The 72089-nt window shown below is 40.2% G+C and overlaps 2 protein-coding genes across 3 annotated transcripts in view; one reads left to right on the top strand and one right to left on the bottom strand.

Annotated features, from left to right (window-relative positions):
- Positions 1 to 20270: 20270 nt before the first annotated feature.
- On the top strand, positions 20271 to 59262 carry LOC120066267 (chromodomain-helicase-DNA-binding protein 2-like). 2 transcript variants are annotated; one of them, XM_039017522.1, is made up of 42 exons: positions 20271 to 20461; positions 23699 to 23762; positions 23910 to 23969; positions 25585 to 25637; positions 28363 to 30139; positions 30484 to 30594; positions 35592 to 35817; positions 36033 to 36119; positions 36349 to 36410; positions 42571 to 42675; positions 43361 to 43516; positions 43628 to 43761; positions 44000 to 44225; positions 44325 to 44425; positions 44623 to 44664; positions 44784 to 44965; positions 45114 to 45238; positions 45426 to 45642; positions 45743 to 45832; positions 45997 to 46187; positions 46321 to 46509; positions 46638 to 46797; positions 47035 to 47187; positions 48791 to 48862; positions 49287 to 49436; positions 49667 to 49815; positions 49931 to 50027; positions 50187 to 50279; positions 50404 to 50577; positions 51162 to 51331; positions 51427 to 51608; positions 51705 to 51843; positions 52775 to 52925; positions 53038 to 53154; positions 53341 to 53463; positions 53643 to 53777; positions 54010 to 54123; positions 54979 to 55157; positions 55326 to 55425; positions 56460 to 56664; positions 56801 to 57059; positions 57218 to 59262. In XM_039017522.1, the coding sequence occupies exons 6-42, from the start codon at positions 30536 to 30538 to the stop codon at positions 57501 to 57503; spliced, it is 5400 nt and encodes a 1799-aa protein (XP_038873450.1). In that variant the 5' UTR covers positions 20271 to 20461; positions 23699 to 23762; positions 23910 to 23969; positions 25585 to 25637; positions 28363 to 30139; positions 30484 to 30535; the 3' UTR covers positions 57504 to 59262. The 2 variants fall into 2 exon arrangements, with proteins under 2 accessions (XP_038873450.1, XP_038873449.1); XM_039017521.1 differs by having other exon boundaries at positions 28363 to 30594.
- Positions 59263 to 67439: 8177 nt separating this feature from the next.
- LOC120065841 (repulsive guidance molecule A-like) overlaps positions 67440 to 72089 on the bottom strand; it is a 6207-nt gene continuing 1557 nt past the window's right edge. Inside the window, exons 2-3 of the mRNA XM_039016889.1 lie at positions 70563 to 71080; positions 67440 to 68144 (exon numbers count right to left, since the gene is read on the bottom strand). Of these exons, the coding sequence (XP_038872817.1) occupies positions 67440 to 68144; positions 70563 to 71080 (1223 nt within the window). The remainder of the gene's footprint in view (positions 68145 to 70562; positions 71081 to 72089) is intronic.

Below are 72089 nucleotides of genomic sequence, written 5' to 3'. Positions count from 1 at the left end.
GTTTCGGGTTTCAACTTTCTTAATTATTACAGGAAAGAGGTAGGTGCCAATTTCATTTGAAAGTAATCTGGATACATTTATATTACAACAGTCATAACCCCCTCTTCTCACACTATTTCTTCTATCAACAGCTTAAAAGCATTCATTTTGTAAGAGTAGTTAGCAATAATCATGGATAACTTCACTTAAAATAAATATCTATCACACATCAGTCTAGTCGCAAAGCCAATCATTGTGGCATAGAACAAATCAAATAATTAATTCCACAAGTTCTGAGTAAATGTGGAACATGCCACGAAAGTCCTGGGTTACGGTTACCATTTTTAATAATCCTGTGTAAGCAATACCAGGATTTGCCTGTTATGTGTAATTACATTCACTAGAACACACCAATGACCCGGTCTCGGAACATGTCTGGCAAGGTAATAACGGTAAAAAAAAGATGAGATACTGTTTCTATATTCAAATATACATTGATATATTTTACAATCCAACTTTGAGAAACATACATGTATTTCCAAAATCCTACAAAGTATATTCTATGACCTGTTCTTCAATATACTTGTTTGTCATTGTGACCAAACATATGCACTAGCAACCTTATCCAACCCCAGGTTAGAGATAGCAGCAAAATGGGAGACTCTCAAACACATACAGTAAAAAATATGCACCCAAACCAACTCTGAGACAGAGGACAGAAAGCCTCAGTCAGTATACAGTGTATGCACATTTGAGTGGTTAGTGTAATATTTGGAATAACAGAATAATAAGACAATTAAAATAATATTTGCACCAGACGAGTAAATAAGTATTTATATAAAATATTATTCTGAGGATTGTATCTTATATTATTACAGTGAATAATATACCATTACAGGCATTACAGGACGGCAAAAGGATTGCCTTGCAGACAGCAAACGCCATCAAACGTTCTCTATGTATTTTGTTTTAGCTTAAAGAAGATTCAAATTTACTGAGCTAGTCCCAATTCACAATCTATTGGCAACATCCCTCTGAAGAGTAACCTTCTGCGTTGGAAGTGTCTGATGTGTACAAAAGGATTGTAAATACAGCATGTTTACAATCAGAATACATTCTAGAATACCAGACCACAGAGGTAACCTTTTCTGCAAATATTGGTGAGATCGGAAACTTGACTAGACTTGACAGAAGTTACCAAACATCAGGAGACTGCATTAGGCCACATATCCTTGGGTTGTGTTCCCACTGGAGAAAATGGTGGGATTAAAATCCAACATCCTCTGTTTAATGCTGGCATTCACCTAAAAAACAAATGACAATACATAATTACAGTAGCCTACATAGAAATGTGCATTTATAGTTTGGTGTGAAATGGTTCTAAGTTGTAAATAGTGTAGAATCAGACAGACCTGGCTTCCTATTCAATCAACACAAGCTACCAGGTTTCAAATAAACCTTCTTACAGGAGAAGAACAATGTTTATAAATACTAGCTATTGATTTACCACTCCTCTGTTTGCTTTTGTAAGTCTACTGTAAACTGGGTATGGGAGAGTTTGACTTATAAGCATAGAATGTCAGGTAAACAGGAGCCCATATCTTCATCACAGGAAGTTGGGACCGTGTCAAAGAACAATTGAAAGGACGGAAGGGAGAACCCTAATGTTAACAATTGAAATGTTGCAACACATGAAAGCATGTGACTTTATTGTACAGTACTGTTTCCATTTCCCCTGGTATTTTAGTAACAATGGATACTTTGTAGTACTTCAAAGAATTTGGTAACATGGTTCTAGGCTAGCTGGTACTAAATATTACATAGTGGTTCTTGTTTTATTGAATCACAATGAAACAGACATGTCATTTTTGTTATTACTATGTAATTACAATTGTTGCGTGTTATTTCTTAGCTTATAGCTAGTAATTACTTTACCCTGAAATAATACCATAGGTTCAGTCAACATTAAGAACTTCCCAAACCATGTCAGATGGATGATATTGAACGGATACATTTGAGCTCAAACAGTTCCCCACTTTCATGTTCATCGTAATTTAGTATTTATTAAGCAGGCAGTCTAAAATCTAAATATCCCAGGTTCAAACATTTTCTAAATGTGCAATTACGGCAAAAGCAATGTGTGTGGCTGTTCCGCACAGAAAACCTTTAATGATGAAACATATAAGGGAAAACAATTATTGTAACCTTGTAAAATGTTTAATTACGCTTAAGCACTGGCAATGAAAGTAGTGGAGATTCCACAAGAAAGCCAATATAACACATTTCTGTATGCTCTAATTTTGGCCTTATGTTTTTAAACTGAGATGGTATGAAGAAGGGCCTATGTGCACATCCTTTTTGCATTACAAACAGAACCTACCTCTGAGGAAGTTGCACATTCATGGATGGGACAAAAACATATCTATAACTTTAATCTAATGAGTTAATCAATTACCCTGAAATAAATGTACGTGGCGTGGGTTCTTATACAGGGCAGAATTGGAGACAAAATATCAAAAGGAACGTATTATTAAACAGACTTTCTGTTGTAGACCTACTTCCTCTCTGTTACGTTCCTTTGGATATTTTGTCTCAAATTCCGCCCTATATAAGAACCAACCCCATGGACAATTGGTTGAGTAAGTTCAAATATAATTGTATTAAACATTGAAGATAGATAAGGGACGTTTAGGTTTTAATCTATTCAAAAATCAGAGGCCCTGCTGTCCAGGGATTGGATAGCATGGTCATGTTGGGACTAGGATGCCTGGAACTGATACGAGTAGACCCATAACAGACCTACCTACCTGTACTTGACATCAAAGAGGGTGGAGTCCTCTTCTTCCTCATTCTCCTCATTCAAAGGAGCCATCTCTACTCGCTCTGCTGGTGTAGTGATTATGTCATACTTTCGTGTTTTCCTTATTCTCCTTCCAGATCTATGACAAACCAGAGAAGGGTTGTGATAATGAGACAAGAGGTGTGCAGTAGTTTCTCATCTTGAACCAAGCAGAACCTGACATGGCTGCTTTGCCATATGGACAGGATTAAAGCAGTGTATTGTGGTTAAGGCCTACTGGCCACCTGGTGTGGGAAGTGATTATGGCATTGCTGATGTAGCGTAATGTAGTGGTTTTTAATATTAGATATTTTAACATTTAGATATTCCCAACAGCAATTACTGACACAATATGATAGTTGCTGCAATAGAGAGAACACATCCCCCACTTGCCAACTTTCCTATTACATGCTGCATGACATAATCAATAAGGAGGATCTTTATGAATGCTCAAATTAGTTGTTTTATAAGATTAGTATAGCATATTACACAATGATTATTTAATTAGGATAATTCAGTTGGCTATAGTTATTCGTATGGTGTAATCATAAATCAGCTTACCTGATCACTTTGATGACCAAGCAGGTGATGAGAACAGCTGTTAACACGCAGATAATAATTACAATATTTTTAAGAGTAGGAAGATATTGTAATATTGAAGAAATTCTTGATTCGGTCTGTGCATGATCTGTGCTATTATTTGACAAATCCCCTCCATGGGGGGTTGGTGTTGAATTTAACTGCGTTGCGGATGAAGGCACAGTTTGTGGTTCACCTATAACTTTCCATGCCGAAGCAATAACCAAAGTGAATATTAAACTGTATGAAACCATCCTGCTTGAAAGAATAAGAGTAAATTGCTTGTGAAAATAATCGTCGTTTCTTTCTCTCTAAATTTCTTTCACGAAGCCAAGGAAGATATGCGATTCAAGATTGGCGATGATGACATTCTGTGACATTTCAAGGAAGTGTTTAAAATTGCGCATCCACTCGTCAAACGAACCGGTTCCTTAAAACGGTGTAAATAGCCTATCCATCTGTATAACCTAACAATTATCTCCTGAATTAATATCTCCTGAATGGTCGCTGCTCGCAGTTTTTCCTAGCTGCTGTCAAAGCCCGTTGCTTCTTGTAGCCTACAATCCCTTCATGATTTCATTTGGAATGCGTGCAGGGAAAAGGGAGGAGGATTATCTACAGCCGGAAGAGCCCTGTGTGTGTAGGCCACTGTTCATACGTGTGTGGTGAACAACATTAGCGTGAGGAACAATTGTGGAATCGGCGGCTCGCCTTCAAAATAAAAGTTCCTCATTGAAACTGATGCAAACGGATAAAAATAGTGGAATCATGCCACAATTGTACTAGATAATGCTAAACAAGGTTGGAATAGTGTTATAGAAATCAAACAGAAGACTATTATATGTTAATTTGAAAAACAAAATGTAAACATCAGTTAAAATCGTACTGTGGATGTGTTTGAATTCAGAATAGCATTGGGGGCATTGGCTACTTATATGCACTGTACAGCCTGACCTATGGATTGTGCACCCATAAAATGGGGTATCAGCCTACTCAGTAGGCAGGTGTCCATTGACCCCGGGTTTATTCGACAAAAGCAATGTCGCAATAAAAAACATTTGCGATGTGTAATGAAAACGGCAGATATAGGAGAAACTTTCTAAATATCGACAACATTTTTGTTCGTTCAACGGGTTGATTTTTATTTTGTCTAACTTTATTGCGACAAATAATGGAAACGTTTTTGTACTGAATCATTTTGAAGATACGCAGGGCACGTGATGTCATGGGTAATTTTAAAGCCCCTGTAAACTTGGACGCGTGAGGTTCGACTTCATACAAGGAAGCGGAATAGAATCCATCGTTCTATATGGTAGGCGGTTTTAGAGACATCTGTGCTGGACTGTGGTCGACATGGATGATAGTTCTGATGGTATGGTTGGGGATGATGAAAGTCATGGACCAGGATGGATTGCTGTGAAAAGTAAAATAAAAAAGAATAGCACGTGACAGTTCTAGTGTTGAGACCGTGAAGAGGGTAATGGTAGTGAAAAACAAAATAAATTATGTCTCTTAATGGAAAGTTGCAATCATGTTTGATGCGACCACGGGGTCTCATTTATACCCTATTCGATCAACCAATGCCGTTAAGAAAGAGATAGGGGAAGTCACATTAGCCCGATTTATTGGTAATGGTAGACTGTTTATAATTTTGTGCTGACCATGTTCAGCAAGGGAAGATTCTGAAAATGAAAACTCATAGGGAAGAAAATCATAAGTCATGTCCCTGGAGCATTGGCTATGCTGGGGGGGTCCATTTCTGGGGTTTCACTTTCTATGTCCATAGATTATATAAAATAAAATGTAGAGGTGGGCATAATGGTTGAAGCCAAAATGCTGTTCAGTAAGAAAGAGGGTCAGAGAAGTGAAAGCCTGTCTGTATTATTCATGTTTGAGAAGATTGTACCTAAGAAAGTACACATGGGCTTCCTGGCTTTCACTGTTAGAAAGTTTACCCCAGCTCCATTAAGGTGTTTTAAATGCCAAAGAATGGGACATGTAGCGGCTCTGTGTAAAGGAAAGAAAAATGTGCCAAGTGTGGAGGGGAACATCAACCTGACAGCGTTTGTGGACAGAATAACTGTCAAGTTGAAGATTATTGTGGAAGCGGCAACAGTTTTTAGGAGTAACAGATGTTACTGTCGCCATGATTGTTGATATGTTGACTCCTAATAATACTACTGATGGAATGTCTCAGTATGATAAGTAGAGTTATGGTTTTTCTTATCCTTCAGTGGAATGCCAGAAGCCTTATTGCTAACAGTCAGGAGTTTAATAAATATGTCATAGATTTAGAGATCAAACCTGAAGTGAGATGTGTTTTAGAAACATGGCTTAGACTACATCTTGATTTTATTATTTCTGGTTATTGTTCAGTCAGATGTGATAGATCAATTCGGACAAGGTGGTGGTTGTGCTACGTTCATAAGAGAAGGTGTTGTATATTATAATATAACTGAATGTGTGATGGTGGAAATCTACAGTGCAGGTAGAAATATTAAGTTACACAATTTGTACAACCCTTGTCTTCAACTATCTGTAGCGATGTTTGATGAAATATCAGGAGAATTGGGCTCTAGAGAGATATGGTGTGGTGACTTTAATGCACATAATAGTTTATGGGGAAGCACACATGCAGATACTAATGTTAATATTGTGGAAGATAAGATGGAAACAAGCATTAGTATGTCTTCATGACGGATGTGGTACAAAAGTTGATGTTAGAGGGGTTACATCCTGACTGGACCTCGCAATGGCTTCTAACTCTGCATCTACAGTTGAAGTCGGAAGTTTACATGCACTTAGGTTGGAGTCATTAAAACTCGTTTTTAAACCACTCCACAAATTTCTTGTAAACAAACTATAGATCTGGCAAGTTGTTTAGGACATCTACTTTGTGCATGACACAAGTCATTTTTCCAACAATTGTTTACAGACAGATTATTTCACTTATAATTCACTGTATCACAATTCCAGTGGGTCAGAAGTTTACATACACTAAGTTGACTGTGCCTTAAACAGCTTGGAAAATTCCAGAAAATTATGTCATGGCTTTAGAAGCTTCTGATAGGCTAATTGACATCATTTGAGTCAATTGGAGGTGTACCTGTGGATGTATTTCAAGGCCTACCTTCAAACTCATTGCCTCTTTGCTTGACATCATGGGAAATCAAAAGAAATAAGCCAAGACCTCAGAAAAAATGTGTAGACCTCCACAAGTCTGGTTCATCCTTGGGAGCAATTTCCAAACGCCTGAAGGTACCACGTTCATCTGTACAAAAAATAGTACGCAAGTATAAACACCATGGGTCCACGCAGCCGTCATACCGCTCAGGAAGGAGACGCGTTCTGTCTCCTAGAGATGAACGTACTTTGGTGCGAAAAGTGCAAATCAATCCCAGAACAACAGCAAAGGATCTTGTGAAGTTGCTGGAGGAAACAGGTACAAAAGTATCTATATCAACAGTAGAACGAGTCCTATATCGACATAACCTGAAAGGCCGCTCAGCAAGAAAGAAGCCACTGCTCCAAAACCGCCATAAAAAAGCCAGACTACTGTTTGCAACTGCACACGGGGACAAAGATTGTACTTTTTGGAGAAAAATCCTCTGGTCTGATGAAACAAAAATAGAACTGTTTGGCCATAATGACCGTCGTTATGTTTGGAGGATAAAGGCTTGTAAGCCAAAGAACACCATCCCAACCGTGAAGCACGGGCGTGGCAGCATCATGTTGTGGGGGTGCTTTGCTGCAGGAGGGACTGGTGCACTTCAAAAAATAGATGGCATCATGAGGGGAAAATTACGTGGATATATTGAAGCAACATCTCAAGACATCAGTCAGGAAGTTAAAACTTGGTCACAAATGTGTCTTCCAAATGGACAATGACCCCAAGCATACTTCCAAAGTTGTAGCAAAATGGCTTAAGGACAACAAAGTCAAGGTATTGGAGTTGCCATCGCAAAGCCCTGACCTCAATCCTATAGAAAATTTGTGGGCAGAACTGAAAAGTGTGTGCGAGCAAGGAGGCCTACAAACCTGACTCAGTTACACCAGCTCTGTCAGAAGGAATGGGCCAACATTCACCCAACTTATTGTGGGAAGCTTATGGAAGGCTACCTGAAATGTTTGACCCAAGTTAAACAATTTAAAGGCAATGCTACTGTCATGACGTTGGGTTGGGGGTAGGTTTATGACAGTCATAAATACCTCTTTCCCCCTTTTTCTCTCTCCCTACTATAACTGATGTGACATAAGGAAACCCATGGGTTAACATAGAGATTCTGGGTAACATCAGAAGTTGTGGGAAATGAACTATATTCTGGTAATTCGACCAACTGAACATATGCGGTGGTACTTAAGGTATATTATGTCAGTTCGGTTGCCCTCTGACACATTCTCATCAAGGATTGAATGACATAAACTCTACTGTGGAAAGTCTAAATGTCAGAGATATCGGATTCACATGGAATTGTTGTTTAATTCAAATGTTTGAATATGACATTATTTGTGAAGAGGTGAAATGTAATTTTAGCTTCCAAATGAGAGATCTGTGCTTTCATAAGTTTTCCTCTGCTCACAGTGGTCCGCCCCTGTGAAGAGGCATGGGTTAATAGACTTTTCAGACACACCCCTCTCCCTCCACTATAAAAGCCATTTTCCCAGAATATAACTTTCTGTTCCGGGTACTCTAGGATGACGATCCAGTGTCAGAATGGTTCAGATAATCACTATAGAAGAAGCCAACATCAGCATGGACTTTGATTGTGAATGGTATGAACTTTGAACTCGTATTCACTACAGAAGTGATATCTCCTAGCCTTCGAGTTAGCAACAGCTAAACGCAGGTTCGGAAGGACAGTCCAAGTATCCCGTCTAATACACACAACGTTCCCGTGACTACCAGAGACATTCTTCAAAGGACAGAGGACTCGGGTTGGCGACACGGGCCATCTACCACCAACCTACTGAAGCGCAGCTCAGAGTAAATATTGATTGCATTTTCCTCTTCAAATGGGCGGTAATTTAGAATGCATAAGATACTGTATTTACGATAGCACAGCTAGCCTATGCTCAAGTCTCCCGCTCTTTCACTAGGACTCAACCCCCTTTCCTTTGTGTAACAAGCTGTCATATCTATTCCGCCCGCTAGGGACGTTTTTCTGTATGACGTAATTTGTGATCAAGTTATGATTTATTGTATATGTGTGATTCTGTGTGATTAGTTAGGTATTTAGTAAATAAATAATTAAACCCAAATTTGTATTGCTGATTCAACTTGTTAGCCAGGATTCTTGCAGATAATCAAGAACTTACAACTTTCAGATGAGACTGAATAAAATGACGATTAATGTGACTGCTATTTAGTAAAATATTACTAAATCTTTAAGAGTTTATTCGAAAGATAACAGCTCTATAAATATTCTTTCGTGGTGTCCCTCTCTAGTTAATTCATATTTACATGATTAGTTCAATCAGGTAATATTAATTACGGAGAAATTATTTTATAGAATAGCATGTCATAGCAATTAATCTGGCATAGTCAAAGACACGACACTACCAAATACTAATTGAGTGTATGTAAACTTCTGACCCACTGGGAATGTGATGAAAGAAATAAAAGCTGAAATAAATAATTCTCTCTACTATTATTCTGACATTTCACATTCTTAAAATAACGTGGTGATCCTAACTGACCTAAGGCAGGGAATTTTTACTAGGATTTAATGTCAGGAATTGTGAAACTGAGTTTAAATGTATTTGGCTAAGGTGTATGTAAACTTCTTACTTCAACTGTATGTGTGAATGGAATGTAATCAATGATTCTACTGTTGGAATTGATCATTTCCCGATTTCGTGTACCGTGAACTGTGATGTTACTATTCCAGGTAGAGTACCATTCAGAAGTTGGGGCTTTCATAAAGCAGACTGGGAAAAGTTTGGTGATCATTGCTTAAAGTCTGTTGGACAGTTGTCTTTTGAGAGGCTGGGTGATGTATGTGCTGCCTCTGTGACCTCTGATTTTGAGTGCTGCGAATTTATATGTACCAGTGAGTAAAGTGGGTGGACTGAAGAGTGCGCTGCGGCTATTTGAGAAAGTAATAGGGCTTACAGAGTGTTGCGTAGGAATATGACTCATGAGGATCTGGTTGATTTCCAAAGAAAGAGAGCTTTAGTACGTAGAGTCATTAAGTCTGTCAAGAGAAATGCATGGAGACAGTTCGGCTCTACAATAGGCAGGGGTACTGAGCTGGGGGATGTATGGTCTATGTTGAAGAAGCAAGTCCGCTCGAATTCCAGTTTTGGTTGTGGGTCGAAAAATGGTTGTAACTGATATAAGAAAAAGCTGACTTGTTGGGGAAGACATTTGCTAGGGTACATCGTGGGGTTACTTTGGATGAAGTACAGTACCAGTCAAAAGTTTTGACATACCTGCTCATTCAAGGGTTTTTCTTTATTTTTACTATTTTCTACATTGTAGAATAATATATTTTATATTTGAGATTCTTCAAAGTAGCCACCCTTTGCCTTGATGACAGCTTTGCACACTCTTGGCATTCTCTCAAGCAGCTTCACCTGGAATGCTTTCCATCAGTCTTGAAGGAGTTCCCACATATGCTCAGCACTTGTTGGCTGCTTTTCCTTCACTCTGCGCTCCAACTCATCCCAAACCATCTCCATTGGGTTGAGGTCTGTGATTGTGGAGGCAAGGTCATCTGATGCAGCACTCCATCACTCTGCTTCTTGGTCAAATATCACTTACACAGCCTGGAGGTGTGTTGGGTCATTGTCCTGTTGAAAACAAATGATAGTCCCACTAAGCACAAACCGGATGGGATGGCGTATTGCTGCAGAATGCTGTGGTAGCCATGCTGGTTAAGTGTGCCTTGAATTCTAAATAAATCACTGACAGTGTCACCAGCAAAGCACCCCCACACCATCACACCTCCTCCTCCATGCTTCACGGTGGGAACCACACATGCGGAGATCATCCATTCACCTACTCTGCGTCTTACAAAGACACAGTGGTTGGAACAAAAAATCTAACATTTGGACTCATCAGACCTAAGGACAGATTTCCACTGGTTTAATGTCCATTGCTCGTGTTTCTTGGCCCAAGCAAGTCTCTTCTTCTTATTGGTGTCATTTAGTAGTGGTTTCTTTGCAGAAGTTTGACCATGAAGGCCTGATTCACGCAGTGTCCTCTGAACAGTTGATGTTGATGTGTCTGTTACTGTGAAGCATTTAATTGGGCTGCAATTTATGAGGCTGGTAACTCTAATGAACTTATCCTCTGCAGCAGAGGTAACTCTGGGTCTTCCTTTCCTGTGGCGGTCCTCATGAGAGCCAGTTTCATCATAGCGCTTGATGGTTTTTGCGACTGCACTTGAAGAAACCTTCAAAGTTCTTGACATTTTCCGGATTGACTGACCTTCATGTCTTAAAGTAATGATGAACTGTAATATCTATTTGCTTATTTGAGCTGTTCTTGCCATAATATGGACTTGGTCTTTTACCAAATAGGGCTATCTTCTCTACCTTGCCACAACACAAATAAGTGGCTCAAACGCATTAAGAAGGAAAGAAATTCCACAAATTAACAAGGCACACCTGTTAATTGAAATCTATTCCAGGTGACTACCTCATGAAGCTGCTTGAGAGAATGCCAAGAGTGTGCAAAGTTGTCATCAAGGCAAAGGGTGGCTACTTTGAAGAATCTCAAAAATAAAATATATTTTCATTTGCTTAACACTTTTTTGGTTACTACATGATTCCATACGTGTTATTTCATAGTGTTGATGCCTTCACTATTATTCTACAATGTAGAAAATAGTAAAAAATAAAGAAAAACCCTTGAATGAGTGTGTCCAAACTTTTGACTGCTACTGTATATTAGCAACGCAGGTGTGAGATTTTAAATGCTCATGTTAATGTGTATAAGAAAAGGGATACTGTTGACTCTTCTTTGGATGCTGATTTTACCATACATGAAATGCGTTCAGCCGTAATAGGCTGTGGATATACAGCCCCAGGTCATGATCAGTTGTGCTATGTAATGTTTAAGCATCTACCTGATGAGGTCATACATGTTCTCCTGGTATTATTTAATAAGATTTGGAGTGAGGGGGTTATACCTTCTGGTAGGAAACGTGCAGTAATATTACCTTTTGTAAAGCCTGGTAAAGACCCTTCATGTGCTGATAGTTATAGACCAATAGCACTGACCACTAACTTGTGTAAACTGATGGAAAAGATGATATTCAATAGGTTGTCATATTTCCTTGAACTTAGAGGTTTATTGAGTCGATGTCAAAGTGGATTCCATAAAGGCAGATCTACTTTGGATGCATTAGTAAAGGTGAGCAATGAAGTTGAAAAAACTCTGGTCATGAAAGAAGTAGTGGCTTCTGACTTTTTGACATTGAAAAGGCTTATGACACTATGTGGAGAGAAGGCCTACTGATTAAAATGGAAAGACTTGGTTTTGGTGGGAGATTATATAACTGGGTTTTGTCCTTATTTAATCACTCTTTTCGAGTTCAAATAGGATCCATTTTATGATGCCTATGGAGTTGACAATGGTATTCCACAAGGCAGTGCTATCAGTCCTATTTTGTTCAACATTATAATTAACTATGTGTTTTTGAATGTAGTTAGGTGTATTGGGGCTTCCCTATATGCTGATAATGGAGCTATTTGGAAGAGGGGAAGGAATGTTTCTCGTGATCAAATCTTTTCAACAAGCTATAGTGGATGTTGAAAGATGGTCGATTGACTGGGATTTTAAATTGTCAGTGGCGAAGTCTTGTATGCTCTTCTCGAAGAAGAAGGTTACTGATAATATATTGTTGTTTCTGTATGGACAGGCTATGGGGAGGGTTTCTAAGTTCAAATATTTGGGTCTATGGTTCAATGAGCAATATACATGGAAAGATCATGTCATAAATGTTGAAACAAAGTGTCAGAAGGTTGTGAATCTTATGAATGTGGTGCTGACAGACAATCGTTGATGGATATTTATAGAGCTCTGATCAGGACAACAATTGATTACAGGTGTATAGTTTATGGAACTACGGCGAAGACTTGGCTTCAGAAGCTGGAAAGAATCCAGTATATAGCTTTAAGGATATGTATGTGCCTTACTAGTGGAGGCAGGTGAGATGCCTTTGGATAAACGGCAACAAAAAAAAGTCATTAGGTTGAAAAGCTGTGAGGTTGAGCATCCTACTGCTACTGTTCTAGATGACAGTAGGGAATATACTAGTAGACAAGGCAGTGGTTTTGGTTGGACAGTTGGAAAGCTTGCTGATGAGAGTGGTTTGAGGGAGTTAGAGGTTTGCCCTTCTGTGGTGATGGGGGGATGTTCTTCCATGGTACTCCCAGATTCTGTTGTTGATCTAACCTTGGTAGAGAAAATGAAAGATTGGTCAGAAGTCAGTGATATAGGGAAACTGGTTGACAATTACATGCTTTTTTAAAACCGCTTTTCACAGATGAATCCAAGGACCCAGATTGTGGGTGCATAGGAGCAGGTGTTTACATTCCTAAATTTGATGTGCAGATATGTAGAAGACTAACAGATTAACTGTCAGTATACTCAGTTTAACTATTGGCGATAATAGTTGCCTTCCAGTGGCTGGTTGGACGTACAACCTGTTAGAATTAAATTATGATCAGATTCTCTGTCTTTATTGAATAGTTTATCTTCTGGTAAATCTAATAGGACTGACCTACTATTTTATGGAGAATTGAGAGAATGGGTGTAGTAGTGAGATTCTGCTGGCTCCCAGGACATTTATGTGTGGAAGGGAATGAAATTGTAGACCAGTTACCCAAAAGCGCTTTGAAACTAGATATTGATATGAATGTTCCACTGTGTAGAGGTGAGGCCAAATGTTTTTATAGATGTGTGGCAGAAGAGATGGGACTCTGAGCACAAGGGTCAACATTTATATGCCCTGCAAAGAAAGGTGTGTGGACTAAGATTCAAAGGTCAGATTAGGAAGGAAGAGGTGGTGTTTTCTCGATTGCGCTTAGGACATTGTGCATTGAACTCGTCATTACATCTGGTTGGCAAGCATGTGATTGGTTTGTCTGGATTGTATGGTCGATGAAACGATGGAGCATGTGTCGTTATATTGTTGTAAGTATGTTGAAGAGAGGGAATTGAAGTGTAGGGTCATTGAGGTTGGACGGGGTTGGGGTAGTTTGGAAGGGATTTCGGGGATTGGGGAGGGTCTATTAGAAGTTAGTAGGGCTCTTTTTTATTTTCTCAGAAGTACTGAGTTAGGTAGGAGGATTTAGAAATGTTGTAAACCGTGATTGACCACACACTCCAGCACAGTAGATGGCGACATGCACCTTTAACAATGGTTTGCGGATCGCCATTATTTCATAGAAGAATTCTAAACGCCTACTGCAAAGTACTTTTTTTTAAACTATAAAAATAATGTTAGTTTCCAGGACAAGGATTGTACTGACTTTCAAGAATGCCTGAATTGCTTCTCCTTGCTTTTCTGGTTGGCTGGCAAGTTTCATCCAATTATTTAATATCAATAGGAGTGCAAGTTTTGAAGCTCTCAGTGACTTTCAATGTGCCACTGTCATAGTATGCCACCTTTCCAACAAGTCAGTTCGTCAAATTTCTGCACTGCTAGAGCTGCCCCGGTCAACTGTAAGTGCTGTTATTTTGAAGTGGAAACGTCTAGAAACAACAATGGCTCAGCCTCGAAGTGGTAGGCCACACAAGCTCGTCTGTCCTTGGTTGCAACACTCACTACCGAGTTCCAATCTGCCTCTGGAAGCAACGTCAGCACAAGAAATGGGATTCCATGGCCGAGCAGCCGCACACAAGCCTATGATCACCATGCACAATGACAAGCGTCAGCTGGAGCATGTAGCTATCATCTGAAATCTGTTAGAATGGGCCCACATTATTCTAGCAATCTCTACATCCTATTCATTTTATAAAGTATTTACCTAGAATTTAGCTTTTCTTAGAAACAGGTCAGTGGGCTGCTTTTTTGGAACAGATTATTGTCACAGGTGGAACCAATTGTAAATAACCAAGAGATCTCATTGGCTTGTCTAGAAGGGGGAGCCCAATTCTGTTTCTCCCCCTTCTCTCCGAGTACACTCTCACTCTCCCTAGTGCATAAAAAAATAAAGGATTGGTTTTATGGTGGAAAGTCCCTAGCTAGCCTATACTTCGAACAATCAAATGCTTTAAATAATTAGAAATCATTGAAGTGGAGTACACTGTGCACAAGTTAACACTTTGGGGAAGGGGAGAAATGGAATTGGGCTCTAGTTGATTTATGAACTCTTTTCTTTTTGTTTGAGGTGCCGCCACAGACAGGAAGTGACACAGTCCAGAGGTATGGTTGTTTCCTGTTTGCCCAGAGCATGGCCAGAGATACTGTATATATTGACAAGATTGTCTTGTCTCCTCCCTAACAAAGGCAGGAAGGCACGCGGTCTGCTTATCGCTGTATTACCAAGTCGACAGATTTTGATAGGCATGGACCCTCTCATTTCGCCTCTTCCGCTCTTGCAATTTTGATTGCTCATCCCAATCCCAAATCGACCCCTAGGCCTAAACTCTACACCCTATGCACTTGCGGAGATCTGAGATGTTTTGACAGGTGTAAGTGTAAAGGACATCAGTGGGGACACTTCAGGCTGAGGAGTAAGTTTCACACATTCACCCCTCAAACATACTTAACAGTGATCCCAGCGTTGAGCGCAAATGTAGATCGGGACACGGCACCACTGTGAAGGACGTTGCGCTGCTTGCTTAGCGAGTACAGCTTCTTTCCGATTCGGCCCATACCTGGCGCGAACTCAGGACCTCTGCCTTGCTAGCACACTTTGACCGTCCTCCTGAATTTATTTACCAGTCGGCACCACCCGAACAGCTAGCTATTCGCCGGCACAAGTGGGGACACTTCAGGCTGAGGACTAAGTTTCACGCATCCCCATGTGCTACATAAGCAAGGGGTAATGCAGTGTTAGCACACAGTTACAGTGCCTTCAGAAAGTATTCACACCTCTTGACTTTTACCACGATTTGTTGTGTTACAGCCTGAATTTAAAATGGATTAAATTGAGATTTTCTTTTACCAATTGCCTACACACAATACCCCATAATGTCGAAGTGGAATTGTGTTTTTAGACATTTTTATAAATTCATTAAAAATGAAAAGCTGAAATGTCTTGAGTCAATAAGTATTTAACCCCTTTTATGGCAAGCCTAAATTAATTCAGGAGTAAAAAAATATATATTTGAAAGGAAATTACTGGTATATGGAAACTCCCTCTAGCTCTAGCCCATGCCCACACCAATCCAATGCTTTTATATTTGTTGTCAGTACTGAACGAGCGCTGCAGTTTAATCCCACTTACATTGCCTCTAGCTGGATCCTGCAAACATTAACCAGCAGGTCATAGCAGGCCGGAATGAAGAAAACACTAGATGTTACGCATTCATTTGCAACACAAAGAAGAGTATATATTGTTTACAAGCTGATACATTTTGTAAGGTTCCACAAAAAGTTGAAGGTTATTGAACAAACATATTAAATAAGAAAATATATAACCAATTGCGCTCTAATAGACACTAGATGGCGGCATTTATTCACCATGACACTGGGAGGCGCATAGCCCTTTGCTTCCCAACTGTTCAAGGGGTGGAATTTCACTCTGGGATGTGCTGAAGCTCTAAGTAAGTTTATAAGAATACTGTCCTGCATTGTGACTTGTAGAATAACCCTTAAATATCAGACCATAAAGTTACCCCAACCTATAAAGGTGATTACCAGGTTGTTTTTGTAAAATATAATTTAATGCTGGCAAAATATTGATGTACCAATGTTTTCTAGGTGCCCAGTTACATTACAACTTGCCTGTAGGCTTACTGTTGACTTTGAATTGTGGAATGGTGATGACTATGGACTGTCAAATGCTGCTTTTAGATCTATTTCTGAATTTTACAGAAATATAATGCAGCTTTGTTTGACACTATTGGTTTTATCAAAATAAAATGTCTGCATATTTGTTTTTATCAGATCTGCTGTCCGTTTGGAATTAATTCTAAGTCGGACACCAAGGCCGAAAACTAATAAATCTGGTTACTGTTTCCTGGACACCTGGTATTCAAACCAGTTAATGAGGGCTTCAGCAACAACAACTGACAGGGAACTGGGGCCTAGTCTTTCAGTCTAATACAAGACAAGCATAGCAGTTAAAATAATCAAAATCTACGTAAATAGGCATATTGACGAGCAATTATTTATTTCTAAAGCATGTGTGAACAAGCACTTGTAATCAGGTACCATCATGATTTTATAGGCCACTGTAAAAAATGTAAGCTATATTTTGTAATGTCTAACAAAACAAGTTTGATCAATGTTGCATTCATATCTCCTCTGACCATTACAATGTGCAGTGTCTTTCTAGATTTCAGCAGTAGAGCTGACCCCTAACCAGTGGTGTGTATTCATAGATGTCAAGAGAAGCCAGGCTTCCCAAAAAAAACGAATAAAATAATTTATCTTTCGTCTCTCTGTGTTTCATAATTTTCCTTCAATTCCCAAGAGGCTGAATGTATCTCACCGGAGAAAGCATCCGAGCGAGTGAAACAGCGCCCCTCTGTCTCTCTACGTGTAGGTCATCTATCTGATGGTGTCTGGTCCAAACGAGTATGACATTGTTGCCGACCGTAGCATTGAATGGAATACAAGGGAAGCCAGTGAGCAATTGGCCTCCCTTGATTAACAAAAGTATAAAAAATGTGCCAATCATCGTTGAGCTAAACTGAGCTAGCTCACTGTGAATGGTCCTGGTGCACCAAAAAAGTGTCAAGGGAAGCCAACTTAGAGAGTTTGAGAGCATAAGTCAATTGACAGAAACAACTTGAATTGTAGCATCTCGTTGTGTTGTTGCCCTCTGGTGGCTAGCTAGCTAGCTAAAATTGGCCCTTTCCTAAATTAACCATGAATGGAGATAGGGATTTGGACTTGTGATTTTACTTAATTCTCTGTACTCGCTAATGAATATAACAGCCATTCTGATCCATCCATTAATTCATCCATTGCTCTGCCCCTGGCATGCACACAGAAGTCAGAACCTCAGCCACATCATATTTAGCTTATGTTGATTGGACTAAATTGTTTTTGCTATCTTTTACTTGTCACTGTATTAGACTAAGCAGAGGTGGTTTAATGATGTTGAAATTATGCTGGAATAGTGGAGGCAGCTCCTGTTTTCTTGCTCTTGTTTTTTTTTGCGACTTGCGGTAACTCTGTGGTTCTAAATCAATACTTGTTTTGTGGTCCGAAAATGTCAGAAACATTTGCTTGACCATGCTGTATGTCATTTAACTGTCTGTTACATGCAATATGCTTTGTGAACTAAACCGGACAGAGGTTGCTATCCGATTTGTTATAAAACAAAGGTGTGGTTGAATTTATTCTGCCACTGTCGTCTTATTGTCTCGGCCTTTAGGCCTATTTATACAACGGGTGTGTCTGATGCTGATTGGTTAAACCACATTACCTCTGGCTAAATCTATGACATCAAAATGCCTATTTACTCTGTTCCATTTGTCTGCCAATCCACTGTGTCATAAGCTCAGCCAGGCAATTTATAAACTTGATCGCCACTATAAAAAGCATCTAGATATTATCTCACATTTCTTTTAGACTAACATTTAGTTTTCAACAGCGGAGATTTGTATAAACCTTGCTGTATGTCTCTCTGACATTTGCAACATTGTTTCAATATTCAAATTCGATCTCCAGCTGTCGAATAGTAGTGAAAATGTGGGTAGTTGGGATGAGACAGGCAGGCAGCTTTTCTCAGCCAGTCAAAATCATGAATCAGCATCAATTTTTATGGATATATACAAAGAAATATCAATAGAAAACAGATCAAACTAAACAAAGTGCAGCTAGTTTGCAGTCTTTCCAGTTTCAGAAGTGATTGTGTTAGCTGTGTTGTCGGCTAGCTCCTCTAAACAACAGTGTCCTGACGAGAAAACACATTTTCTATGCCAGGTGAAATAGCGCCTCATTAGCTGATTGTTATGGATGTATCCAAATAAATGTCACTAGAAAACACCTTATGCAAATGCAGCTACTTTGTTGTTATTTTGGCTGCACTGTTGGTTGGCTAGCTAGCAAGCAAGGGATACGATTGTTGCCAGCCAGTATGGCAATAGAACATTTAGAACGAATGACAGGGTTGCGTCCATAGATGCAGGACAAAAATACTGGGTCGTGTCTCTGGCAACTGAACCGATAGAACGAACGACCAGCCGGCTTGGGTAGTAACTCTAGATTTGTGTCGAGACTATATCTTGTGTAAGGATGAAATAGAATGAATAAAAATAATGTTTTTCTTGAAAATATGTAAATCGTTATTAGAATATGTTGGTAACCCGTTGTATAAAAGTGATAATGTCCTCGTAGCCAACTTCGTCTTGGGCCTAACAACACCTGTGCCAATATATCCTCCAAACCCCGGCTTCTCTGGCATTATCACTTAAAAATCATGGTCGCAAGGCATATGAATTACCAGGTTATAGAGCAAACAATGCAATTATTGCAACCCATAGGTTGTAATATGCCTTTTTTTCTGGCTTCCCAAGTGATTTCACCAACGCACCGCTACTGCCCTTAACCACTGATACAGGATCTGATTGTTCTTCCCCTAGTTATTAAGGTTAGGGTTTGGTAGGGTAATCTGATCCAAGATCTGTAGCGACATGTAACTTCTACCTCAAGCTCATCTGGCACCCTTTTGTTTTTCCAGTGCAAAGACGATTCTGGTCTGATTACAATACTATTGACCTGCACACCCTGTCTCCTCCTCCTCTCTTTGGGATGATCACTATCTAATAGTATAAAGCATGATTTGCACCATGTTTTTTGGGGGTTATTCAGTCTGGCGAGATCAGTGATCCTCCCAAACAGGGAGGGCTTACAGCGCTTGTTGCTAGGCTGTGGTTCTTTTTAAAGAAAATCTTCCACTGCAAAACAGCAAGAGCTATTCTGGCTTTTATCTTATTGGTTGGTGATGGGGGTGGAGTACCAAGGACTAAACACTGAAATGGACATTCAAAATGGCGTTTATGTTATTGCTGCTTCTTGCAAAGCAATGCAGTTAGTCTATCCATGAATTCTTCAATTATATCTGTATGCAAGTGATTATTACCTGGTCAATGCATATTATTGGTGATATCAATACAAGTCATTATCAATATTAGCAATTGTATCTCACCATCTTTGGTTAACAATTACAAATGTGATAGCAGTTCATTTGTTGAACTCCCTGTTGAGTCTACATTAGTTGACACTGGTATATTTTGACATCTATATATATATATGTATATGTACACTGTTCAATAATTATTGATGTGAATATAAGGCTATGCAACACGTGATGTAATAAGTGTCTACTGAAATGTTTAGTGAAATATACAGGACAGGAGGAATTAAAACAAAACTGTGTGTTTGATATTCAAAACTACAAATTATTTCACTACTGAAGTTTGTTTACATCTTGCCTTTAAATGGTATTCATCAACACATTTCTTAGGAGGCACACAAAATGTGTATTTAAATGCATAACATACATAAATAACCCTCTGAGAATACATATTTGGGTAATGTAGGGGAATCTTACAACAATGTATCCTTCCTCCTTGTAACTAACATTAGATACATTTCAAAACTGTTGCATACTGACTTCAATTAATAGATTAATTGTAATAATGTAAACCTTCCGCGTAGAGGCTCTGCTACCCAGGATGCTGGTGTGTTTCAGAGGAAGTTGTATGCGCTTATGTTGAAAAAGAGGGGGCAGAGCTGTATTGAACAGGATAACAGTTCAGGCAGACGTAGTGAGAAGGACAGACCGAAGAGACGAGCCTTCAGCACAGCACAGCATGGCAGAGAGAAGCACAACTGTCAGGGAGAAGATCCCGATAAAATACGAAAATCAGCAAGAAATGCGGCGGCCGCGCAGGTAGAAGACAATGGATAGCGCCCGTCTCACATATGGGTACGTATCTGAAAGAAAAACATAGTTTTCCCCTGTAAAGGCGCGGTTAGAAGATGTGGCAATATGGTGGTAAGAGCGAGGGTTCGACAGTCTGTTGTAAAAATGGCCATGGTGGGTCCCCTCTCAAGAATGAAAAGGAAAAACGATTTTCAGACTGGATGTCGGTATGGTTGAAATTCTAATTCGTGGGATGAGTAGAGAAAAATGTGTTGTGTTAGCCTAAGTCAAATATAAAGCAACATATATGATTGGGTACACTTTCGAGTTCTAGAACCTACGCATTTAAAATGTGCTTTGTCCTTGAAAGGGCAAATGCCCTTGTCTGAAATGGACAGAGGAAAATTTTAACTTAATTGAGTACACCTTAACATACATTTTTTATTTGAGTGGGTCGAGAGTAAGATGAAAGTATGAATCATTTTATTGTGGTTTCAAGAGATAATATATTGAATGAATGTCGATGTTTTTCCATACAACAATTAATAAAAAATATATATATATTAGAAAAGGCTTTATTGCCAGGTTTAGGAGTTACGTGTTGAAAAACATTCCAGACAGGTAGTTATGCCTAACGTAATATTTTGGCTAATTTTAACAGCAATTAATAATTAATTAAAATTAATGTAAATCAATATGTTCGATAATGTTCTGTATGTACTTTCTACACATATAACACCAAAGGTTTATTATGTTCAAATGAAACTGCCATGTCTTGAGGAGCATATATAAGCTATTTTTCGAAAATGTAAAATAGGGTGTTGCCTTTTAACTCGTTGTGGTACAGAATGGAAATAAAAGCCACTGGAAACATTTCATACATCGTTTTTAGGTTATTGTTTCTAGCTGTTATGAAGATGAGATTTGGGAGTAACGTTGGGTTTTTTCACACTTGACAAATACAAAACTATTCACTTTATTACAATTCATAGAGGAATTATTAAGAAATGCACCCTTTTCCAAGACACAAAAGCTAATGCTGTCCTGGCCAGATTATTGAAATATGTTCATACAGTGAGGATGAGATTTGTTTCATAGATACTTCATGTAATCAACTTGATGCTGTGCTATCACCTTAATTAAAGCTTAACATAAAGGTCTCTGGTACTGAGAAAGTCTAAAGATCTTCCTGTTTAGAGATACTAGATTTAAAAAATATATATAGATATCATCTATCTATATGGTGGTCATAAATTGGTAAAAAATATTTTAATCTTAGTATTCCAATAACAATTGTTACACTGTCTCAATTTTGATACACACACAAGTGATTGGATCAATGGCCACAATGCATATTTATGTTTTTCAAGATGAATGTATCGTATTTCTTTGACATGCATGCATTTGAAATGTGTAAATGCAGATCAGTTGCCTTAATACAAATGGTTTTATATCAACAATTAATTATGGGTAGAGGTCGACCGAACATGATTTTTCAACGCCGATACCGATTATTGGAGGACCAAAAAAGGCCGATACCGATTAATCGGCCGATTTAAAACCAAAAACATTTAAAAAATGTATTTGTAATAATGACAATTACAACAATACTGAATGAACAATTATTTTAACTTAATATAATACATCAATAAAAATCAATTTAGGCTCAAATAAATAATGAAACATGTTAAATTTGGTTTAAATAATGCAAAAACAAAGTGTTGGAGAAGAAAGTAAAAGTGCAATATGTGCCGTGTAAAAAAGCTAACGTTTAAGTTCCTTGCTCAGAACATGAGAACATAGGAAAGCTGGTGGTTCTTTTTAACATGAGACTTCAATATTCCGAGGTTTTAGGTTGTAGTTAATATAGTATTTATAGGACTATTTCTCTCTATACGATTTGTATTTCATATACCTTTGACTATTGGATGTTCTTATAGGCACTTTAGTATTGCCAGTGTAACAGTATAGCTTCCGTCCCTCTCCTCGCCCCTACCTGGGCTCAAACCAGGAACACATCGACAACAGCCACCCTCGAAGCATCGTTACCCATCGCTCCACGAAATCCGCGGCCCTTGAGCAAGGGGAACAACTACTCCAAGTCTCAGAGCGAGTGACGTTTGAAACGCTATTAGCGTGTACCCCGCTAACTAGCTAGCCATTTCACATCGGTTACACCAGCCTAATCTCGGGAGTTGATAGGCTTGAAGTCATAAACAGCTCAATGCTTGAAGCACAGCGAAGAGCTGCTGGCAAAACGCACGAAAGTGCTGTTTGAATGAATGCTTACGAGCATGCTGCTGCCTACCACCGCTCAGTCAGACTACTCTATCAAATATCAAATCATAGACTTAATTATAACATAATAACTAACAGAAATACGTGCATTTGGTCATTAGTATGGTCGAATCCGAAAACAAAACGTTTATTATTTCAGTGAAATACGGAACCGTTCCGTATTTTATCTAACGGGTGGCATCCCTAAGTCTAAATATTGCTGTTACATTGTACAACCTTCAATGTTATGTCATAATTACATAAAATTCTGGCAAATTAGTTCGCAACGAGCCAGGCGGCCCAAACTGTTGCTAAATAGCTAAATATGCAGGTTTAAAAATATATACTTCTGTGTATTGATTTTAAGAAAGGCATTGGTGTTTATGGTTAGGTACACGTTGGAGCACCGAGTCCTTTTTCGCGAATGTGCACCGCATCGATTATATGCAACGCAGGACACGCTAGATAAACTAGTAATATCATCAACCATGTGTAGTTAACTAGTGATTATGATTGATTGATTGTTTTTTATAAGATAAGTTTAATGCTAGCTAGCAACTTACCTTGGCTTCTTACTGCATTCGCGTAACAGGCAGGCTCCTCGTGGAGTGCAATGAGAGGCAGGTGGTTAGAGCGTTGGACTAGTTAACTGTAAGGTTGCAAGATTGAATCCCCGAGCTGACAAGGTAAAAATCTGTCGTTCTGCCCCTGAACAAGGTAGTTAACCCACCGTTCCTAGGCCGTCATTGAAAATAAGAATGTGTTCTTAATCGGCCATTCCGATTAATCGGTCGACCTCTAATGGGTAGATATTAGTAAGATATTTTTTTTAACCCGCTTAAAGTCATGTAAATGGTTGCCTCTGTAGCGTTTGTAGTAACATATTTGAATATACAATTCTGTAAAGATGTATAGAATCTCTATCAGATAAATGGATGGCATTCTGCCATATTTAGTGACATTATATAATTGTTTTAATCTAACATGTTATGATAATCCATTTTCCTACTTTATTTATTTCAGGAACCATTGAAGTTAGAAAAATGGGCTGAAAGAAGAATACCAATGTTTTGATATTTGAAAAAATGTAAGTTTGTGAGGGTATTTTATGAATATTAATCATTTAACCATGAGTGTTTAATTAAGCGAGTTTGATTCTCCTTACTGCTATATAAGACTTACCAATAGGTTGGGCTGTTGGCCTGTTTTCACTTTTGTATTTGTACTTTTGAAGGTTTGTCATCCGGATGGTCGACCAAATTTATGACTAGGGGGATTGGAATGACCAAGACTTGTAAGTATAAAATGTTTCCTTTTAATTAAAGACTGAGCAGAAAATAAAACCTGACTGCATGACACATTTTAATAACATTAAGGAAAAAAGAGGGAAATAAAATGTTTAATATGAAAGACGATATGGATGTGTTTAATAAACCTTGTATCCTAAAACTAGTACATTGTAACAAAAAAATTGCATTATGTACACACTTGGCATTAGTCTGCGCCCGTTCAATACTTGAAAGAAGAACAAAATAAACACAAGAAAGTACTGTCACGATACCAGTATCGTGATACTACAATACCTGATTTTCCTTGGCAAAAATGAAAACACAAAGCAGACTTAACTCTAAGGTCTTTAAAAACCTTTTTTTGTCAAATATTGTGTTCTATAGCTTGCAAAATAAACAAATGTGACTCTGGGTGACGTCAGTCATTTTCCTCAATAAATGTAGTCTGCTTCATGTTTTATTTCCTTTGCGTTGTTACTTCCTTATAATGGTATCGTGACAATACATCAAGAAAGAGTTAATAGGATTTGTATATATATATTTTTTTACGTATAAGTGAACACTTGCGGGCAGTGTTATGCTCGTTAAGACCACAAGAGGGCAACACAATTCACTTACGTTTAGCTTGTGATGCTAACATGACGCTGCTTCAAAGCTGAGAGGGTTCCTGTTACGTTTGCGATTTGTGACTTATTTTCGGAATTTGATTCTGGATGCATATGGTTACATTGCAGTACACAAGGTCTCTGTTAATTGCTTGCAAAATGTGCTGTTTATCCTTTTGGGGAGAACTGTAACTAACATCCATACATCAGAAGGGGAAAATAGCTAGCTAGGTAATGGGTAAATGTATGATCTCAGACAATTAAAGAACACTGCAAATTAAAGGTATTTTTAAAATATGCCTATTCGTCTGGCTCAAATCAATCATGCCTAGGCCTAAAACGTATGATCGTAAAAGTATCCGTTCAAGTCGTTCAAGTGCTCCTTAGAAACTAGTATTTACAAGTTGTTGAAGTTGCTATATGACTTAAGCCTGATGTTCTTTAGAAGTTGGGATGAATGAGAAGAGTTAATGTAGTAAGTTTTATACTAAGATTCTGGCAAATAAGCTAGCTCAAATTGCAAAACAAAAAAAAGTAGCTAGCTTGCTAATGTTGACAGTTGGTCAAATTAGCTACATTAACAATCAAGAAGATGCCATTTTAGTATTCTGTTCATAACAATACAAGTTTATCATAATTATTGATAATACACAAAATTCATATATTTTATGACAATCTTTAAATTATGTTTGAAAAGTAATATGTCACAACTCGTAAACTGGGGTTGCAGAATTTAGTAATTTCATCTTGGTGAGTCATCTAAATGTAAAATAATAAATAAATAAAAAGTTGAAAACCAATCTTTTTTTATTAGCTGACACGGCTTGACCGGAGTATACAGCATAGCTCCAAGAAACCTGATAATTTCAGAGGTGACATTTTGGGGAACATATCGTTGGTTTGCATAAAGTTAATCCAAGTAAAAGCCTAGATTTTGAATTAACTCCAGAGTTGACCACAACTCATGGTCTGTTGTATTTGATGGTCACCTAATTTCACCTCTTATCCCTAACAGAATCAAGGCATGAACTGTCATTCCCACCCAATGAAATAAGAAGACAGCTATGTGTAAGTCATGTCTTTTGATCTGTGCTGTAACAAATGGAATGTTTCTTCAAATATCTGCTATAACATTTTCAATACTGTACTAAATCGATTTCTTAAACATTTTTACTTCTGTTACATAACATTGAAGTAAAGGTTGTGATCTTTAGCACAAATAACAATCCAGAGGTAGGTCTATTTATTGGTAATGGGAGTAGGGTTCCCAGTTATATATAATTTAGAGCAATGATTGTAACCAATTGAGATCAACAGAGATCTCCCACCATGGAATTGTACCTCATCTTTCAATATTATTGAAAGATGTGTATTCCAGTGAAAGTTAGAACACTTTAGCTAAATCAGTTTAAAGTTGCTCATCTCTCACTTTTAGCATAAGAAGCCTTGTACAAGGGCATCTTATCATATCACAATAATTCAAGACAGTTTACTCCTCCCCCTTTTAAAAACATTTGCATAAAATATGCCCATACTCCCCCCAGAAGCAGCATATTTTCCCTAGAAGCTGAACGTTTCCATTCATTCTTGATAGGTTCTTTAAGAGTTCCTCCATCTTTCAAATATTCCTTGATTATTTTCATGTCTGTGACATATGCCGGGCCATCATGTACAATGATTATTCACAACTGCCCAAATCTATCCATTAGTCTCTTTTTCTTTTAACAAACTTAATCATAAAATATTTTTCACTTCATCTCTATGGTAAGGTCAGTGTATTCTGACAATGCATAGACTATTATTCTATAGTACTCTATCAATTTCTCATCTGGGATAATAAAGTAACCTAGATACTACTACCATTATGATTGACTTTTCCAACAATGTTAGAAAATAGTGAAACTGTCACACTTAGGCCACACTGTCTTCTGTGATACATTTGGGGCGGCAGGTAGCCTAGTGGTTAGAGTATTGGGCCAGTAACCGAAAGGTTGCTGGATCGAATCACCGAGCTGTCAAGGTAAAAACAAGGCAGATCAGGGGCACTGTTCCCTGGTAGGCTGTCATTGTAAATAAGAATTTGTTCTTAACTGACTTGCCTAGTTAAATAAAAAAATCCAGTCTCTTTTCTTTAGTAAAATATGAAACGGGGACTAACCCTGTATTAATTAGACCCAACCCACCTCTACTAATGGATTTCTGTGCATGGCCCCACTGTCCGCCGAATGATAACGTCAAACTAAATGTCCAACGGAAACTAAAGAGATATGTCCTTATACTTTTCGTTGTAAGAATTCAGTTTTCTTGGCAGGATCCTCCAAAAACTAACTGTGTTGTCACCTGCTGGTCAAGAACTGACATCTTGGGTCGGAACCTGCCCCTTGTTTTTCTTGATTCATATGAATGTGTAATCCATTTTGAGAATTTTTTTTTCTTTTTCTCATACCACATGCTGATTTTTCATCTCTTCCTTGGTGAATCTCTGCTGGTCATGTTTGGAAATTTTGGAGGCAGGGTGCATGCAGAGGAAGCACATTTAGCATATTTTGTGCAGTTTAGCTCATCCATGATTACTATTGTTGTAGTTTTGTGTTTTGTTTACAAATCAAGCTGCAATAGTTTAGATACAACCGTAATGGTTCAGCAATGTCAGTTGTCCAAAAGTGTTAGAAAGGGAACTTTGCAGGATTATGAGATTTACTCATGCCAACGTGTGCTCAATGTGATTCTGGTGTACCCCCTAATGGACAGTTTAAGTAGTTTTGCCTAGCCTGACAGCAAAATAATAATAAACCGTATCAAGTTAATGTTATCAAATAAATTGGTAACATCTAAAGAGCATGGTGCAATCCCAGAAGTAGATCACAAAATATGGCATAATTAGTTTTTCTGATAATTTTGAGAAATAACTAATTTACATGATCCACATTCACATAACTTATAGTGAACGGTGAAATGTTTCAATTAACAGATGTGTTAGAACATTCCATTTGCTTAGCTTTTACTTGTGCATGCAATTTTGTTGCATTTCCTGTTTTGTCTTTTGTTGTTTCCAATTATTCAACTCTAAAATGTGTTGAATGGTTGCTATTAAATTGCATAATGCTGCGTTCATGTGCTCTCGGAATTATCGGAAACTTTGGGATATTTCTGTAAAGCTCCCGGAATCACCGTAATTACGAGTTTCCGACATCCAAAACCGATCACAACAAGCTCCCAAGTAGGAAATAGTCGTTGTACTCCCGAGTTTCCCAGTTCAGAAAGTTTTGAGTTTCCTACTAGAACACTTGCATTACTTTTAGTATTCCATATATTTATTCACTTTATTGTCTTAGGTTCATGTTTGAAAAGCATGAGCATCTCTGTTGGTGTTTTAAAAGCGATAAAAGGCACACAATGCCATTTGGGCGAATAGGTCACAATTCTGAAATATTTATATTTTGACCAATCTGTTTGCAAATTACATGTTATATGTATGGGGAGTAAGGATTCAGCCCTTAATGCTCTTATATTTTTATATTTTTATTATTATAATATTTTTTTTTCATTGATTCGAGTTGCGATATTTGTCACCGCATACTGCAGTAATACAGACATTTTAAACTTCTGGGTTTCATTACCAACTTGACTTTTAGCTAGCTATTCAGAATTTGAATATTTTGTGGAGTTATTGATGCTATTTTGGCCCCCAAAAAATCCAACTGATGGGTTTGGACAATATTTAATTATTAATTAAATGTAATATATATATTTTTTTTTACTCATTTCTTCTTTTTTCTTAATTCCATTAAAGACCCAATTCTACGGGAAGTGGCGACAACTGCTTTGTCATCAAGATGGCGACTGGGATTTGGGAGCTAATTGGATTTTTGAAAAGCTAACTGCTTGGATTTTTCTGGATTTTATTTGACTGTGTCAATTAGAATTACTTAAACTTTCACATGGACTCTTGTGCTGGGGATTCTTTGGACTCAGTTGTTTGAATAGGCTATTGTAATAGTTGCTTTTACTGCATTCAATTACAGAGTACTTTTCTACTTCTGTGATTTCTTAATGCGCTGTTATTTATATTAAATAAAACAATGTTTTTTCACTATTCTGACTCTTTCATTGGTCAATATGCTACCCAAGATTGTTACCAGACTATATTGTCTATTTGCTAAATGTGGAAATTCTAAGTACAAACTTCGAATCAATTTCACAAAAATGTAATGACGTGTCTGGTATTTTAAGGGGCTTCTGAATGCATCCAGTTAGTGGAAGGAATACAATGTTAAATTACATAAATAGTGCTAGCTAGTAATTACTACCTTTACGTAGGATCGAGGGATGTAGTAGAAGGTAAACGCAAGTAACACAGTTTACGCAACTTTTTATTTTGGGAATCTTCACACACCTATTACGCTAAAGTTTTTTGATTAAGTGTTTACTTTACTTGTCTCCATCTCGAGCAATACTTAGCAACCTACCTTTGTGTACCACTACATCCCTGGTGGGATCATTTCCTTTCAAGTTAATTACATCATACACTTTTGGTACCATTTATACACTTTAGGTAGGACTTCTGTCCACAAAATCTGATTTTGCGTGATTAGCATTTTTTTTTTTACTGAAGTCAAGTTAAAGCGTATGGCTTATTGTGATTTATGCAGTCCATGGTGAAGTAGTTGGCTAATCCAGACTATTAATTAAACCAATAAAAGTTATACACTGCAGCTCTACATAATACAAAGAGTTAAAACAGAGCTTTTGGCAAGAACTGAAATGGTGTCCAAGGTTCTTTGAGTCTAAAATGGCTCCTGAAGTCTTATTTCCTGTCTGAACAGGAAGTGATGGGTCTCAGTGTTTTAAATATTGTTTAAATATTATTGTTCAACTTCAAACCCATCTTTTGTTTCAATATGTATCTAACTTTGGCAAAGGATATCCTCTTGAAGTGAAGAAACTTTATTTTTTTAATATAAAAATGTAATATAGTTTTGCCGTTTTTATACAAAATGAAGGGGGTGGGACTTTTGGACATCACCTGAGTGTGGGGTAAATGGAAATAACGTCAATCAAAGGCAAAGCTTTCAGAGCTAGGAAGGAGCTCTAGATGGCGGATGAGCCTTGGGAAGGGGAACAATTAACTGGGCTTTCGTCAGACCTTTTCTTTTTCATGAAATCAAGCTGGAATATGACGCTCTATTAATATTTGTTTTACTTAAAAGAAAACTTGTTACTATAGTGAACAGTGAATTAGGTTTTCTGCGGTATTTAATGCGTTTTTCGTCGTGTAGATCAGTTTTGCAGCGTGTATGCGCGAGTCGTTGTTTTCTCTGCCTAGGTTTGGCAGCCATGGCGCCCCTCCATTTTTAGTGTGCTCTGTGAAGAGCTTTGGCATTTCGTCTCACTATCACTTTTGTGAGGTTTCATTATCCTATTATCAACATTTAGTTTTTTTGTGCCTGTTTATTTTCATTCAACCTTTTTAAATGGCATTTATTTTTATTTTAATGTCATAAGTATTAAAGTCTGTGCTTTTGCGGATGTAAATCTAACTTCATTATACCTTCCTGTACATGGAATAGGTATGTTGACGTTTTATAATACCTACCTACAATCGATTGTCTTTTCATTTATCACATTTTAGTCGTCCTTTGTCTGGTGACGCAGTTAGAATTTGTGCATGTGGCTCGATCGGTGAATCTAATTGAAATACACTCAACACTTGGCTTTTTTTTTAAATCACAGGATGTCATCAGTTGTCATTTATTCATCGATAATGTATATATTAATATAAATAATGCCAGTTTTAAACGTCAGACACAATGCTGATGTCTGTTATTTCATAACGTCAAGGTTTTTACTGTCCTCTGAGCAAAAACAATCTTATGGGAGTTTTATGATAGTCCATCCCTCTAACTTTTGACAGTCAATACCAGGACATAAGATCATCAAATCAAACGTTTTCAAGATAAACGACGATGAAGAATAAGAATAAAAAGCAAGAAGATGAATGTTCGACTCAAAGCAACGCATCAAGGTACGATCTTCTATATTTTCACTTTTTTGACATCTGTCTTGATTGTTTACCTTGACAAGCATGGTTGATCACCTGTGAACATATTTGCTACTTAAGTTTTCCCGATATGTACCAGTTTCAAATCAATGACCTTGGTTTTTAATAGCCACACCCTAATTTTTCTTAGCATTTGTTACACTAAAGACTGAACTTTCAGGCTCTTTGAATTACATCTTTACCCACATGTATACAAACTAGAAGTTTATGGCTGCTTCCCCAAGAACAAATGCATGATGTCAATATGTGTTCCATCGTTACAATGTAATATGACCTTGTCTTATTAGTCGATACTGCATTGCACCATTTGAACATACAATGCTTATTCTTTTTTAAACATTTGAAACCTCTAATTTACTAATGTAAACATATGGGGCTGAGGGGAAATATTCAAATTAATATCTAATGCCATTATCATTTGTTTCATCTGCATTGACAACTAACGTTATGCAGTTTAAGTTTTAAAGATACCTATGTCTTAATTTGAAACAGTTGACTACTAAAACAAATGTTAACTTAGACATTTTGGTAGCCTAAATCATAAACTATTCTGTGTTTTAATGAGAACTGTTTAATGTATAGTAGGCCATACAATCACTTTTGACTGAATGTTCACAATATTTTAGTTTCTATTTGGCCTGTTGATCTATTTACCTCCTGGATATCTTGTTCTCAGAACTTACTTCATGTGTATTTCAGCAAGAAAGGGAAGCTCAATATTAGTTTCACTGATAGTCAGTCCTCTTGTACATTTAACGTTTTATTTCACTTTTACAACATGTTTGTTATGTATAGCTGTTTCAAATAGTTATTCGATTAGGTTTATACTGAAAGTATGTATTCACGTTAACTTATATGGGGAAACAATGTTATTGATGCGTTTTCCCATTTAATTCAGAGAACAATTTCAGTGGGGTTATTGGCATCAATGAATCTCTATTTTTCTGAAGGGATCATCACATGCACACATCTGACTAACCATTGACATGTTCAATTTTGCACACCTTAGGTGTTCACTAATTTATTTGTTATGTTGACTATGAATAGAATATCAACTATGTGGCAATGCTCCAACTACATTTTAGATTTTATAGGACAGCTTATTCTGATTTAAATTGAGTGATGTCCTCAATGCTCAATAACCCTTTAATTCAACTGTGCTTGTGCACTAGTTTTCATCAACTGTGTTGGTGATTATGAGTTCCTCTTAGCTTCTGATACCATTGAACATCTATTAGCCTAAGTGCCACGATGGTAAACATCATGTTTTCCAGATATTTTCATGGTCTCACAGACTTTACAATTTATTTTATTTTACAGATAAAGGTATAATCTAAAGTTGGGATTCAAATGTTTGAAATGTATTATCTCTCAGGTTTGGAAAACAGAAGGAACACAAAACAATGTAATTTCATCATCAATAAAAAAGTGCTACATCTTAATTAAAGGACCTCATGTGCTCAGTTTATTTTGAGGCCATGTTGGAGATAGTCATGTTTGTACTGTCAAATAATCATTCTTACTTGTATAATCTAATGGTAGTCTTGAGTTTGACATGAGATCTGACAATATAGTTTTCCATTATATTTAAATAAGTTCAAACTCTGGGGGATGGTAAGTGCACATTGCTCACACCTCTGGTCTACCAATGATAGTTTTAGACTTAAGTCATGGAAGTTACTAATGTCATATGTAGGCCATTGTATAATTGTTGACTGCATATCATAATTAAAGCCTAATAGGGCCAACCTCATATTTGCCATCTATTACATAGCCTAAAGTTTGACATTTGGGACAGTTTTTGTAACTTGTCAGATGTCACTGACATCTACTACAACTATAGGCTTACGTGAATGCTTCAACTACAGGCCTGGTTGGGTTGCTCAAGAGATAAGCATTGCATTTGTTATAGATTTTGTCAAATGCAAACTTTTCAGCTAACTGCCCCTAGTCCTGAATGTAATTGATAATGGGTCAGAAAAACATGACATGAAAACATGCTGTCAACCAAGAAATGCTGTGCAAGTGCATTTGCTGTTCTTTTGGCAGCCATTTTAGTAACATGCACAGTTCGTCTGTCCTCAAAAACCCTAATCTACCACACTTTTGACTGCTCTTGTCCTGATAGAAGATTATTTTCAAGCACATAGAAGCAAGATCCACTGTGAAAGCAGATCACTTTTTTAAATGTTCTTTTAAAATGCGTTGCATGAAGTAGAGTTCACTTTTAAGTCACAAAATGGCTCTTGCTTTGTGCTGCATAGACTATGACTTTCTGCATTAGAACTGTATGCTCAGAACTACAGGAACGGGGAACAGGAAGTGTTTCAAAGGTCAGAGGCTTGTCTTTTGAGCTGGGATTGGCTCATTCCTCACCTAGCAACCCACCAGCCTGTAGTAGTTCAGTTACATTTTTTGTCCCGTCCATGTCTGACCTCACTAAATGGAGGGAGTCACCCACTCATGCGCTTGCTTGGTCAGCAGCAGCTGCATTCTCACTAGAGGAAGGGGTTTGAGCATTTGTTGCTGGGTGACTGAGTGGTGGATACATTACAATACCTTTTTAATATCACAATCCAATACCTTTTGATATCACAATAAGAACTTATTCAAATCTTTCCCCTCATTTTTTTCTTATCTGAATGTTTATATAAACATTTCATTATTAATAAGATATATAATAATAATTATAGGCTTTCCCAATTTACCCTGTAGTTATTAATTGTATTCATATAAATACAGTGATTATGTATCATAAGTGATTAAACAATGGTATTAAACCATTGCTTCAAATGAAGAAATTGTTTTGCTTCGTTCTATTCTAGCAGCCGACTCCATGTCTGAACCATTCAAGGTCGTCTTGACTGGATTTGATCTGGAATTAGGTATCCCCTATAGTCTGTTCAGGGTACTGCACATTCCAACATGGCAATTTTAACTAATGCAATGTGGGGCATAGACTGGTTTACTCCCTTGTGTAATTTGCTGTGTTTATGATGTAAGAATTACAGTTAAATAAATACATGTTGCAGTGATTTGTTCTGGTTTCCTTATTAAATTCAATTTAAATTGAATAATCTTTTTTAGTTGCATGCAACATTTTCAAGCTAAAGTACAGTATGAATATGGAATATTTGGTTAGATCACTAATAATGTGGAGTGTTTTCAATGAATCAGGGCCTGGTTTTGTCATTGTTTACATACATTAGTTAAATTATGTTTGCGTTGACAAATTATATAGGTTGTGATGTGCTCTTGAGGTGAATATTATTTCAGATCTAGATGTTATAATTGGTTGTTTGACAGAAGCTCAGTAGGTGCTTCATGTTTGGTTGAGTCACTGTCGGCCCTGTGTACTGAGGTGCGTTCAGTTTGCTTGAATGTTTGCTGAACGGTTTGTACTGAACGACACGTTTGCCAAAACGGTCTTCAACAGGCTTTTGAGGTACGTTTGCTCCCGTTTGGTGGGTGTGGCTTGAAGTAATGAGTGATGTATTTAAAGGGGAGTGGCCATGCTGACAGCGTTCCCCAAACCACAACCCCGCCCCGTTTTTCAACTGGTCGTAAAGTACAGCACCAATTCTGAAATTGAACGTCCCTGAACGTAAAAACATGCTGATCGCAGCCCTCGTGTGGCATTGGCAAACAGGACTTATTTTGCCCCCTCTACTGTTTTACAACCGGTTATGGTTGTTTGTGAAAGTTTGTAGGCCATTTTAGGTATTGAATGAATGCAACGATAATTTTAGTGCAGGAAACTTTTAAATATTGTGGAAAGGTCTTTCAGCATGACAATAATAATATGCACACCAGATTGAGAACCACTGTTCTAGGTGACTTCCAGCAGGCTCTCTTGCATGGGTTTAAGTGTTTTTAAAGATCAGTGTAAGAGGATTGGTTTGAGGTGGAGAGAATGGGTTTATGACAAAGTTAATCTGAGCACACTATGGTGATATGAGTCTTCGGTTTCCTCTCCACTAAAGGCATTAGTGTTGTGTAGTATTTTCAGTACTACAGGAACTCTATACTCTCTATTTAACATGTTACACATTCGGCAGCTTTTTCTACTTTGTGGTATAGGCCAAGGTCCCGCTAACTCAACTCTGTACCTCGAACTCAGGTTCCACTCTGTTTTTTTCATTGTTCCCCTCTAATCAGGGACTGATTTAGACCCTGGACACCAGGTGGGTGCTGTTTATAATCAGGTAGAACAGACAACCAGCAGGCTTTGTATCTCGTAGGGTAATAGTTGAATATCCCTGGCCTAGGTTAACATTTCTTACATATTAAACCTAGATTCCATTGCCTGCTGTTGTGCTCTTGAGCAAGGCACTTAACCCACCACAACTGCTCCATGGGTACCCAGTGTGGCAGCCCCCTGCTCTGACCTCGCCAACCTGTATGTGTGTCTTTCATAGGGGTTGGGATGAAGCGGGAGTCAAATTTCCAGCAGACCTTGTGTAAAATTGGATTAATAAAGTGATCCTAATCTTAATTTGTTGAACCAAATCAGTGTTTGACAATAGGTGGGAGGTCGGAGAAACTGTTCATAAAATTGGCTTTTTATTGAAAAGGCAATGATTGTATAGCTTCCCAAATTAAAATCCAGCACTATAAAAGGGTGATACTGAACAAAAATATTCGTGCACCAAGTGTTGGTCCAATGTGTTTCATGAGATTAAATAAAAGATCCCACAATTTTTCCATACACACAAAAAGCTTATTTTTCTCATTGTGCACAAATTTGTTTACATCTAGTTAGTGAACATTTCTAATTTGACAAGATAATCCATCCACCTGACAGGTGTGGCATATCAAGAAGCTGATTAATAAGCATGATCATTACACAGCTGGAATGTCCATCAGAGCTGCTGCCAGATAATTGAATATATAATTTATTTTTAGTAAAAGTAGTGCAGGAATGTTTTATTTACACGAACTCCACATTTTTGATACTATAGCAATTCGGCCTCTGAAGAATCAAACCACTCTGGGTCGGAGTCTGGGAGTCAGTCGGAGAGTGAACAGGGCAGGGAAAGGAGAAGATCGCACCACTCTGGAAAGTCCAACAGTTCCTCTGAATCTGGGAGCCAGTCTGGGTCTCAGAGTGAATCCCAGCAAGCCTCAGCAGAGGTCAACGACAAACCACCAGTTAAAAAGAAAGACAATCTGGCAGATGTAAAGAAGGTAAACAAAGCAGAGCCTGTACTCCAAACTGGTTGTATTATGTAGGGCTGAAAGGCCCTTGAAGTTTTGGAAACAAATATATTATACACCATCAATTACACAACAGAGTTGATGCATGGACACTGCATATTTAGAAAGGGAGTAATGCCTCAATTCAGATGGAGACTGAAAGTGGAGGCAAAGATGCAATGATCCAATTTGGTTTTTAATTCCAGATGTGGGAAGAGCATCCAGATGTCTATGGGGTCAGGCGATCAAATCGCAGTAGGCAAGAACCTGCTCGTCTCAATATTGGAGCCGGGGTAAGAAGTGCAACATGAAATATACTGAAAACTTCCATGTACTAAAAGTCCGACCCCACTAAAAATGTATTTTTTCCTCAAAGGGGTTTGCACGTGCAGAAGTTGCATCATCTAGTGTATATGATGTGGATTTATTGGTGTCTCATTCACTGTAGCTGCAACCCCTAACGGCAAAGCAATGCAAAGCCTAATATCTCATTGAGATGTAATCATTTCAACACATTTGCAGGGTAGCAGTGACTCAGAAGGTGAAAGTCCTCAAAGAAAAGCAACACGACAAAAGAAGAAAGAGTGAGTATTGAGATTATTTGATTATTTCATTTCAGTTTCTTCTGTATTTTGATTATTCTTATCAACTAAAATCTATCATGTCAAGAGATAAATGTACTATATTGTGTCAAATGCTGCTCAAAGTTATGCCATTTATAATAACACACGAAATAATTTGAATCATGATGTAGCCAACTCGTCAAAGCAATTGGAACTGGTCAGTTGTCTATAGCATATGTTTGCCTTACTGGCTATCCCAAAATACACTTGCTGTCATCCAATTAGACTCTGCAATAGTCTTGACTCACATTGTTGTTTGATATCATGAACATATATAGTATCTAGGGCTGTGGCGGACAGCTTGTGATTGTCAAGCAAATAACTATCGGTCTCATGGTAATTGACCATTAATTAACAAACACATACAGCATCTCCTGGCTTCCATCTTAAAAAGTCTAATAAATCCATGTAAAATAGCCTAAACCTTCTCAATAAATCCATTATTTATTTTAGTCAGGTCTAAAGAAGCATGATATGAAGAAAATGTAGTCTATTTCAGAAGAAAAGAATAGCATACTCTGAGTTGTCTTTATGTTAGGCCCTGATGTAGCTATGCCAAATGGCTGTGGGCTACACTAGTTCATTTAGCAGACAAGATTTGCTTATAATTCCGTGGCATTATTTTATTGTATGAAGAATACAATTGAACAAAGCTGAATAAAATATACATTTTCTCCAAACGATTTGAGGGAGTGTGCATGGCTATTCTGTGTTGAGCGGTTAACAAAGAAATGGGTACTCCTATATGCTTAATTTATTAATGTACCTTTAGTTGTTTTACAAACGTTGGGCTATATGTTTGATTTTTAATACATTGTAAGGCTGCATGATTAGACTAACAATGATTTTTTTTTGTCACTTGAAAGGCGTGAGCTCTGCTTTGTTTTTTGCTCAGCCTGTACATAATTCGTCAGCCTCGCATTCACAATTTGACAAGCACTTGATAATGCCTCAAACTTCACGCCGGCATCCCCTTTGTGGCCATAATGCACCCTAAAAAAAATCTGTATTTTGTGGCCTGGAGTGCTGCGTTGTGCCCTTCTACCAGAGTGTGCTGCACAATCTGAAGCGTCTCTCAATCACACGGCTTTCAGTCACGTGATCGGGTCTTTCTTACAGGCTACAGTTAAGACAGACACATCGGGGACGCAACTGCACACATTCTTATCCAACTCCAAGGTGCATATTGAAGATATTGGATGAACTGTCCACATTTGCTTTTCGTCAGCCAACAAGATGAGTAGGCCTAATGAACAGCAAAAGCACTAGCCTGACAATCTACTATTCCCCCATAGTACAAAAGTTGACCTATTCTGTGCGAGAAATAAATATTCCAAACAATCTGGGACAGTTGTGGGATGCGATAGATCCCAAGTTAATACAACCACTAGCATCAAAAAACATGTTTTATGCAATGTGGCTGACGCAGCAGATCAGAACATTTAACTTAAAATGTTTATAAACTATTAGGCTATTTCTTCACATTATAAGCGCAGCAATGCACACATGGTATTAGGCTATAAGCGCGAATGTTCCATTAGCGGAAAGCACCATTATCAAAAGTGACCGCAAATGCAATTATGCATGTAATGCTTTTATTATAAAGGTGCAAATTTATGGTGAAAATTATCTTCCCCAAACTTGAATCTCACTCGCTGCTCATAAAAAATAAATGTCCTCTCACTGTCAACTGCGTTTATTTTCAGCAAACTTAACATGTGTAAATATTTGTATGAACATAACAAGATTCAACAACTGAGACATGAACTGAACAAGTTCCACAGACATGTGACTAACAGAAATGGAATAATGTGTCCCTGGTCAAAATCAAGAGTTAGTCAGTATCTGGTGTGGCCACCAGCTGCATTAAGTACTGCAGTGCATCTCCCCATGGACTGCACCAGATTTGCCAGTTCTTGCTGTGAGATGTTACCTCACTCTTCCATCAAGGCACCTGCAAGTTCCTGGACATTTCTGGGGGGAATGGCCCTAGACCTCACCCTCCGATCCAACAGGTCCCAGACGTGCTCAATGTGATTGAGATCCGGGCTCTTCGCTGGCCATTGCAGAACACTGACATTCCTGTCTTGCAGGAACTCACGCACAGAACGAGCAGTATGGCTGGAGGCATTGTCATGCCGGAGGGTCATGTCAGGATGAGCCTGCAGGAAGGGTACCACATGAGGGAGGAGGATGTCTTCCCTGTAACGCACAGCGTTGAGATCGCCTGCAATGACAACAAGCTCAGTCCGATGATGCTGTGAAATACCGCCCCAGACCATGACGTACCCTCCACCACCAAATCGATCCCGCTCCAGAGTGCAGGCTTCGGTGTAATGCTCATTCCCTCGACAATAAACGCGAGTCCGACCATCACCCCTGGTGAGACAAAACCTCGACTCGTCAGTGAAGAGGACTTTTTGCCAGTCCTGTCTGGTCCAGCGAAGGTTGGTTTGTGCCCATAGGTGACGTCTGGTGAGGACCTGCCTTACAACAGGCCTACAAGCCCTCAGCCCAGCCTCTCTCAGCCTATTGCGGACAGTCTAAGCACTGATGGAGGGATTGTGCGTTCCTGGTGTAACTCTGGCAGTTGTTGTTGCCATCCTGTACCTGCCCCGCAGGTGTGATGTTCGGATGTACCGATCCTGTGCAGGTGTTACACATGATCTGTCGCTGTGAGGACGATCAGCTGTCCGTCCTGTCTCCCTGTAGTGCTGTCTTAGGCGTCTCACAGTACGGACATTGCCATTTATTGCCCTGGCCACATCTGCAGTCCTCATGCCTCTTGCAGCATGCCTAAGGCACGTTCATGCAGATGAGCAGGAACCCTGGGCATCTTTCTTTTGGTGTTTTTCAGAGTCCGTAGAAAGGCCTATTTAGTGTCCTACGTTTTCATAACTGTGACCTTAATGGCCTACCGTCTGTAAGCTGTTAATGTCTTAGCGACTGTTCCACAGGTGCATGTTCATTAATTGTTTATGGTTCATTGATCAAGCATGGGAAACAGTGTTTAAACCCTTTACAATGAAGATCTGTGAAATTATTTGGATTTTTATGAATTATCTTTGAAAGACAGGGTCGAGAAAAAGGGACGTTTCTTTTTTTGCCAGTTAGTCTCTACACCCCTTGTAAAGCGGATTCATGTGTTTAATTTTAAGAAGTGGCATTTTAGTTGTGATACAAACCTTATTAAAACATATAGGCCTATGGGCTAGGCTACATGAAATCTGCGACTATGATTCGAACAAGTCGCAAAAAAATTGCATTTTCTTATGCTGGGCATCAGTCACAAGTGATAATATATAATTCACAAGTGATTGGCTATTGTCACCCATCAGACTATTCTTGATTCAATCTTGTCTTTACATGTAATATATGTGACATTTTGTTATGATTTAGAATGGACAATTATCATGCACCTGTATCGAAACGGGCACTTCAATAGCGAATGAAGGATGCTTCTCCCCATGGTTTATTTTTATACCAGCCAGGTAGGCTAGACTCCTGTAGTAAATAAAACCAATGTTCTTACTATTAGGAAGTTGATACATAAATATAGTAGGCCTAGCCTATAGAAAGCTTATGGGATCCTCCTCTTTTTATTAGCGGCTATCACTCTGTTTTCCCCCGCAATTGCACAGCCTTTAGAAATGCTGCGCAAAATGAGACATGGGCTCTCATGAAGTGTTTGATTAGATTTTCGAATACATTTGCATTGATGTCAGTGATTAGAGGGGCAATGGAGTGCTTAGTACCAGGCAGAAAGTTTGGTAGGCTACTAATGATCAGCAGCAGCATCATAGCTTGGAGAAGCCTAATTAGTGACTAAACGGTCATGTGGAATTTGACTGTCTTCATGACTCGTGACCCCCCGTGTGGCAGTAATACGGTCACCGCAACAGCCAAAGCTGTCCCCGACTAAAACACATCTTGTTGAACCAAAGGTTGTCTGTTCTTTCGACCAATCGATTGGTCTAAGTTTTTTTAAACGTGTATTTTTCCAAATATAGACACACCCTATGTGTTTTAATCAAATCAACTATATATGCATTGAGCTTGTCTGAATGCTTTAAGCTCATTGTTTGATAAAATAAGACACAACTGACTCAAGTGGGAGACAGAGATCAAGTACCAGAAGAACAAAAAACTGTCCCGACCATCCTCCTCCCACTCCTACTGGCGTTTGCAGATTCTGCCATAACGCTCCTGAAATTGCCGGTAATAAGCTACACGAGGAGTCTGCAAACCTTCTCATGTGGAATGCCAATTTATCTTACCATTTCTACTGATCTGTGTGCCAGTTATGGTTTTCATATGCACATTTTCCTGGAGCAGTTTCATTTAATTTATAATAACATCTTTGTATCGCAAAATCATGTGGTAATCCAAATTCTATCCAAGTAATGAAAATGATACGAATCTAAAAAGTAACTTTATTGCCAACTATGTAAAACCAGCCAATAAAGCCAACAAATAAAAACATTGCAGCCTGCCGGTAGAAAATATCCAGATGAAAAAAATAATTATCCTATAAATCACAGTGGCTATGCATGGCCTGTCTGCAACAAACTTGAAACAACTATTAACTTGGGTCCAGCCTGAATCTCCTTGCAACATTGTATAAAATATTCTGGGCCCTCAGAGTTTCCTGAGCCAGTGAGCTCGGGACAGACACAGCTATAGGCTATTTGTGCAAGGGATAAGAAGTAATCAGGTAGGCCTATTTTCTGAAGTTTCCACTGGATCAGAGCATGACATTTTTTCCCTTTTTCACGCTGAGTGGTTATCTAAAGGCGGGGGCGCCACTGGTTTTCGAAGTGGGGGGGACATAAATTCCCGACCCTTCGGAGGTGTCCGCATGGTCCTAAAGCACACTGTTGCTTTGTTTTGTATCACATTCCAAGGATAAAACTTGGGGGGGGGGGGCACAAATTCAATTTCAGAATGTCAGGGGGGAACATCCTCCCCGTCCTCAGTGAAAGTTGTGCCACTGTCTAAAGGTAGATATCTGGAATGATTTTTCAAATACATTGAGGAATTGTCATTCTCAATGGATGTAAAAACCAACTGTTAGCTTGCGGTTTAAGGTTGAAGAAAACATTTACTTTGAGAAGCTCTGCAGCTCATTAGTGGTGGTGCATTAAGCCATTTATATGCCTACATTTGCGAGCAGGCCAGGTAGCCTATAGAGGCCTACTTCTATGCGTAGTTAGGTGCGCGTCATTGACAGGAGCGCTCCAAACAAGACGATGACTAAATTGACAAAACTCGTAAATGGAATGAAATAAACCAGAACTTGTTCCTCACAAGTGTAGCATAGGTTGTGCGCTCTGCAAACAATGTGTCCACTCACTCCAACAATGAGAACGTTAAAAGACTGGAATCGAAATATGTTGAGTGTATTAACAGACATTACCGCAACCCAAAAAACATTGTAGATGAGAAATTATAGGAATTAACGGTACATGTAAGACTGATGATAAATGTAATGGGGAATTGATAGACAATAACAATCAAATGCAATCAATTCACACAATTAGTTTATAAAAACAATGGATGTGCACAAATTGGCGGGAGAGAGACGTGCATTGTGCAGCCACATTCCCATTCTTGGACTATGCCACCCCCGCAGCCTCCGCAATGGATTAGTTCACTGAGATGGGCGTGAATACGACGGGTGTCTCGTGTGCCATAAAATAATAGTGTGTGTGTATATTTGCTACTGCTCGACAATTTTTTGTTGTTGTTGTTGATCAACAGCCTGTTGACCAAACAATCGACCAGTCGAATAATTGGTCACACCTAATTAGTATCCCATGACTATTTGGATGTAAGTGCATGACATTTATTTAGTTGTATCGTTCAATTCAGTGGTGTTTGTATTTGTCATTATTATGTTGGCAAATAATTTTCTGTGTTGTCAGTATTGTGTTCTTTCTATTTTCATGCGTTTGTGCTTGTCTAAAGTGGCTCATTAGGAGTTCCAGCCGGACTGAGCTGGTCTTCAGAACTTTAGTTTGTTTAGATATCTGATCAAACCTGGCTAACCAGATCACCCTAAGCCAGGCGTAGAGCCATAATAAGCCCAAAGGGTGAACTTGTGGTATTTCTGTGTTATAAGAAATACCTGGAAGAGTGATGACTCGGAGGAGGAGGAGGAGGATGCCAGCAGTGCAGACAGTGAGCAGGAAGAGAAAGTTAGATCCAGACGACTTCCTGCTAGAAGGTAAGGATGTAGTGAAGCCTGGCCTTCAGACTGCTAATCTGTACACTTTCGTTTACATTGTGTGAAATCAGAAGCTATATTAGTGTTTTTCTGGCTTTCAAAGTGCTGAATGACTGGGCTTCTTTTTAGCCTTCAGTCACTAACAAAATATGAAATCTGTAAATTCAAATCTGATAATTGTGAAACTTTCTATGTATTTATTACTGAGCATTTAATGTTGTATCAACTATGATATGCATTCTACTATTCTATATTGCAGTGAATATTTGAATTTAGACTCAGAAGGATGACAAAAAAATAACAGGTCAAAATCCCAAAGTCAACCAAAATGATGTTCTGATGAAAGCTCGCAACATACCAGCTACATGGCCCAAAAATCAGGCGATGTCTTATTAGTGTTTTTGCAGTGTCATTTTTGTGGGTTGACTTTATGATTTCCCCCAATTGAGCACTTAGTGCTCTAAAGGCATTTAATGAAGACGTTCACCTGTAACCTTATCACCAATATTATTAATTTTGCTGAGGTCGGGGGTTTGGAAGCTGTCTTAAGGCCATTGGTGTGAGTCAGGTTGTTAGGAGGCACTATAGTCAGCTAGAGCTGTTAGTGGAAAAACTAGTAAGTAGGCTGTCTTGCAGAGTGGCTTTAGAAGTGGTATACATGTGTGTATTTGACTCAATATTTTAGACCACAGACCAAATCATCTACAGTCAAAAAACAGCAGCCTCCAAAGGCAAGGAAAACCAGGAAACAAGAGTCATCTGTGGAGGAAGATGATGATGATGACGATGATGAAGATACCCCAAAGAGACAAACCCGGCGAAGGGTGGCGGCCAAAGTCAGGTATGTCATTGTTTCACTAGTTCAATCTAAAATATGAAGGAAAGTGTTGCCGTTCCACCTTACTTCTGTCACATTACTTTGCATTACATGCGTTGTGTTGGTTTGTTCCAGTTACAAGGAGGACCAGAATGACTTTGAGACAGACTCTGACGACCTGATAGAGATGGAGGGAGCTGAGGTGGAGCCGGAAGATGACAGCGAGACCATTGAGAAGATCATGGACACCAGAACAGGCAAAAAAGGAGGTGATGTATCTTATTGTCAGTATCTCACCTGTATTGTGTTAACCCATCTAGTTAGACATTGCCAGCAGGTGTTGAAAGAGAAGGCAAAGATCTTGTGGCTAGCAGAAGAAGTGATGATATTACCCTGATAGATGAGACATGTTTACTAGAGGCTGCTGCCTAGTTAGGAATTTAAACTGTGAATAAAAATCAGATATTGAAAATATTTGTCAGAATTCTGTGCGTGTATCTATTTTAGCCTGTGGGGCTTCCACTACCCAGTATGCTGTGGAGGAAAACGGGGACCCCGGAGCAGACTATGAGCCTGAGAAGGATGAAGGAGAGACCCATTACCTGATCAAGTGGAAAGGCTGGTCCTATATCCACAACACCTGGGAGAGCATCGACTCCCTCACTCAACAGAAGGTCAAGGGACTGAAGAAACTAGAGAACTTCAAGAAGAAAAACGATGAGCTCAATGCTTGGTGAGGGTTTGTTTTGTACACATAGCTACATACCACTGATGTTTTACCTTTCACTGCTGATGAGTTCTGTTACTTACTGACACTGATTGTCTTCCAAAGGTTGAACAAAGCATCCCCTGAGGATTCAGAATACTACAACTGCCAACAAGAGCTAACCACTGACTTAAATAAGCAGTTCCAAATTTTGGAAAGAGTCATTGGTAAAAATAAAAAATAAACTAAACTCCTTTTGAAATGTAGTCTTCATTCACTTGCAGCAATGGTTCAACAATTAAATTAGATTTATTTGACAAAATGTGATTATTACAACAGACTTACCCTCTTGCTTATCAAAAATATTTCACATACTGTATCATATATTTAGAGAACTGGTGTAATCAAAAATATTTTTCCCCAGCGACTAAAACAGGGAAGACACAGGGACCGTCTGATTTCCCTTGTAAGTTCCTCATATCCTCATCAACATTATCATGATCATATCTTCATCATTATCATACTCAGCACATTTTGATTCTGAAAAGCACTTCAACTAAAGATGATGTTTTCACTGTATATCAGCTCACAGCCACAAGAATGCGTCGTCGTCCAATGAGCCAGAGTACCTGTGTAAGTGGATGGGCCTGCCCTATTCAGAGTGCAGCTGGGAGGATGGAGCTCTGCTGGGGAAGAAGTTCCAGCACTGTATAGACAGCTTCACCAACAGGAACTCCAGTAAAACAGTCCCCTCCAAAGACTGCAAAGTGAGTGAGGAAAGTGTCCCGACTAGATGGATTGCACATGGTATCCTATCACAAATGTTTTATTTAAAGTTGACTATCAGCTAGAACACAAGCACTACAGCTATAGTCATTTTAGAACAGTGCAGTGATTTTCTAACTCTAATTTCAGGTGCTGAAACAGAGGCCCAGATTTGTTGCACTGAAGAACCAGCCATTGTACATTGGGGATGAGAACCTGCAGCTGAGAGATTACCAACTAGATGGACTGAACTGGCTGGCTCACTCCTGGTGCAGGTACACGTCAAGTCACGAGGAATGCTGTATTGAGAAACAGATTATTATGGTTTGGAACATCACATTTAGTGGATATACTGATGCTTTACTGAGGTGTACTGTCAATTACCTGCCATTTAGATAGTTTGAATGTAATTTTTGTAAAAACACTAATTTACATTAAGACTCCATGGTCGGTGTTTTTCAGGTGCAATAGTGTGATCCTGGCTGATGAGATGGGTCTGGGGAAAACCATCCAGACCATCTCATTCCTTTCCTACCTGTTCCACCATCACCAGCTGTATGGGCCCTCTCTGGTGGTGGTGCCCTTGTCCACCCTCACCTCCTGGCAGAGAGAGTTTGACACCTGGGCCCCCGACATGAACGTGGTGGTCTACCTGGGAGATGTGATGAGCAGGAAATCGGTATGGAAATCTGCTTTTTATAGAACTCTAAAGAAGCGTTGTGATCTTGTGTCCAACCAAAAGTAAAAGTTCCCCAATGCTTTGTTTTTGTGTTGAACAGATCCGTGACTATGAGTGGGTATGCCATCAGACGAAGAGAATAAAGTTCAATGCACTTATAACCACGTATGAAATTCTACTGAAAGACAAGGTAAGGCATCAGTATTGCTTGGAAGTATTTTCATACAGTTTAGATATGAGCTTGGATTTGTACTTGCCAAAATAGTACACATTTTTATTTTTATGGAAATAAAAAGTGAATTCTTTGATTGAATGCAACTCTCCGCTCACTCAATTGGTGTGATCTGTCCATAGGCAGTATTGGGGAACATAAACTGGGCCTTCCTGGGTGTGGACGAAGCTCACAGGCTGAAGAATGATGACTCCCTGTTGTACAAAACCCTGATCGAGTTCCGGTCCAACCACAGACTTCTAATCACAGGGACACCACTGCAGAACTCTCTCAAAGAGCTGTGGTCCCTTCTGCACTTCCTCATGCCTGACAAGTATGCACTTCTCTCTATTCAATACATCAGATAAACTTTGGCAAATTCAGACTTTGAGAAGAACAGCCTATACATTTATTTTCATTTACAGTAATCTTATCCCAATCCAATTGTACTTTTCCCCCTCCTGAAGGTTTGAGAATTGGGAAGATTTTGAAAGCGACCATGGTAAAGGGACTGACAATGGCTACCAGAGCCTCCACAAAGTCCTTGAGCCCTTCCTCCTGAGGCGTGTCAAGAAGGATGTGGAGAAATCCCTGCCTGCCAAGGTAGAACAGATCCTCCGTGTGGACATGTCCGCCGTGCAGAAGCAGTACTACAAGTATGTTCCCTCATGTAGCTTTTCTCTATCAATGTTTGCCAGTCTGGACAGATGATTTGAGCAGTATCTAAACTGTCTTACTCCTTGTCATTGACGTTAACTGGTGATGTGTTTGGTGATTGTTTCAGGTGGATTCTGACCAGGAACTTCAGAGCCTTGCAGAAAGGCACCCGAGGCAGCTCCTCTGGTTTCCTCAACATCGTCATGGAACTGAAGAAGTGCACTAACCATGGTTTCCTCATCAGGCAGCCCGAGGAGGAGTGTGACACTCAACAGGAGCACCTGCAGGTAGGACCAGCAATAAGAGCTCAGCTCAACGCATTAAAAGGTGTGTTATGTGAATTAGTCTCTACCTTGCAAATGATAAGACTGTGAACTAATTATCTCCCCTGTTTTTGCTGTTTTGAATGTTGAGAAATACATTGATTAAAATGGAATAGCACGATTCCATGCAACCCACACTAATGTATTGGTTTGTTTAGCGGTGGAGAACAGATTTGACCTCTTACCTTGTGTGAATCTCAGGCGTTGGTGAGGGGCAGTGGGAAGCTGGTGCTACTGGACAAGCTGCTGACCAGACTTCGGGAGAGGGGCAACCGAGTCCTCATCTTCTCCCAGATGGTGCGGATGTTGGACATCCTGGCTGAGTACCTGGCCCTGAAGCGTTACCCATTCCAGGTAGGGTATAACACAGCCCAGGGGATGGTAAGGCAGCAACGCTACCCATTCCAGGTAGGGTATAACACAGCCCAGGGGATGGCAAGACAGCAGCGCTACCCATTCCAGGTAGGGTATAACACAGCCCAGGGTATGGCAAGGCAGCAGCGCTACCCATTCCAGGTAGGGTATAACACAGCCCAGGGGATGGCAAGACAGCAGCGCTACCCATTCCAGGTAGGGTATAACACAGCCCAGGGGATGGCAAGACAGCAGCGCTACCCATTCCAGGTAGGGTATAACACAGCCCAGGGGATGGTAAGGCAGCAGCGCTACCCATTCCAGGTAGGGTATAACACAGCCCAGGGGATGGCAAGGCAGCAGCGCTACCCATTCCAGGTAGGGTATAACACAGCCCAGGGGATGGTAAGGCAGCAACGCTACCCATTCCAGGTAGGGTATAACACAGCCCAGGGGATGGTAAGGCAGCAACGCTACCCATTCCAGGTAGGGTATAACACAGCCCAGGGGATGGTAAGGCAGCAACGCTACCCATTCCAGGTAGGGTATAACACAGCCCAGGGGATGGTAAGGCAGCAACGCTACCCATTCCAGGTAGGGTATAACACAGCCCAGGGGATGGCAAGACAGCAGCGCTACCCATTCCAGGTAGGGTATAACACAGCCCAGGGGATGGCAAGACAGCAGCGCTACCCATTCCAGGTAGGGTATAACACAGCCCAGGGGATGGCAAGACAGCAGCGCTACCCATTCCAGGTAGGGTATAACACAGCCCAGGGGATGGCAAGACAGCAGCGCTACCCATTCCAGGTAGGGTATAACACAGCCCAGGGGATGGCAAGACAGCAGCGCTACCCATTCCAGGTAGGGTATAACACAGCCCAGGGGATGGCAAGGCAGCAACGCTACCCATTCCAGGTAGGGTATAACACAGCCCAGGGGATGGTAAGGCAGCAGGTCCAAACCTTCAGTAGTCTACCTCCTGTTGTTCTTGTATTCAGTATGACTTCTCCTTGTTAGTTCTTTTACATCTCCATTATATGTTTTGTTTATTCCATGTGTAACTCTGTGTTGTATATCTCAAACTGCTATGTTTTATCTTGGCCAGGTCGCAGTTGCAAATGAGAACTTGTTCTCAACTAGCCTACCTGGTTAAATAAAGGTGGGAAAAAAAGTTTAAAAAATGTGTTATTCCATATTTATTATATTGACTTAGTGAGGGCGTTTACAGTAGAGGAGCCGTTGAGATATTGGAGCAGTGTTGGCGTCAACTCTGGTGTTAACCGGCTCATGTGTCAGTTTTGCAGCACACATGCACTGGCAGACTGATAGTGTATATGGTTATTTTTATCCTCAAGTTATTTTTGATGTGGACTGGCTGGTCCCCAAAGCCAGAGTGCACACTGTCTTCGTGCTGGGCTTTAGCATGGTTAAATCACTGTAGACATAGTTTTACTGCTGTATTGCTCTTTGACAATATGCTGCTTGCCTGATGGATCGTATAATGGCATGTATAGCTGAGCGTTGCTCAGTGGCATCTTAGGGCGGAGGGCGTTTCGGCAAGGTTCCAAGGTTTGAGGTCTCTCCTTCCCTCTCTTCTCAGCGCCTGGATGGTTCCATAAAGGGAGAAATACGAAAACAGGCACTTGACCACTTTAATGCTGAAGGCTCTGAGGTATGTAATCGGAACTATGTGATGTTTTAGCTGTTGCAGATTGGAGGGGTTGATCATTTCAGTGTTTGTCAGCTCTAGATCTGCGTCAGGGCTTAGTTATGTTTCAGTTACTCTGAATGATTATGCGCAAGGAGATGTATATATCGTCAAGATTACCATATTGATACTAGAATCTCAATTTCTTTGAGTGTTAGGATTTTCCACGTAGAAGTTATGATATTCTGTTAAGAATTTTTTATTTTTAAGAAGTTATAACAACATATCTAATTACCCATACAATTAAAGCCACATTAACAATTATCACTCTTGACATGTTTTTCAACTTCAAGCATTTAATCCCTTTGCGATGTTCATCAGGTCGGCTGTGATGCACTATGTAAGGTGGTTAGTTTTTTTAATATAATAATTTCTCCTCTCTGTCCAGGACTTCTGTTTCCTGCTGTCCACCAGGGCTGGAGGGCTGGGGATCAACCTGGCATCTGCAGACACTGTGGTCATCTTTGACTCTGACTGGAATCCTCAGAATGACCTGCAGGCTCAGGCCAGGGCTCACAGGATTGGCCAGAAGAAACAGGTAACCACATGTAGACCCATAGTGATTAGTATGGAGGGCAGGCTTGGCTAAGCACAAGCTGATTTGATTCTGCTAACTTGAGCAGAGCCGTCATGGAAATGTTGGTCGTAGCCAAATTTCCAAGTAAGACACAAGCATATCGCTACGCCTGCAATAACAACTGCTAAATATGTGAATGTGACCAATTAACATTTGATTTGATTGAAATATCTCCTTGTCTCAATGAACAGGTGAATATCTATCGCTTGGTCACAAAGGGATCTGTGGAGGAAGAAATTATTGAGCGAGCCAAGAAGAAGATGGTTTTGGACCATCTTGTCATTCAGAGAATGGACACCACTGGTCGAACTGTATTGGATAACAACTCTGGAAATTCTAAGTAAGGAAACTTTAACATGGAATCTGTTAGTCTGGATATAGCTTTATGTTTGACTAGTAACTCCTGAAAACATGAGGTTCCTCAGATTCTTAACAACATCAACTTCTTTTCACAGTTCCAACCCATTCAACAAAGATGAGTTGACTGCCATCCTGAAGTTTGGAGCTGAAGATCTGTTCAAAGAGGCAGAAGGAGAGGAGACTGAACCTACGGTACATAGAGAGACACATTTCTATTGATTATGTGCTTTGAAAAGAGTTGAAACTGGTGTTTCGTAAGAGTATTAATGACAGAATTTCATACTTCCATATTTACCAAATGTCTGTGTTACTTGTAATTTACCTTGTGCTGTTCTCTTTTGGCCCTTGCAGGAGATGGATATTGATGAGATCTTGCGGTTGGCTGAAACCAGAGAAAGCGACCACGGATCATGTGCCACAGATGAGCTTCTCTCTCAGTTCAAGGTACCTAGAAGTTGATCCAACTCTGAGCCTGATTTGAACAAAATCTGCAGGAATACCTTTAGCTACTACACTAGCCACTCTACTCCCAGTCTCAGACCAGTACATGTGTTCTGTGTTCCTCCAGGTGGCCAACTTCTCCAACATGGAGGAGAGTGCTCCAGACCTGGTGGAGCGCACGGTGCCTGACTGGGACGACATCATCCCTGAGGACCAGAGGCAGAAGCTGGAGGAGGAGCAGAAGCAGAAGGAGATGGAGGACATCTACATGCTGCCCAGGAGCAGGAGCTCCAACAAGAGGGTAAGCAGGAGAGAACATATATATATACACACACACACACACACACACACACACATCTCACGTTAGCGCTCCTGCTCTAGAGAGAAGAACTATGTGACTGCTCCATGGTGCAGCACAGTTGACTGTGTGTGTGTGTGTGTGTGTGTGTGTGTGAAGGGGCTTTCCTAGTGTGCTGCTGAGCTGTGTACTCTACTACTCTCAGTCAGGGGGATATGATGGGGTGGTCATGAGTAATGAGGTTTTTACTGCCTGCCTCGGTGTAGGGGATTCCACTGTATGTGAAGCTTCCCTTAATAAATTATTAGGTTTTATTTCAGTGGGTCTTTCTATCACACAGATAATACCCTCTCCTGTTGAAGATCTAAATTCATGAAATGCATGGAAGAGTCATCTCGAAATGTTTCAATATGGTGATAAATTATTATTATTGATTAGATTTGATCATGATTTTATTTCTTATTATTGTAAACACGCATAATTTAAGCATTCAGAAGTATCCATAACACAAAAAGGCACTTGGCAACTACATTCAGTAGGAATTAGGTTTTGCTTGTTGTGTCTGAAGGTTGTCTTGTGTCTTGCAGCCCCAGGCTAACGACAGTGACAGTGACATTGGCTCCAAGCTGAAGCACCGTTCCTCAGGCTCTGAGAGCGAGACGGACGACAGCGGCGATGACAAGAAGCCAAAGAGGAGAGGCAGGCCCAGAGCCCGCAAGAACAACGTGGAGGGTTTTACTGATGCAGAGATCCGCAGGTACAGTATGTAGGTGTCTTTATACATTAAACCGAATGGTTTCTCAATGTTTCATTAAATGGTTAAGGTTAATGTTTTACTCTTTCCTTTATCAGGTTCATCAAGGCTTACAAGAAATTTGCAGCTCCGCTTGAAAGGCTGGAGTGCATTGCCCGGGACTCTGAGCTGGTGGAAAAATCCCAGGCAGACCTGAAGAGACTGGGAGAGCTGATCCACAACAGCTGTGTGACGGCTGTCCAAGAGCACGAAGAGCACCTCAGAGAGAACCCCAGTGAAGGTGTGACATTCTGACTGTGCATGACTCAGTTTTTGGAGAATTATGGCTAACAAGTGTGTTGTAATGTTTTTACTCATGTACACCCTGTTCCTTTAGCCAAAGGTCCTGGGAAGCGCAGAGGTATAAACATCAAAATCTCAGGAGTGCAGGTCAATGCCAAGTCCATCATTCAGCATGAGGAGGAGTTTGAGCCACTGCACAAAGTTGTGCCAGCTAATCCTGCTGAGAGAAACAAGTAAGATACCATTGCAGGTATATCTGAGGCATGTGAAACATTTTATCAGATGAATATGCACAGAAAATAAATATTCCTATACGGGTTGAAAATGGTAGATTTGGACACTAATAAGTGAGTAAATCAAAACGCAGTGGCTGTACAGTAACATGCTATACATGACGACAAAGCTTAGGGTCTCCGCTTCACAGCTCTGTATGGGTTTTGACTGACAGCCGTTCTGAACTTGAGCCTCTACGTGCAACTTGAAGTTGCAGATTGCGATTTTGTAATAGATTTTGAATTGCGTAAACAACAGTAATTATGTGATGGGGGGGATTTAGGGCTGTGTTCAAAACAACTACAAGTGTGCTTACTCTAGTTCATCAACTGCGCAGCTAGGAGAGCTCAAAAAAACAATTTTTATTTGAAGACTTGAGTCATAAAAGTGCATTAAAATTACTTAGGAACTGTGCACACTTTGTAGAGGTGTGTGGCTACTTGGAGACACCAGTTTGATCTCTCACTCAAACCCTTGTCATTTTTTTTGTCTTATGTTGCAACTACCCCAAATTTCTAAGAGAATTCTTACCATGTTTACTGAGTATTTTCAGATTTTGTTATCAACAAATACGTCTAATACAGTAAATGTAAAATCCACATAAAATCAACAGTGTAATTTTTGGATTGTCTTGTCAGGTGAACTGTTGTCTACCTCTAGTCTAATAATTTACCATAATCTCCAAACTGTTCCCTATTAATTGCTACCATGGTTATGCATTTCCATATTTTTTCTGTTAGAAACATTTCAATGTATCCCTATCCATATAGGCCAATTCTCACGACTGTAAAGGGTTAAAGTTGTAACAACTGATGCAGACACCAGAGCATCATCTTGATGGGCAGCAGTAGCAGAGGGTTTGACCACCTCTCCTCCTCCTTCCTGCCTTAGGTTCCAACTGACCTGCAGAGTGAAGGTGCCTCACTTTGACGTGGACTGGGATCTGCAGGATGACACTCAACTGTTGCTGGGGGTCTATGAGCATGGCTACGGCAACTGGGATCTGATGAAGACCGATCCGGATCTCAAACTTGCAGACAAGGTAACCATCAGAATGTCAGAATCAAATATTTCTCAGATAGCTGTGGAACTCAAAGCGGTGTGGGTGCATTTTATTCTTCTGGTAACAAATTGTATTCAAATCTGTATTCCAGATTATCCCCGATGACCCAGACAAGAAACCCCAAGGGAAGCAGTTGCAGGGCAGAGTGGACTATCTTCTGAAGACGTTGAAGAAAGAAGTGGACAGTAAAGATGTCACTAAGGACGAGGTAAGCAAAGACCTCGCTGCTCTGTTTATCAGGACCATAGGGAATGGTAATGCCTATGCATCTGAACCCCTTGGATTATCTATATGCAAATCCATTCAGTAATGCTCTTCCTTACATTCTGTCTGGTATTGGTCTCTTCACAATAGAGCACATATCCCCTTGGCTGATCATATCTCCCTCCCTCAGGTCAAAGTGAAGCAGAAGAAGCCTCGCGTGAAGAAAGAGAACAAGGCCCCCAAAGATGAGCAGGGAAATTACATTTCCTCCCCTCGCCTGTCAGACAACCCCTCCGAGGAAGGGGAGGTGAGGGTAAGTCACCTCGAAAGACCCAGCACAACCTGCCTATAAAAACCACCTGCCTTTTCACAAGGGAATTTCCTGTTGGTTACAGAATACCAGGATAGAGAACACAATGGCAACATGATGCAGTCTTTGTAATCCACCAGAACTGGTTTACTTATTTACCTTTCTGCTTTTTATTTAACCAGGATGACGGGACAGAAAAAACTCCCTCAAAGAAGAGACAGAAGAAAAAGGATAACAAAGAGAACAAAGAAAAACAGGGAACTCATAAAAAAGAGGTGGAAAAAGACAAAAAACGTCCCAAGACAAAAAAAGAAAAGGTACTTTAGCAGTCGTGAACTTTATGCATTGTGCTGCGGTAGTATACAATTTCACACCCACTAACCTTTCCTGTGTCTGAACAAATGGGGAACTTTTGTTAGATGGATGGATGAACAGATTAGGTTATCAGATTGTTCTTGGACCAGCAGGTTGAAGTGTCGCTGTGCAGGTGTTTGTGTGAAGATCTGTGTTGCCCTGCTGAGTGGTGTCTGTTGTTTGTCTGTGTTTCAGGCTAAAGGAGCCAAAGGGAAGAAGCCCCAGGGGCCGGTCCACATTACTGCTGGAAGTGACCCTGTTCCCATCGGAGAGGATGACGACGAGCTGGACCAGGAGACCTTCAGCATTGTGAGTTATTACACCATGTCCCTACTGACGTGGACAGGATAAGGATATATTATTCACAACATACAAGACTAATGTAGGTGTTAATAACATTTTACATTTAAGCAATAAGGCCCGAGGGGGTGTGGTTATATGACCACGACTAAGGGCTGTTCTTAGCAGTGTTATATTGGCCATATAACACAAACCCCCGAGGTGCCTTGTTGCTATTATAAACTGGTTACCAACGTAATTAGAACAGTAAACAATTAGTTTTGCGTCAAAACGTTGGTAAATTGTCTCTCATACCATGGCTTTCAGGAGCCAAACTAGTTATTTAGCAGACGCTTTTATCCAGAGCAACTTATAAGAGCAATTACACACAACAGATTTTTCACCTAGTCGGCTTGGGGATTCGAACCAGTGACCTTTCAGTTTCTGGCCCAACACTGAACCGCTAGGCTACCTGCCGCCAACCATAAGCCATTTAACGTGTCAAACATAATGGAGGTGCCGCTACAAATGTAAGATCTTCATTTGATCACTCTTTTGTTGTTGAATTGTCCTGCACAGCAGGAAATGCAAACATGTAGTGTGTTTTAGTTTTTATAAGGTTTCTAAAGTTTGTAATTTCAACTTTGAAATCTGACTTGATTTGCCCTAATGAAAAATGTTTAAATCCCTGCAAAAAATGTCATTAATTATAATCCACATAATAATTCACATTTACTGTTGCTGCAGGATTATTGTCCTGTTGTAGCTAACTGGATCAAATTCAGATCCTACATCTGTACAGCAGGGGATAATTGAAACATATGGATCATTTTTGACTAAGAGCTCGCTTTTACTTAGCTGAGTAAACTGTGTGTGTCTGTCCAGTGTAAGGAGCGCATGAGGCCGGTGAAGAAGGCTCTGAAACAGCTGGATAAGCCTGACGAGGGCCTGTCTGTTCAGGAGCAGCTCCAACACACGCGCACCTGCCTGCTGAAGATAGGAGACCGCATCACTGAGTGTCTTAAAGCCTACAGCGACCCAGAGCATGTCAAAACATGGCGTCGGTAAGCCCTCATTCAACCACAAGATAGTTGTGAAGGTTTGATTATGAAACCTACTCCGTGGTCATTTAGGTCAGTCTTATGTTTTTAATTGTGATACCATTTGAGTTTCATTAAAATCGTTCTCCATATTAAGGGTAACTCTTACTAAGTTGTCTCTTTGTTTGGCAGGAATCTCTGGATTTTTGTGTCCAAGTTCACAGAGTTCGGAGCGAGGAAGCTTCACAAGCTGTACAAGATGGCACAGAAGAAGCGGTCTCAGGAGGAGGAGGTGAGCTGATTTCTTTTCTCCCAGTATCAAAACTAGTGCTGAGCGATAAACCGATCTTTCGTTTTTTCCCGGTTATTAAACAACTAATTGCCCGGCAGCGGTTCAATTATTTGAATTCCATTTCGTTTTTTTGTGTGTTTTTTTGTGAGCCTAAATATACAACCTAGTTTAGCGCAGAAACTTGGTAATCAACTACAATGGCCGTAATCATTGCGCCATTTTTTCCCCAGACGGATCAGACAGAAAGAGGCGAAGCTAGAGGGTTACACTCTTGCCAAATCTGTCCAAAATAAACTTAATGCATTTCTGTGGGCTTATTTTGGACCTGAACTTTTAGCCTGCCTTTCGGATGACGACTACCATTATCAGGGCATTGACATGAGCATCTCGTCATTGTATACAAATCTCTGGACGGATACACTTTTACACCCGCTACGTTAGATTCACACAGAACGCATGTGAGCAAAATGTACACAACATAACGACGAGGGACAGAGACACTTTGAAGAACTAGTGAAACTATTTTGCCAAAACAGCTCTGCGGCATGAGCAGGCTAGCTAAATAGGATTACTAAAGACTGTTCAGTATGGGGAGTGCATAACATTAGATGGCCTGGCTGGCTGACTGTTAATGCCTGAGATGAGATGATTACTTTTAAGGAATGAAAAAGAATGGTCATCAAATTCCTATTTTTCTATTGATGTCTATACAATGTGGACCTGATGGAGACAATGGAGTATCTTCTATGTTTTGCCAATTGAATGTTTGCAATTTTTTGCTTTGAAATTTCCATTAAAATGTCTAAAATCATTATACGTCATTATTTCATAATACATTATTATTTTTTTATGTTTATTGAAACTGAAAACCATGATTACTTTTTAAGAATCAAAATGACCTCCAAAAGCATTAATCGCTCAGCACTAATCAAAACTTTCAGGTTTTTGTAACAAGTACAGTCAGCCAATCATTTATCTGATCTTTTTGCTCAGTCCTCTGCTTAACCCTTCCATTGTCCTTTGCTCATTTTCAGAAGGAGCATAGAAAAAAGGGGGATGACATGTCGGGCAAGAAGAAGTCTTTCAGAGCAGAGGCGTCTAGTTCCAGTCGAGACTCCACCAGCACCCAGCCATTGTCTAAGTCTCATCCAGGCATGCCTCATCCCTCTCCCACATCCCCCCAAGGTCACCACAGAGAAGGCTATAACAAATCCAACAACAGACACTTTGGAAATGATGGTAAGAGCTGTTTATTTGGTCTTATCAAATCTGAAGTATACAATTCTACAACTTGGCAGCAATTGTGAGGAGTTCTAATTTTACAAATGAGCACAACATATCTCATGGCCCACTGTATTTTATCTCATGATGACAGATCGAGGAGATTGGCAGAGAGATCGTAAATACAACTACCCTGGAAATAGCAACCAATCCTGGCAAGGCGAGCGACATCATCCATATGACGCCCATCGGTATAAGGACCATCACTATGGAGACCGTCGTCCACGTGAAGACTCCTACCGCAGTAGCTGTAGTAGTTACCGTAGCGGCAGCAGCAACTCCACGCGGAAGAGGCCATATGACCAGTATGACAACGACCAGGATCACAGGGACCGCCGGGCCTATTACGACAGGTGAGAAACACTCACAATTAGGCCTCATCTTTACAAACCCAATGATGTCTAGATTTTGTATTGTCAGTATTGGAATGTAATGCTAAAACCATAACTGTTGTGGTAGCTTGTAGCTCTGTAGTAGTAAGCTTTGTAAGACATCATCCCTCTCACTTCAGACATCCAGACGCGAAGCGGAGACGGGGCGATGACTTCCGTCCTCCCCAAGACTTCAGGAGTGGAGGAGGCCATCCCCAGGACTTCAGGGGGAGGATGCTGGAGCAAAGGGGGCCAACAGGGCAAGAACACTTCACCCGGCCCTATCCAGACAACCCTCCCCTGCTGGACCCACACTCCCCACAGGCTCAGAAGTCACCCCAGGACTCGCGCTCGCCAAACGCAGAGCGGACTGCAGAGCATAAAGCAGCAGGGGCTGATTTAAACTGGAACAACAGGAAGACATGAGGCCTGTCGCTGACTGGAAAGGTGTTGTGTCCAGGTGAGGAACACAGTGGTGATACTGAAGGACAGGTCTGCGCTGGCTAGACTCACTGTTTCGCTTGGCCAGACATAACCTCAGTCGTAAACGGAATTGACAAATACTCTGTTTACCAGCAAACACCAAACTCTCCACATCCCTCCCCCAGGTGTGATTGTGGTAACGATCTGTGTCTGTGCCCATGTAGAAAAGTGTTCGACATTACGAAATATGTATCACACTAAGAAATGTTTTTGTTGTTGAAATGACAGATAATCAGTCAGTGTTAGTGATGAGTCTGTAGAATGCCTGTGGATAGTTAGTCCTATGGACTATTATGTGGGGAGATTACGATGCCCGAAAGGTTGATGATGACTGATCTGGAAACATTGAAGTGTCTGAAGTATTTGGCCTTTTTAAATGTTAGCGGTATGGTATTATTCCCAAATACTTTGGTTATTTTTTTGAGTTTAGCTATGCCATTATAATAATAAAAGTAATGTTTATTCATCTTGACCTGGTTATGAAACTATCATAATTTCATAAAGAGATGCCCCTTCTTTCCTGAATCAAAATAAGTGCATCCTTCTGTCTAAATTGAAGACGAATAGTAAGTTAGTCACGCCAGTACCTAGTTCTCAGAATTGCTATTTAAAATGTTTTAATGAGCATTTGTCATTAGTGTTGATAATCATTCTTCTGTAAAGACATTCATTGCCATTGTCTTTTTTTTGTTTATGATAACCACTGACCCGCTAATAAGTTAAAGGACCTAATGAGAAGGACATGGTTATAAACATTATTTAAGGTAATTTGTTGTGCAAAGCTTCAGAAGAACACTGACTGTTAAAGCTATCCCTAACAACGTTTATTTGTAGATGTGCAAAGAATTTGCCATTTAAACCATATTTCTCTCTATCCTATGTATGAATGGTACTTTTGCATCTTACATTGCACAATTAGTACTGCACTCTACTGGCTTATTCAACCCGTAAAAGTATTGTACTATGTTTGAGAAGAATCTGGAAATCATTTTTTCATTTTCTATAGTTAAGGTTATGCGATTCCCAGTGACAGCAGTGTAACCACTGATAGATTTTCTAAGGGACACTTGAGTGTTTACGGATGTGGTTGATGACAAGCTGTTATTGGTCATTCTGTTTTAGTGCCAAACCAGAGACTGGCCCTGCTGTGGTTCTTATGATTTCTGGTGTGCTTCTCCAGTTGTGCCTTATTTCTGTGTATATTTTCATACTGTATATCCTACTGGACACATGTCAATTCAACGTAATTTAATTGAAATGACATGGAAACAACTTTGATTCAACCAGTGTGTGTGCCCAGTGGGATGGGTTATGGACATTACTGTACTCCACTACAGAGATGATGCAGTATTAAACAGTCATGTTTTGAGATTGTTCTCAATGGATGATTGTGTAACGTGGCATGCTTGTTAAGCGAAGACTGGTGGTGGGAACAAAATTATATTGTTTGTCATGTTCTTCTGCAACTCCCCAAAAGATCTTGGGAAAAATGATTTACACAGATGAATCAGTGTTATGTCCTCTGTGGGCAGATCTGTTAGAAGGAATAGCCAACCAACACAACCTTCCTTTTCTCCACGCTACAGTCCCTGGACCTGTGTTCTTGAAAACAAGCCTAAATAATTTATATTTGTGAGAGCCACTCCACGTGAAATATACTGTCAATATGTTTATAGTCATATGTATTAAACTTTGCTACATTATAAAACATATGTCCACTGATTCATCCAGTATAGTCTAAGACCTAAAGGCATCCATCCGCATGCTTCACATCTGGGACAGTTCGTGCATATATTATGACAAGTTTGTGTATGTATGTCTAGTTGAAGTCGGAAGTTTACATCCACTTAGGTTGGAGTCATTAAAACTCATTTTTCAACTACTCCACAAATTTCTTGTTAACAAACTGTAGTTTTGGCAAGTCTGTTAGGACATCTACTTTCTGCATGACACATGTCATTTTTCCAACAATTGTTTACAGACAGATTATTTCACTTATAATTCACTGTATCACAATTCCAGTGTGTCAGAAATGTACATACACTAAGTTGACTGTGCCTTTAAACAGCTTGGAAAATTGTCATGTCTTTAGAAGCTTCTGATAGGCTAAGTGACAATATTTGAGTCAATTGAAGGTGTACATGTGGATGGATTTCAAGGCCTACCTTCAAACTCAGTGCCTCATTGCTTGACATCATGGGAAAATCAAAAGAAATCAGTCAAGACCTCAAGTCTGGTTCATCCTTGGGAGAAATTTCCAAACACCTGAAGGTACCACGTTCATCCGTACAAACAATAGTACGCAAGTATAAACACCATGGGACCTCGCATCCGTCATACCGCTCAGGAAGGAGACGCATTCTATTCTCTCCTAGAAATGAACATACTTTTGTGCGAAAAGTGCAAATCAATCCCAGAACAGCAAAGGACCTTGTGAAGATGCTGGAGGAAACCGGTACAAAAGTATCTAGATCCACAGTAAAACGAGTCCTATATCGACATCTCAGCAAGGAAGAAGCCGCGGCTCCAAAACCGCCATAAAAAAGCCAGACTACGGTTTGCAGCTACACATGGGGACAAAGACCGTACTTTTTGGAGAAATGTCCTCTGGTCTGATGAAACAAAAATAGAGCTGTTTGGCCATATTGACCATTATGTTTGGAGGGAAAAGGGGGAGGCTTGCAAGCCGAAGAACCCCTTCCCAAACGTGAAGCACGTCGGTGGCTGCATCATGTTGTGGGGGTGCTTTGCTGCAGGAGGGACTGGTGCACTTCAAAAAATAGATGGCATCATGAGGGGAAAATTACATGGATATATTGAAGCAACATCTCAAGACATCAGTCAGGAAGTTAAAGCTTGGTCGCAAATGGGTCTTCCAAATGGACAATGACCCCAAGCAAACATCCAAAGTTGTGGCAAAATGGCTTAAGGACAACAAAGTCAAGGTATTGGAGTTGCCATCATAAAGCCCTGACCTCAATCCTATAGAAAATTTGTGGGCAGAACTGAAAAAGCGTGTGCGAGCAAGGAGGCCTACAAACCTGACTCGGTTACACCAGCTCTGTCAGGAGGAATGGACCAAAATTCCCCCAACTTATTGTGGAAGGCTACCTGAAACGTTTGACCCAAGTTAAACAATTTAAAGGCAATGCAACCACATACTAATTGAGTGTATAAACTTCTGACCCACTGGGAATGTGATGAAAGAAATAAAAGCTGAAATAAATCATTCTCTACTATTATTCTGACATTTCACATTCTTAAAATAACGTGGTGATCCTAACTGACCTAAGACAGGGAATTTTTACTTGGATTAAATGTCAGAAATTGTGAAACTGAGTTTAAATGTATTTGGCTAAGGTGCATGTAAACTTCCGACTTCAACTGTATGTACCAGTCAAAAGTTTGGACACCTACTCATTCAAGAGGTTCTTTATTTTCACTATTTACTACATTGTAGAATAATAGTGCTGTCTTCACTATGACATACCACATATGAAATTATGTAGTAACCAAAAAAGTGTTCAGCATATCTAAATATATTTTATATTTGAGGTTCTTCAAGGTAGCCACCCTTTGCCTTGACAGCTTTGCCCACTCTTGGCATTCTCTCAACCAGCTTCACCTGGAATGCTTTTCCAACAGTCTTGAAGAAGTTCCCACATATGCTTTTCCTTCACTCTGCTGTCCAACTCATCCCAAACCATCTCAATTGGGTTGAGGTCGGGTGATTGTGGAGGGCAGGTCATCTGATACAGCACTCCATCACTCTCCTTGGTCATATAGCCCTTACACAGCCTGGGTGTGTTGGGTCATTGTCCTGTTGAAAAACAGACTGCAGAATGCTGTGATAGCCATGCTGTTTAAGTGTGCCTTGAATTCTAAATAAATCACTGACAGTGTCACCAGTAAAGCATCATCACACATGCTTCACGATGGGAACCACACATGCAGAGATCATCTGTTCACCTACTCTGCGTCTCACAAAGACATCTCAAATTTGGACTCATCAGACCAAAGGACAGATTTTGACCGGTCTAATGTCCATTGCTCGTGTTTCTTGGCCCCTGCAAGTCTCTTCTTATTATTGGTGTCCTTTAGTAGTGGTTTCTTTGCAGCAATTCAACCATGAAGGCCTGATTCACGCAGTCTCCTCTGAACAGTTGATGTTGAGATGTGTGAACTCTGAAGCATTTATTTGGACTGCAGTTAACTCTAGGTCTTCCTTTCCTGTGGCAGTCCTCATGAGAGCCAGTTTCATCATAGCGCTTGAGGTTCTTCAACTGCAGTCACAAAAACCATATCTAAGTTCTTGAAATGTTCCGGATTGACTGACCTTCATGTCTTATAGTAACGATGGACTGTCGTTTCTGTGTTAATTTGAGATGTTCTTGCCATAATACGGACTTGGTCTTTTACCGAATAGGGTATCTTATGTATACCAGCCCTCCCTTGTCACAACACAACTGATTGGCTCAAATGCATTAAAGAAGGAAAGAAATTCCACAAATTCACTTTTAACAAGGCACACCTGTTAATTGAAATGAATTCCAGGTGACTACCTCATGAAGCTGGTTGAGAGTGTGCAAAGCTGTCATCTTTTATTAGATTTTTTATTTTATTTAACTAGGCAAAGGGTGGCGACTTTAAAGAATCTCAAATATAAAATATTTTGATTTGTTTAACACTTTTTTGGTTACTACATGATTCCATATGTGTTATTTCATAGTTTTGATGTCTTCTCTATCATTTTACAATGTAGAAAATAGTAAAAAGAAAGAAAAACGATGGAATGAGTGTGTCCAAACTTTTGACTGATACTGTGTATATATTGTAATGAAACAGCAGGGAGCAGGTCTCGAACCCTCGACCTTCTAGCCCCGAGGTCCGGCGCGCTATCGACTGCCGCAAAAGCATGCTCAAACGGTAGAGTCGATATCCGCGCTTATAAACCCAGGGTCGTTAATATATACAATGGGGCAAAAAAGTATTTAGTCAGCCACCAATTGTGCAAGTTCTCCCACTTAAAAAGATGAGAGAGGCCTGTAATTTTCATCATAGGTACACTTCAACTATGACAGACAAAATGAGGGAAAAAAAATCAGAAAATCACATTGTAGGATTTTTAATGAATTTATTTGCAAATTATGGTGGAAAATAAGTATTTGGTCAATAACAAAAGTTTATCTCAATACTTTGTCATTGCCAACAAAGGGTATATAACAGAGGTCAAACATTTTCTGTAAGTCTTCACAAGGTTTTCACACACTTGCTGCTATTTTGGCCCATTCCTCCATGCAGATCTCCTCTAGAGCAGTGATGTTTTGGGGCTGTTGCTGGGCAACACGGACTTTCAATTCCCTCCAAAGATGTTCTATGGGGTTGAGATCTGAAGACTGGCTAGGCCACTCCAGGACCTTGAAATGCTTCTTACGAAGCCACTCCTTCATTGCCCGGGCGGTGTGTTTGGGATCATTGTCATGCTGAAAGACCCAGCCACGTTTCATCTTCAATGCCCTTGCTGATGGAAGGAGGTTTTCACTCAAAATCTCACGATACATGGCCCTATTCATTCTTTCCTTTACACGGATCAGTCGTCCTGGTCCCTTTGCAGAAAAACAGCCCCAAAGCATGATGTTTCCACCCCCATGCTTCACAGTAGGTATGGTGTTCTTTGGATGCAACTCAGCATTCTTTGTCCTCCAAACACGACGAGTTGAGTTTTTACCAAAAAGTTATATTTTGGTTTCATCTGACCATATGACATTCTCCCAATCTTCTTCTGGATCATCCAAATGCTCTCTAGCAAACTTCAGATGGGCCTGGACATGTACTGGCTTAAGCAGGGGGACACGTCTGGCACTACAGGATTTGAGTCCCTGGCAGCGTAGGGTGTTACTGATGGTAGGCTTTGTTACTTTGGTCCCAGCTCTCTGCAGGTCATTCACTATGTCCCCCCGTGTGGTTCTGGGATTTTTGCTCACCGTTCTTGTGATCATTTTGACCCCACGGGGTGAGATCTTGCGTGGAGCCCCAGATCGAGGGAGATTATCAGTGGTCTTGTATGTGTTCCATTTCCTAATAATTGCTCCCACAGTTGATTTATTCAAACCAAGCTGCTTACCTATTGCAGATTCAGTCTTCCCAGCCTGGTGCAGGTCTACAATTTTGTTTCTGATGTCCCTTGACAGCTCTTTGGTCTTGGCCATAGTGGAGTTTGGAGTGTGACTGTTTGAGGTTGTGGACAGGTGTCTTTTATACTGATAACAAGTTCAAACAGGTGCCATTAATACAGGTAACGAGTGGAGGACAGAGGAGCCTCTTAAAGAAGTTACAGGTCTGTGATAGCCAGAAATCTTGCTTGTTTGTAGGTGACCAAATACTTATTTTCCACCATAATTTGCAAATAAATTCATGAAAAATCCTACAATGTGATTTTCTGGATTTTTTTTCTGTCATAGTTGAAGTGTACCTATGATGAAAATTACAGGCCTCTCTCATCTTTTTAAGTGGGAGAACTTGCACAATTAGTGGCTGACTAAATACTTTTTTGCCCCACTGTGTATATATATATTTTTTTTTTTCGTTTTGGTCTCCGACGAGGGTTTTTTCGGCTGTTCGTGCACACAAAACAATTTCTTGAGGCAAGCCGAATTTCGGTATCTGAAGTCGACGTCGGTCAATAGTAGGAATTCTTCAATTAAGTGTTGTCATTGAGATGACTCGTTTTCATGCACACGTTTCACTTGAGAAATACTGCACCAAACATTTTAATGTAAAATTGCGCAACAAATTTCTTGAGTCATCTTAGATTGACTATTTTGAGTAAGTCTATACCGACTACGGCGTCTCAAGACAGACAAACTGCTATTGACACTTTTTCATGTTTTTAAAGGGAAGGTCTTTTAAGGGATTTATGCGAGCGCACTCAGCCAGCCGAACCAAAGCATGCGGAGGCCTTAACAGTCTGACACTTGTAATTGGGCCTCAGCCTAAAACGGTCTGAGTATAAAAAAATGTCTTTGCCTTTGGGGATCTTGATCCTCCCCACAACAATTATGCTAATACATAAAACATACATGGCTATCACTACAAGCATCCACCTGGATTATTATGGTTTATCAAGCACTGTTGTATGATAAGAATGTCAGGGCTCCCCAGGGCTGTTTTTTAAATGTATTCATATGCTTACACCAGGTGGCAGTGTAACGAAGCAAATCAAGTAGCCTAACCTCCTCACTGGAAATCTAGATATGTTTATTTTTTATTTTTTTAATGCTCTTCATTGGTTAGTTAGCGTTTCGTTATCACTATGAAACAAAGTAAGAGGTTTACCACAAGAAAGAGACATCACCTAAAAGTTAGCAAGACATCTTTTATTTAATAAATAATTTACAATATAAACAGTTGGTGTGTCACACCGCTTTTGTCCTACATACAAACACAGTTTGATCTTTCTGGCTTCTGCCATTCGGCCAAGTGTTTTAATGCCATATTTTCTACCGTTACAAATCTGACAACCTCTATTCACAATCAAGTTCAAACCAAGTAAGAGCTAAGTGAAAAGAACATAAAGTGCTTTAAAATTAAAAACATGAACACCAGAAAAAGGGACACTTTCTTGTATTCCCTTTTTAGATATCCACCTGGATGGAATCCAGGTTAACTTGTCTGCTCCTGAGCAAGCAAATGAATGCTCTGAAACTACAGTAACCAGGATAGGATCCCTGCCATTGATAGATAGCTGAACACTATCCCCTAAAGACCCTAAAGCTTTGTGGTGTTCACGTTTTCATCAAATTATTTTAAAATAAAAAGGTCACATTCACCAAACCCTTTCTGATATTCAATACAGATAAAATACAATATTTTACACACAAACGTATATACAATCTCACATTACACATGTAGAACCATATAGAAAACTCAAAATACAAGTTACATCTATAAAAACAAGATTCAATGTTACAATCATGTTTGTTTATTTGAACAACTTTTTTTTGCCAGACTAAGAACAAACTGCACCAGTACATGTAGTTAGGCCTGCCAAACACTTCAGTGTAGGGATATATTACCTTGTTAAGTTGTTGGATAGATGAGTACTAAGGGAATGGTCAAATCTAAATATATTCTACCGAGATTAAATAGAAGGGGGAAAAATGAAGCAAATCGTCTGACAAGGTAGTATCCTTTACGCTTTACTTGGTATACAACAAATAATTAAAATGAAGATCAAACCAGAATTTAGGTTAAATGTCTTGTTCATAAATAGCAGGCCTTCGGGGTATTAGTACCTCAGCCTCAAGATTTAGGCTTACTGGTGAATGACATTATTACTATGAACACAAACAATGCAATAGGGAAACTACAACAAATCAAAATGGTACTGTAGATGTATGCACATCACACGGGTCCTGCATATGACTAGAGGTACAATTCAAAACCTGAAAACTGACAGCTTATTTGCCATATGCTGCCCTGAATATGTCTATCCACTAAGATCATTTAGCACCTTCCAGAGTTCTACACAATCAAAAGTTAAAATACTTAGGCTTAGATTCAATCAGATCAAGCATTAACCCGCGCTACATCACACATGCAAGTGTTCGAACTTGAAACAGCTGCATAGGATTTCTATTAATGCTACTCGGCGCATCCAATGGCAATGTACGCAATAGGTATAACGCCGGGTGCTGCTTTTGGATTTGACAGCTATTCCATTCCAGCCATTCCAATGAGCCCGTCCTCCTATAGCGCCTCCCACCAGCCTCCTCTGATACAGGACCTACTCTCTGCTCTCTACAGAGTGGTCAGAAAGACTATCTTTCTCAAACCAAATACATGGCCATGATACCTACATCTGCGTGGAACTGTTGACTGCCTAGAAAAAGAGAAATAACTCACAAAAGACCTGTAGAAATCAATTTCTTGGCCATGGTACATGTTGGTTTGTTGATTGATCGGTTGAATGAAGGGATGAGATATACTCTGTAAACGTGATCTGGGTTTCTGCATTATCTGTGCCCTTGGTAAAGTTTGTAAAGGGCTGTTTTCTTATGAACATCTTAATTACACCCTATACAAAAAATACATTTATCATAATTAACACTTTAAACGCCAATATTCAAGACAGCCTGTTCTGGCGGACACACTAAACCACAGAGGGGCACAACCACACACACACACACAATCTTACAAAAGACCTGGCGTTATGACCTATTAACCTCCACAGCAGACTAGACTGTCACTCGCTGCTTTGACATCCTTTTGGCCCGAGTACTTTCTCCAAAAAGCTCTGGCTTTTCCAAAGCTGGAAACTCATCAAACAGTGAGCTCCTTCTGGACAGACATTAACAAAAGCCCCTGTCATGTCCTCTAGCCCAGACCCATGAGCCACAGAGAGCTCCACTGGCTTGGCACAAGTGAGGAGAGGAGATCAGCAAACTCTTCTTTCTGTAAGAGATCATCTCGTCTTGCTTCCCATAGGCATGCAGTCCCAGTGGGAATGTAGGATTTAATCCCAGCTGGATATCCAAAGTGCTGGGGCTCCTGGGCTCTCCTCTCTCACCACTGCTCCTTTAATCAAAGGACAAGTCCTTAAACCAGCTAAATGAACGCAATGATAGGTGGGAGCACAGAGAGCTCACCTCTCCCCCAGATGTAAGTCAACACATGATGACAACAATGATGAGACCATGGGCTGGGATGAGTTTGATTGCAAATGAGCTGCTGTATCCCCTCAGAGGCATGGACGGCCCTGCTGTCTACACTGGCCACCAGCCACTGAGAACAGAGCAGTAGAGGTGAAGTATGACACGGTGAGGGCACTGTTTTACACCCACTGACAGCTAGCATAATGAGGATGATGTTGGCAGGGCACTATAGATGAACCCAGCAGCACTCAATCCACAACAACATAGCCAGACAGTTGAGGAGGACTAGCGAGAACATATCTGATCCCCCCGGTGCAGCATTACTCCCAAAAGCATCCTTTTCAAAAATGTGGTATTTGTCCTTGTTGGAGTGGAGCATTTTCACATCCTCAAAAGCATAGTAGGCAGCCATGGTGAAGTTGATGTCCCCAGAGGAAAGCAGGTCAAACACACAAGACTGGAAGTACAGGTCTTCCACTGGGAGGCGCTCTTTACACTTGGCCATGGCAGCCTGATAGGTAAACCCATGGGACTGGCTACCCGTCCTGCTCTTGACCGGGCCGTGACCCTCCACAGCACGGTCCCTAAATTTTCTGAAGTCGATGCGCTGGTTGGCGGGACAGCCGTGCAGGCAGAGGTACAGGTCCTGGTTGTCTCGGTCTTCTACAGAGTTCACTACTTCCTCTGGCATCCGCACAGCAAAGGTCAGGTATCGGCCCACCTGCCGGACCACGATAGTTGTACCGATGTAGCGTGCGTGGATCTCCACATGCTGCCCAGGCACCTTATCCACGATGCGCAGCGTGTTGGCCCCGTGGCGGTCTCCACCGTTCTTGGAGCCGTCGGCGAACGCCGCAGGCAGCTCGTCTGTCTCTGCGTGGTACATCTTCTGGTCCACACACTCCTGGAAGTTCTTGAAGATGATTGTCAACTGTACCGAGTGAGAGAGGGGAGAAGATTAGAATTTGCAGTCAGCACAACAATAGCCAATATGTTTCAATACGTGTCATGCCTTTTGAGGGTGAAAATAGCAAGGTACATATAGACATCAAATTATTAAATCATTGAACAGCAGTTGAATTTTAAAAAACTGTATGGAACCTCTATATTTACATGTTTATGTGGACAAGTTAGAGGTAGGGCTACCCAAATGACTGAGGGGAATCTTTGTGCTTTGGCATTAAGAACACCAGTAGTTTGTATAATGCAGACCCATCTACACCACCACCCCAGTTCAGTGTCACATTTCAGCTCTGCCTCAACATGGGGAGGCCAAAGTAAACGCTCTCAGAAAACACGGGTATAGGCCATGTTAAATCGGGCCTCAGTGTGCAGACACAAAGACGAGCCATTCATAGTGGTGAAAAACCTGCCTGTGAACCCCAGAACTGTGCTCCAGGGAGTGGCACTGAGCCAGGAGGGGAGAGCGTGCTCTGCTCTGTGGCTAATTAACTGAGGCTGGTCACTTCTCTGCTTGCATGATTTCATTAGGACGCCAGTGAGCCGTTGTCTCAGAAGTGACCCTGGGACAGCCGATAGGCTCTGATCTCAAATAGGGGGCAGGGGCGGGAAGTAGAGCACCAAAATGCCCTGTTATTACCCAGTCAAGTCATCTGCCAACCCAGCCCCCAACCCTCCCACCCCACAATCCCCCAAAGTTTTTTTTTTTACCTGCCACTGACCCCTCTTTTCGAAGGATAACATGATCTAAGAACATGAAAAAACCTCTACAAAACCCCTGTGCATAAAGAAACAAACTGTTTCATCAACCCATCCCTTGAATGAAGGTAGTGCATATAACAGACCATTTCATACACTGCAGCAGGAGCCCATATGAAACAGAGCTACAGCAATACCCAGTCTTGTTTGTACAGGTGGCATAGGCTTCTGCCTTGTTTTCCCTTTGTCCAGACTGAATAACTTCAAAAGCTGTGTAATTTGCTTCCAAGTACAGCTGTGTAAAAATATCATTACCTTAAGCACACAGAAAAAAGCCAGAATGCTGAAAGTGCATCATTAGGTCTGATGATGGAAAATTGGTCTCTCTCTTTATGTGATTGAGGACAAAATGTCAGTGTAAACCCTGCAGTCGGGATACAGTGCACGGAGGCCTATTGGTCACAGCCACGACTGCCAAAATCATACCAAATGTGGACCTAATATTAAGTGACTTTGCAGACTAGAAATGCTTAGGGATCTTTGTTTTCACCTCATGTTCTAATGAAATACATTTCTGTGGTGGCCATCCAGGCCGTCCAATGTACTGTAGAAACAAAACAATGATAATTTATGAGGTATCAGGGCCAACTAATGTGCAGAAAATATCTGCAGTTTCCTGCATGGCTTGAGCACTTAGTTAAAACAACAGTTTCTAACTAACATACACACAATGCTAGGGTATAGACTGCTACACATAGGGTGGGCCTAAAATTCGACTTGGCTGTCCACATGATGTTTATACTGCGGGTATAATACTGGCATATAATTTGTAAACCTTATCAGGATCCCAACAATTGTTCTGTGTATTGCCTATTGGTCTGCGATGGAACTGATCCTAACATTAACCAGAGTCCACAGTAAAACATTCCCACGGCTGCTCCTACTTCTCTGGCCACATTAAAGAGGCCCACAACCTCTTACATACGAAGGTCTTACTTAAGATAATATTTCTTGATTTGAGAGCTCTTACAAATAAATCACTGCAGTACAATTTGTCCAACAACATTCCATTCAGTGTTTCAAACAAAGCAAAAAAATATTGTCTCCCATTACCTGAAAGGGCTTTCTTTAGTGAGAAAAGGGCAAAATAGAGGAGTAGCAGCCTTGCTCAGGAGACAACAAAACTTTCCCTTTCCTAAAATGGCCATGGTAGCCAAAATAATGGCCTGCATGCCCAGCATTTATGTACATGACCCTAAGCATGATGACATGTTAATTGCTTAATTAACTCAGGAACCACACCTGTGTTCGAGCAACGGTTTTCAATATACTTTGTATCCTTCATTTACTCAAGTGTTTCCATTATTTTGGCAGTTACCTGTATCTTTTTGCTATCTTTTTGTTCTCTACTTAGATGCATGTCTACACTCCTCCACAGTGGTGAGAAGACCAGTGTTATCAGACGTTCTGCAAAGTCTGTTGGTATATCTGTGATAAGGAAAGTTGTGAAATTTTACTTCAATAGAGTAGTTTTTCAAGGATTCAGTCTGTAGCAATGAAATAATCACAGAATACTTGGATCAGTAGCAATGTCAAGCATCACCAGACACTTTGTAACTGTGCTGTACCCAACATACAGTCAATATCACATTGATTCAATATGATAGAGAGATGTAGCGGCTCCTCTCACCTTGCTGGTGGCCGTAGCAGAGGAGCCAGGCACGACAGGTGTGTTGGTCACCTGAACAGACAGGTATTTGTTATGGATAAGTGGCCAGGCTCCCTCCACCTTGCAAGTCTGGAAGTCATCGCTGAAGGTACGGAGGTGTGGGTCTCCAAAGAAGCCGCAGTGGGTGTAGTTGGGTGGCAAGGAATGGCGAGAAAGGCTGCGTTCGTAGTGACACTGCTCCGGCCCATCGGAGCGCTCCTGGCTGTCAGGCTGTAGCTGTGGTGGTGGAGGTGGAGCGGGGGTCCGGGCTCGAGGCTGGTTTGTAGGTCCCTCCTTGGAGCAGTTGTGTTGACTCATGAGGTCCTCTATGCCATGTTGGGCTGAGTGGTAGGCCAGGTCGCCTCTGCAAGTGCGTGCGGTGCGGCGTACACAGTTGTTGTACGCCCGCAGTGCCGTACAGAACTCCTCCTCCGGGCCAGAGCTTGAGGTGGAGGCCCAAAACTCTGAGTTACACTTGAGGATCTTACACTGCAGACTCACTGTAGAGTGGAGAAGAAAACATTAGGATCATAGATCACACAACAATGGCAAACCAATACCCACAATGGACTGTTCATCCAATCACTAAACATTGTGTCGAACAATTAATGTACTAAACAAACAGGAAAAGTATGTGTTATACAGTCTTATCTGTGTGTTTGAAACCCTTAAACAATCACCTATGCAATGGCCAGTCTTTAGACTCCTATAATCCAAAAAAACCCTGCAGCATTCTTTGAGTTCTTCCATGTTTTTTCAGTGTCTCGAGACAAATTGAGCATTTATTTCCAACAAATAACTCTGACTTCAAGTGTAACGAAAACCAAAATTCCACCAAATATGTGGATTCCAAGTGGCTGCAGTTTGCCAACTCCATCATCCCACTTGGCACAGACATCAAGTCAACATCTATTTCATGTTGGTTCTATGTAATTTCATTGAAATGACGTGAAAACAACGTTGATTCAACGAGTGTATGCCCAGTGGGATGTGTATGCACACTTCATTACAAATCAAGTCTGCTCTGAGACTTCATACAGCACACAGTGAGTTTTACCTTTTCCAAGAGATTCAGTGAATCTGCAAAAGATCATGCATCATTAAAAAAAAAATTGGTGGGAGACATGGTATGTAAACTTGTCATAAAAAATATACAAATTTGATTTCAACAGGGACATTGGGGGCTACATTAGGAAAAGCACCAACACACACCTCATTAATTAGTCAAAATAAGCTACTCAGAAGTGTTAACGGCATAAATTCACAGCTACCTAATGTTTGCATCTATACTACAACCTCCTGTTGCATGGCTAAAAGCCAGAACGGAGTGAGGAAATTATTAGTTTGAGAATTTAGCTATTGTTGAGGTGAACTGGAAGGGGTATGAGATTGTGCGAGCCATTGTGAGAGGGGGTACTCTTACGGCTCTGAATGAAGGCAATGTTGCTGTTGTGAAGAGACCAGCAGTCATACATTTGCCCTGTGTAAGGGGATCAGGTTGTTCATCAG

The sequence above is a fragment of the Salvelinus namaycush genome, chromosome 21, assembly GCF_016432855.1.
Source record: "Salvelinus namaycush isolate Seneca chromosome 21, SaNama_1.0, whole genome shotgun sequence".
In the NCBI taxonomy this organism is placed as follows: domain Eukaryota; kingdom Metazoa; phylum Chordata; class Actinopteri; order Salmoniformes; family Salmonidae; genus Salvelinus; species Salvelinus namaycush.
Note: the sequence above shows the minus strand (reverse complement) of the source record. Positions and strands in the feature narration are given on the sequence as shown.

Bases quoted from the DNA above. Each gene is read 5' to 3' on its own strand.
- LOC120066267 (XM_039017522.1), top strand. From the start codon at position 30,536: ATGAAGAATAAGAATAAAAAGCAAGAAGATGAATGTTCGACTCAAAGC. The intron at 44,226-44,324 runs GTGAGGGTTTGT...TGTCTTCCAAAG, and splicing joins AACGATGAGCTCAATGCTTG to GTTGAACAAAGCATCCCCTG. The intron at 50,028-50,186 runs GTACATAGAGAG...TGGCCCTTGCAG, and splicing joins GAGAGGAGACTGAACCTACG to GAGATGGATATTGATGAGAT.